This window comes from Grampus griseus (assembly GCF_964374135.1).
Source record: "Grampus griseus genome assembly, chromosome: 17".
Taxonomy (NCBI): Eukaryota; Metazoa; Chordata; class Mammalia; order Artiodactyla; family Delphinidae; genus Grampus; species Grampus griseus.
Window position 1 is genome coordinate 69,517,430 of NC_139011.1, and position 72,089 is coordinate 69,589,518.

At 42.2% G+C, this 72,089-nt stretch overlaps 2 protein-coding genes across 15 annotated transcripts; both read right to left on the bottom strand.

The window, feature by feature from the left end:
- Nucleotides 1-10,133: 10,133 nt before the first annotated feature.
- ADHFE1 (alcohol dehydrogenase iron containing 1) lies at nt 10,134-43,535 on the bottom strand. 14 transcript variants are annotated; one of them, XR_014297947.1, is made up of 16 exons: nt 43,460-43,526; nt 37,085-37,122; nt 35,227-35,273; nt 33,879-33,932; nt 33,349-33,503; nt 33,006-33,202; nt 31,205-31,282; nt 29,518-29,623; nt 26,045-26,197; nt 24,136-24,234; nt 21,430-21,508; nt 21,162-21,258; nt 20,465-20,538; nt 18,438-18,554; nt 18,033-18,190; nt 10,134-10,643 (listed from the first exon to the last, which is right to left on the bottom strand). XR_014297947.1 is itself a non-coding variant. In XM_082674482.1 (14 exons), exons 1-14 carry the CDS (start codon nt 43,513-43,515, stop codon nt 10,560-10,562), a joined length of 1,401 nt encoding a protein of 466 aa, XP_082530608.1. In that variant the 5' UTR covers nt 43,516-43,526; the 3' UTR covers nt 10,134-10,559. The 14 variants fall into 14 exon arrangements, 7 of the variants coding, with proteins under 7 accessions (XP_082530608.1, XP_082530610.1, XP_082530607.1 ...); XR_014297949.1 differs by lacking the exon at nt 10,134-10,643 and adding an exon at nt 11,185-11,303; XR_014297944.1 differs by lacking the exon at nt 35,227-35,273 and having other exon boundaries at nt 43,460-43,527.
- Nucleotides 43,536-44,962: 1,427 nt separating this feature from the next.
- On the bottom strand, nt 44,963-46,685 carry RRS1 (ribosome biogenesis regulator 1 homolog). Its single transcript, XM_082674840.1, has one exon. It carries the CDS (start codon nt 46,588-46,590, stop codon nt 45,493-45,495), a length of 1,098 nt encoding a protein of 365 aa, XP_082530966.1. The 5' UTR covers nt 46,591-46,685; the 3' UTR covers nt 44,963-45,492.
- Nucleotides 46,686-72,089: the final 25,404 nt, after the last annotated feature.

The window sequence follows — 72,089 nt, forward strand, 5'->3', positions numbered from 1 at the left end:
CAGGCAAAATACATGAACAGACATTTCACCAAAGAGGATGTACAGATGGCAAATCAGTGCATGAAAAGATGTTCTACATCATTAGCCATTAGAGGAATGGAAATTAAAATCACAATGAAAGCTCACTACCTACCCACCAGGACAGCTAAAATAAAAAAATAGTGGGGGCTTCCCTGGTGGCACAGTGGTTGAGAGTCCGCCTGCCAATGCAGGGGACCCGGGTTCGTGCCCCGATCCGGGAAGATCCCACGTGCCGCGGAGCGGCTGGGCCCGTGAGCCATGGCCGCTGAGCCTGAGCGTCCAGAGCCTGTGCTCCACAACGGGAGAGGCCACAACAGTGAGAGGCCCGCGTACCGCAAAAATAAATAAATAAATAAATAATGGTAACACCAAATGATGATGAGAATGTGGAGAAACTCAAACATTTCTGGTGGGAATGTAAAATGGTGTAGCCCCCTGAAACAGTTTGTCAGTTCTTTACATAACTAACCAAGTCATACCACATGGCACTCTCGGCCATTTATTCCAGAGAAATGAAGACTTGTGTTCATGCAGAAACCTGTACACAACTGTTCAGAGCAGCTTGATTCATAATAGCCAAAAACTGGAATCAACCAAAATGTCCTTCAGGAGTGGTTAAACAAACCGTGGCCCATCCACACAATGAGATACTGCTCAGTAATAAAAAGGAAGGAGCTACTGGTATACACAGCAACCTGGATGAATCACTAAAGAATTATGCTGAGTGGAAAAATAGTCCATCTCGAAGAGTCCTAGCTTAAATTATACAAAATTATAGATAAAGGGAATAGATTAGCAGTTGTCAGGGATGGGGGAGGGAAGGAAGTGGCTATGGCTCTGAAAGGTAGCTCAGGGCATCCTTGTGATGGAAATGCTCTGTATGTGGACTGTGGTGGTGGTCACATAATCTGCACATGTGATAACATTTCACAGTGAGTGCATGTAAAAATGGGGAAGTCTGAATAAGGTGGATGGATTGTATCACCGTCAGTTTCCTGGTTGTGCTATTATACTACAGTTGTGCAAGATGTTATGTTGGGGGAAATTGGGTAAAGGGTATGTGGGATCTCTATGTGTTATTGCTTTCAACTGAATGTGAATCTACAATTATTTCAAAATGAAAATTTAAAAGAAGATCTAGAGAAAGATGAAGGAAATGTTAGCTTATTTATCATGATTTTTTCGTTATTCTGTAATTAGTATCAGTCACTTCTTAATCTAGCTTCTTGTCTTGAGTGCCTGATCTCCAACACACATCTGTCTCTGGCACTCCAGCTGGTCCCTAATGATTTTTTTTTTTTTTAGCACCTTACTGGATTCGTTCCAAGTTCCACTGGGCACCATGTTGACTTCTCCAGCCTCAACTTACCACCTCTTGACTTGCACATGACACTCTGGCAATACCAAACTGTTACACTCTTTGCACACCCCGTGTTTTTACTCCATGCTATAGTTTATGCTGTTCATTCTACCTGGACCATCTTTCCAACTTCCTATCTCCCATCTAACTCTGCTTTCCTTCAGAATTCAACCCAGGAGTCCTCTCTTTCATGAAACCTTCCCTGACTTGGTTTTTTTTTTTTTAATCACTATGCTTACTACACTGTTTTAAAATTATAACGCAACACCCCTTAACTTGGACCTGGTCTTGGTTTGGTGTTGCAATTTAGCAAAACCATCACCGCAAAATTTTAAAACAATCTGTTTCATCATCACCATCTACTAAGAAGCTCCAAAGGGAGTTCTATTCATAACACAGAACCAACCTTTAAAAACCAAACCAAACCTCTCTTCCCTATTTATCTTCTAACGCCTGGCTTGCAGCTGCCCCTAATCTCTTCCTCTCTCCTAAACTCCCGCAAGACTCTCTCTAAACAACTTGGGGCCTCCAGTCCTTTCCTTCTTGCCTTCTGATTTACAAGTATCTTTTTTCTGCCAGTGGCTTTTAGCCCTTTCTGATGTAAAATCCTCAAGGCTCCCCCTCTTTTGCTAGCAAACCCTAGTTGTTAGGGTTACCCAAACAAAACACCACAGGGTTTAAACAACAGGAAGCTCTGGAGGCTGGGAGCCCAAGATCAAGGCGCTGGCAGCTTTGGTTTCTCCTGAGGCCTCTCTCCTTGACCTGCAGATGGTGCCTTCTTGCTGTGTCCTCACATGTTCTTTCCTCTGTGTGCATATCTGGTGCTGCTTTTGTGTCCAAACTTCCTCTTCGTAAAAGGACACCAGTCAGATTGGATTAGGGTCCACCCTTTGGACTGCATTTAACCACACACCTCTTTACAGGCCCTGTCTCCAAATACAGTCACATGTGAAGTACTGGGGGTTGGGGCTTCAGCACATGATTTGGGGGAAAAACAATCCAGTCCATCATGCTGGGTATCCCAGTTTCCCCCAGAGAAGGCTGGGGGCCCAAGCTAGCAAAGCCAAAATTCCTTGTAGGAGCCAGAATGGGTAGAGGCTATGAGTGCTCACCCACTCACGGTGTTTCTGCTCCCACGGAACTTTCCGTGTTCCAGTCCCTTGAGTGGGGAGGCTGGGTCTCGTTTATGCAGCAGTTCCCATCCCAGTGCAGGGGCATAGTGGGCATTCAGGCGAAGCTTGAGAGCTGTTCCGTCTCTACCCCTCCACACACTTAGGGAATATCCTTTTCTTTGTACTCGATTTCAACTGTCAAGTCAAATTCTTAAATCCATAGACTTTGGTGGTTCGGTAGCATGACAGGGAACCAGCCCTCCCAGCCTCTGCTGTTTCCGAGGAGAGCATCCGACACCCTTGCTCGCGGGCACATGATGGTTCAAGGAGGTCAGGAGGAAGAGCAGAGAAGCCTGGGGTGCCTCTGAGTGAGCTCAGGACGCCTGGCTTGTCTTTTCCTAACTGGATGTGAGTAGCCGTCCTTCTCTTGATCCCTTGAAGCACAGCTCATTTTATTCTCATTCATATCCAAGGATTCTTTACCAATAATTACATGCACAACTCTATATGTATTTACTCCTTCTATATCCACTTTCCAGGTAAAATGGAAACTTTTCCCAGAATAACTTTTTAAACAGGAGCGTAACGAGGAGAGTTTTTGTTTTCTTTTTTAAACAGAGATAAGACATAGTGGTCTTACCAGTCTGTTAACATCGTAGTTGGGAGTTTTATATTCTTGATACCAATTATACTGACATGAAACTCAGAGCTCTGGTACATAGTGTATTTTTTAATAGTCCCATCGTGGTTGCCGCCAATACCGTGGCCTTCCAAAGCGCTACAGTCACTCGTGAGTGTTTACTTTCTGCTTGGGCTTTGACAAGCAGAACGTCCTCACACCCTGGAAAGGCCTCAGCCTGAAAAGAAAGTGGAAACAAGGGAGACAGGGGCTTCTTGGCAAGGCTGTCATGGCGGGGAAGAGGGGGCCCAGCGTCTGGGGCTGGGGGCCCTGGTCTGGTGGAGAGGTATGTCCTGTGGTCAGTGTCCTGGTCCTGTCCTGACCCTCACCATGGACCCATGGTCCTGCTACACGCTGGGTAGAACTAATTCCAGCTGGAATTTCCTAAATTTGAAACATGAGAAAATTGCAATCCATGGGTCCAGTGGTTCTTAAAGTGTGTCAGAGTGGCAGCGTCACCTGGGAACTAGTTCAAAATGCAGATTCCTGCTCCCCAGCCAGACCTATTGAATCAGAAACTCTGGGGACCAGGCCCAGCAACCCATGTTTTAACAAGCCCTCCGGAAGTTTCTGTGCATACTGAAGGTTGGGACTGATGCTCTGTTTCTGTCACCACCTATGCTGAGAGGCTGCCCAACTGGTCCAAGTGCAGTTTAATTTTCCGAAGTGAAACTTACCCAACCAATAATAGATCCATGGGTTCCAACCTGGGTTGACAGGATCTGAATTTCTGGGGGATGGGGGAAGAGCCTGGTGACCTCTGTCTTTAACTAGCATCCCAGGTCATTCTTGTCCTGAGGGAAGTTTGGAAGCCCTTGGTGCCCAGCTGACATCGTGTAGAGATCTGATGCCAGCTTTGTGTTCCGGGAGGGAGGAGAACTCACAAGTGCTGGGCAGACTGTAGGCCGAGCACTGTTCTAGGCACTTACCACACGTGACTCCCTGTAGGCATTTATAACAACCCTGTAAGGTGAAGACTGTGCTCAGAGAATCTGAGTGAATCACCCAAGTTACTCAGTCAGTGGCGATCAGGGCTGGCTTCACCCCAAGGCGGCTCTGTTACCTCTAACACCCATCCGTGTGGCCACCAGCTCGGCCAGCTTGACTCCCCTCTGACATGTCAAAGGCTTGCAGAATCTCCTTTTCTCTTCTCCTTCTCCCTCTTTTAATGAAATACAGTCCTCTATTCCACAAATACTTATGGCGTCCCTACTGTGTTCAAGGTACTGTGTCGTACACAAGCATCTACAGTGTGTAAATGGGATTCAGGGAAGTCTCTGACAACAGAAGGCATTCGACAGGCAGTGAACTTGGTGGTGGGAAGGTAGGGTCAGGAGAACCTTGGGCTTGAAAGCTGGCTCTGCCACTTATCAGCTGTGTGAAGTTAGGCTGTTTGTTTTTATTAACCTGAGTCTTAATTTCCTCATTTGTACAAAAATGATAATAGCATTGCTTCTCGTAGTAGGCAACTCCTTGACAAAGAGTCTGGCACAGGCTAAGGGCTCAATAAATTACCCAATAAATAAACTTATTATTGTCTTTAGTTTATTATTGTTGCCAGCTGTGGAAGATGCCCTAGCAAATAGGCCACTGTGTTTCATAAGATTTGATATTTTTATTTATAAGTTATCAATAGTTTGCTTAAAAAATACAATTAAATGTCATGTTTTTGTAATCATTCCCCAGCTCACCCCCACTCTCCAAACAAACCCCATCCCTGCCTCCCCCTCTCCCCCAAATCCATGTTCCCCTTTGTTCTCCTTTGGGAACTTGCTTCGTCAAGGTACTGAGTTATGTGCTGAGTATGCAGTGGTTAACCGAGATGTAAAAAAATGAAAGAAAATTAGCCTGTCCTTACTCAGGTGGCCACTCAGCTTGTTGGTACTATTTTGACATCTCATTAATGTATCTGTTGCTCTACATACATTCTTTTCTCTAACGCCCTGTTTGAGATAAAGCTCACCGTGGTCCGCAGTAATGTTGCCAAAGCCAAGGTGGGACCAATGCGCACACTTGCGCAGGTCTGGGAGGTTTCTGATTAGAGGAGCAGCTTAGAGCCTTGGAAGGGATATTGGTGGGTGATTCCTTGGCATTGCTTACCTCCCTCCCCATGTAGCAGTCTTTTCACTCAGAGCCCCAGACGATTCTAGAACACCATTATAGAAAAGGACATTTATATGTTACTCTTTTGGTTTTCTTTTCCTTGGCCAGCAAAACTGAGGACCATGAATGTAATAACACAGGCCCATAGGCTTGGAAGGGGAAGAAAATATAAGTGACACAAAAAAGTAGACTTGGTGGTTTCCAGTTTCACTTAAGATGCAAAAATATAACACTGAAGTAAGTTTCATAATTTTGAGAATTTGAACCTGCTCATGTGCACTGTTAAGATATACCATCATAAGACAATAGTGAGGTATTTATAATCTGATAATGTGAGTCAAGAGCCATAAAAATGTCCATACTTTTTGTTTTGTTTTTGCGGTACGCGGGCCTCTCACTGTTGTGGCCTCTCCCGTTGCGGAGCACAGGCTCCGGACGCGTAGGCTCAGCGGCCATGGCTCACGGGCCCAGCCACTCCGCGGCATGTGGGATCTTCCCAGACCGGGGCACGAACCCGTATACCCTGCATCGGTAGGCAGACGCTCAACCACTGCGCCACCAGGGAAGCCCCTTTCATGACTTTTTAATGGAAAACATAAGACTTTGCAAGAACTCTGTGCTTGGTCTATTCCCAGACCAGTTCAGGCAAATATGTTCATTCTCTGCATTAGGTGCAGTTCATTGAAAAGGTTAAGGAAGCACTGCACAAGTGCATTTTGGGAACCCTAGGTGCTTCCCTGTGAAACAACAAAGTCAAAGTTTTTTTTTTTTTGCGGTACGCGGGCCTCTCACTGTTGTGGCCTCTCCCGTTGCGGAGCACAGGCTCCAGACGCGTAGGCTCAGCGGCCATGGCTCACGGGCCCAGCCACTCCGCGGCATGTGGGATCTTCCCAGACCGGGGCACGAACCCGTGTCCCCTGCATCGGCAGGCGGACTCTCAACAACTGCGCCACCAGGGAAGCCCTAAAAATGTCCATACTTTAAAAATTCCATTCGGGGATTAATTAACCTAAGAAGTTAATTTAGAATATGAGAAAAGCCACATACAACTTTTCATTTATTCATTGCTGTGGCATTGGTAGGAGTAAAAATTTGAAAGCAATTTTGGTGCCCTATAATAAGAATAAATAAATTATTAAATTCCTATTCAATAAACTGTTGTCTACCTTTTAAAGTAATGGTTATGAAGATTATGTGGCAACATAGAAAATACTTAAAATGGCATTCCTTAGGGGAAAAGACCTAGAGATTACACCACCCAAATGAAAAAGTTAGAAATATAGCAGATGATAACAGCTGTGTTTGGGTAATGGCATGATGGTAGTTTTTTTTTTCCTTTTTGCTCATGATTATTTTAATCAGTTAGAAAACCATTTAAAAGCACTCAAATAAAAAAGCCAATTTTAAAGCCAGAAAGAATGAAATGGAGTTACTTTAAAGTTAGCTGTCCTAGATGTAGAGAACAAACGTATGGGCACCAAGGGGGGAAACCAGGGTGGTGGTGGTGGTGGGATGAACTGGGAGATTGGGATTGACATGTATACACTGATGTGTATAAAATGGATGACTAATAAGAACCTGTGGTATAAATAAATAAAATAAAATTCAAAAAAGAAAAAGAGTGGGGAGCTGGGAAACACACACACACACACACACACACACACACACACACACAAAGTTAGCTGTCCTGCACATAATTTCATGAGGGATTTCACATGGGCCAAAACTGCAAACAGTTACTGCAATTTGTGGAGGGTATGCATTTATTCTGAGAGTTGGGGTGGTTGGAAAGCATAATAGCATGAGAAACTAGACCCTCCCACCCCCAGCTGCCAGTAATTCAACCTAGGGCTTCAAGAGCCAATTTCTGCGCATTCAAAGTGCGACTTGTCCCTGGAGACTGCCTCCCGCAGGCCATTGTGATGGTGATGGCGGGATGTGGCCTGGCCTCCTCAACAGCTCCCAGAGGACAAGGCATTTAATGGAAGAGCCCGGGCAGCTGTCTCAGCTCGGGGTTGCTGCTCATCAGAGACCCAGCAACCTGTGCAATGTTGACCCGGAGGTGAATAGCCCCCTTTCTCATACCCACTCCCCAGAGGCAACAGTCCCTGATTAGGGTAGTTTCTAATGCAAACAACCATTAATCTTTCTCAGGGTTAAAAGGCCAGAAAAGCAATTTTTGCTCTCTCTCTATTTTGATACTGTACTTTGTCTCTGTTTTACAAGAGCAGACTTACCTCACTGACCACTGGAAAATACCCTACAGCTGTGTCCACAGCTACACTAACAATGCCAAACCCAGCACAACCCTCCCTGTGCACAGGGGAGGGACAGGAGTGCAACACGCCAGCTATTTATTATGGCACTTGGCAAAAATCAGAGAAACATGACCTGCTTGAAACAAATTAGTAATTTTGTATCAAGAAATAAATTAGGGATGATGTATTTTAAGTGAAAATGCCACCATATATGATAATTTTATGAAAGTAATATTATATAAACTTTTGAATACTATTCCTTTAATTTTCCTTTCCTTAGCAAGTACATTAATCCATATAAATGAAGCTGTGACCCCTAAGGACTGTTTCAGCTTTTAAGGAAATCAGTAGATAAATAGGATTTGACTTAGAAAAATGTACTTGTTTTCTCAGAAAACAATTATATATTTTTGCTACAGAAATGGACATAATCTCTCACACTCTTTTAATAGCTGGTAAAGTCAAGAAACACATCTTTTGTATATTCTCAAATTGTAAGGGCCAAAATGATGGGTATTAGGATAAAAAACACGAAGACTTCCTAAATCTGTTTCTTCATGCTTGACCTTTAAATCCTTCCTTTACAAAGTCATCATCAGTATGAATGCCAAACACTCCTCCTGGTGAGTCACAGTGAGACATCTGGTTACTGGTGGAAATGGCATCGAATATTTCAGAGAGATAAAGAATGCATTTTCCTATCTAAATTGATTTTACATTAAATTTCCCAAACTCAAAATCTCACAGTAAGGACAAGGTAGTACATAAAATCTAGTTATGGTATTTTCAGGCTTGGAGAGGAATTGGTTGAATAAAGTAAGACTCAGACAGACCAAGGGGCTGGAGTGGAATCCAGGGCCCTGGACCCCTGGACTCCCTAGTCTTATGCTGTTCTAATGATGCCACATCACCTTGCAAAATATATTACAAGAGGTCTCGAATTTACCTGGACTTTCTTTGAGGGGCTGGGGCACACATGTATTTTTGCTACGCCAAATGTATTTTGAGACATTGATCAACAACTTTTACTAAAGTTTCCTGAAGGATCTCAGATTGGCAGTTTCACTGTTCTCTGCCTTATTCACAAAGCTTCTGCTCTCAGAATCCATAATTCTCCTGAAAAGCTGGAGGGAATTTTAGCTAGATATAGTCTGATGGTAGAGATGAAATTCTGTCGGGACTCTCTTGTGCTTGCCTTTTGGGCACTTGGCATAAAGAATCTGAATGCTCTGTAGGAACTAAAACTATACCTTAATGATACTGTTCCTAAGTAAAAAAAAAAAAAAAAAAAATATATATATATATATATACACACACACATAGTTATCTATAATGTATCTATATATGTGTATAAAATTATGGGGAGAACATATATTTTTAAGTTTTGTTACTTTTTAACAGTGGCTCTCTTCTGGATGGTGCAATGTGAACAAATATTTTCTTCTGTGTGTCTCTTTGTACTACCGGTTTTTGGTACTGAACATATCTTATGTGTGTAATTAGAAAGACTCCCAATAAACAATATTTAAATGTTATTTTTAAAATCCCAAGTAAACAAAGATGTTCACAGAGATAAAGTAGGGCCAGGCAGGTTGAATGGCACAGTAATGCCCTTCTCATGTTTTTTAAAATCCTGATGTAATTATATACTTTATATAATTATATACTATAATATGTAATTATGTACTATATATGCATACATCCTATGCCCAGTAATTACATATAATTATATATGTAATTATATACTCTACTTGATATACTTTCTGATGAAAACTTTAATCCAGTTTAAAATATGGATAAATCTGCAAGTACACTGAGATCTAGACTGCCAAAGCAGTGCACTCACCACTGGGAGGAAGAACGAGCCATAGACGTTTCAGCAGGCTGGGAATAACAGGAGGCAGATGACCCAGCTACCAGGATTCGACTTGCATCCTGAAGTCTGTAAACCGCAAAACGGCTTGCTTTTGAATTAATTTATTCTGAGCACCAGAACCATTTTCCAAAGAGGGAATTACCATGTAGGTTGTTTGTGTTTTTCTCAAAAGAACAATTGCTCCACCAGAGGATCCATCTCTAATATCTTACCCCTTTGGATTTGTTTTTACCTTTTAAATATTAGTTACTAGTAGTTTTATGAGTCTGACCTAAAACAGCAAAGTGATATTTTTCTTTCTTTTCTCTTCCTCTTTTAGAATTAGAAAATATGTGCTTATTTTAACAAATGCAAACAATACAGATGTTTGTAAAATAAAAAGTGAAAGTATAAAATATAGAGTAAACATTTTCTCTTAATCTTCTATCCTCCAAATTCCATTTCTTCAGTGATCCCTTTTAAGTTTGATGTGTAACGTTCTTTCTAGAGATATATATATAGACATATATTTATATATAATTTAAAAAGTAAAAATCAGACCATATTAATATATAACTGTCCTTCAACTTACTCTTTTTCACTTAGTTTATCATGGACGTATTTCTAGTAGAGTTATTCTCATTAGTAGCACAAAAGCATTCCATTAATTCCATTTAATATACTATGATTTATTTATCCATATATTAATGAATACTTAAGTTCTTTCAAATTTTTTATTGTTAGAAAATGCGCTGCCAGAAACATCCTTGCCATATTTCTTTACACACTTGTGGTAGTATTTTATAGGATAAATTTCTAGATGTGGGGTTGATTACTGGGCATAGGATAACACACATTAATATTTTTGGTAGATACTGAGTGTTTGCCCTTTTGATACATGGAGCAGGGGTAGTCTGCAGGGTTTGGGGCAGGAACATGGACCTCTAAAGTCTGGCTGAGAGTCCAGCATGGTGGGCATTTGTCCAGTGTGTTCTATGGAAGTAGCTGGACTTGGAGCATCAGGGAATCTTCTACAGGATAAAATTATATCACATTCAAGCTGGTAACAGGGATGTTATCTGTGGAGGTGAAAAGACAAAGCTCTTGCTAGATCAACTTCTGTTTTCAGAATTACGATGGCCAATGGTAATTCTTTCAGTGAAAATGAAAATTAATACAGTTTCATTGACGCTTCAAACAGAGCAGACAGATCCTCTTCTGACTGAGGGCGTGGTGCAAGCTTGGTGACCCTTTCCTGAAACAGTAAACAAAAAGAATTACTCAGGGCTTTGCAAAGACAGTTTGTAAAAGCTACGAGGTATGTAAATTAACTCAGTCATGAGAAACAGTAACATGACAATAGTCATAGCTTTAAAAATCATATTTCTTGTTTGCTTCTTACTAGCTGATTCCCAGCTCAGAAGTTTATCAAGTGATGCCTCTTCCCTGCGAAGTTTTCAAAGCCATTACTCTTGCCTGAGGTCCTGAGAATAGCCTTCTGCTCAAATGTACAGAACCAAACCAACCTCAGGAAAAACACCTCCTACAATGCCAAACCACGCCAGTCTGGTGCCCCTGCCAGGCTCTCCCTGTGTGGAGGGCACTGTCCCAGGCACGTGTGCAGCCAGGGAAGACAGAACGGGGTCATCCTTGGCTTCAAAGACCATATATTTTGCAACTTGGACTTCATGTATATTACAAAGGACTTCACTAGGACATTAACTTTCAGGCTATGGGCAGCAAGTGACTTTTTTAAAAAAAAAAAAATTAAGGTTTTATCTCTACATTCCCAAATGAATTCAGTGATTTCCTTACTTTCTCCAGCGATTATTGAGTCAAGTCAGCAAAGACACCAGCACCTCCTACTGCTATTGACACTCCCGTCAGTGGCTCCTTAATCCCCAAATTTCCAGGCCTAAATGAAATTAAGAAACGTGCCAGTGTTTTGGTTGCATGTTTGTGGGTCTCTGGGTCCGTTATCTGTGATGAGCACCTGTGTGGGACAACACTTGGTAGGAGAGCGAAGCTCCATGGGGCAGGGCTGTGCCCAGCGCCCCACGTGGCAAACAGGTGCTCAGTAGTTACTGGTTGGATTAATAAAGATGATGGGAGGGGGGATATTGGCATCTCAAGGTTCACACATACGAGATAGGACTCCGACTCCCCCATCGTTCTCCCCATAGCAGCCAGAGGGATTTTTCCGCATTGCAAGTTTGATCACACCATTCCCTTGCTTAACACCCTCTGATGACGTCCCACTGCAATTAGAACAAAACCATGTCCTCTAACCCCAGCTCTGACTCTTCTCCCACCCGCTCATCTCACTTAGACCCCTGGTCCCCCTTCAGTCCCATGAAAATGTGAATCTTCACCCTATCTCAGGGCCTTTACGCTCTGCTTGGAATGCTTCTCCCAGATCTTCACCTGGCTGACTCCACCTCCAATCAGAGGCCTTCTCTGACCACACTCGCTGGAGTTCCCACCACACTGTCCCATGTGAAATCACTATCCCATTACCCAGGTTTCCTTCAGACCACTAATCATTATCTGAAATGATTTCATTTGTGTCTTATTTGTAGAGTTGATTAGATGACCATTGTCTGTCTTCCTCACTAGAACGTAAGCTCCACAAGGGAGGGAAGGGACTTTATTTTCTAAACTGTATCACATACAATTCATGGTATATAGTAAGACATCAATAAGTATTTGTCAGGTAAAAGGAAGAATAAAAAGAAGGAAGGATGTATACAAAAATTAACTTTAAACGCACCTAAATGTAAGAGCTAAAACCTTAAAACTCTTGGAAGAAAATGGGGAAATATTCATGACTTTGGGTTTGGCAATGATTTCTTGGATATGACACCATAACACAGGCAACAAAAGAAAAAATAGATAAACTGGACTACCTCAAAATTAAAAACTTTTATGCATCAAGGAATAGTAGTGAAAAGTTGTCTTTTCACTACTAAGAGAGTGAAAAGACAACTCAGAATGGGAGAAAATATTTGCAAATCATATATCTGATAAGGGATTAATATCCAAAATATACATATAATTGCTACAACTAAATAACAAAAATCCCCAAGCAACTCAACTCAAAAATAGGCAAAGGACGTGAATAGATGTTTCTTCAAAAAAGATACATAAATAGCTAATAAGCATGTGAAAAGATGCTCAATGTCATTAGTCATTAGGAAAATGCAAGTTAAAACCACGAGTTACCACTGCATACCTATTAGAATGGCTGTCCAAAAAATGGAAAATAACAAGTGTTGGTGAAGATGTGGAGAAATTGGAACCCTCGTGCATTGTTGGTGGGAATGTAAAATGATGCAGCCACTATGGAGAATAGTTTGATAGTTTGTCAAAAAGTTAAACACAGAACTACCCTGTGATCCAACAATTCTATTCCTTAGGTATATACCCCAATGAAATGAAAGCAAGGACTAAAACAGATACTTGTTCATTGATGTTCACAGCAGCACTATTCACAATAGCCAAAGGGTGGAACCAACCCAAGTGTCCATCTGCAGATGAATGGATGAACAAAATGTGGCCTTTCCATACAATGCAATGTTATTCAGCCATAATAAGGAATGAAATTCTGACACATTTAGGACATTATGCTAAGTGAAGACACAAAAGGACAAATATTGTATGATTCCACTTACATGAAGTACCTAGAAGAGGCGAAGTCACAGTGATAGAAAGTAGAACAGAGGTTACCAGAGGCTGGGGGAAGAGGAGAGTGGGGAGTTGCTGTTTACCATTTAGCAATAGAGCAGGGCTTCTTTTGGGGATGATTTAAAAGTTCTGAAAATGAATAGTGATTATGATTGCACAACCCTGTAAAATGTACTTAATGGCACTGAGTTGTACACTTAAAAATGATTAAAATAGTAAATTTTATGTCAGGTATGTTTTACCACAATTTAAAAAAAAAGAATGGATGGACAGATGGGAGAAGGATGGGGGGCAATGCTGAAGAGGATGGGTGAAGCCAAGGTAAAGCTTCATATCCCAGCACAGACCCTAAAGAATTCTGAAAATCCATAGCAAGGCAGAGACTTGTTCACGGTGACTTATGCGCACGTTTGTGGCAGGGTGCAGAACGGAAGTTCGGTATTTGCTATGGCCCAAGTTGCCACATTATTTTGTTGATAATGGCAGAGCGTCTTATCTGATGAGCTCAAGCACCCTTAAAACAATCCCGTTCATCTTGCATGAAGTAGTCCAGGACTCTCAGCTCAGGCCAAGCTGAGCTGAGTTTCTCTTTCACATTTCTAACCCCCCAACGATTGGTTCAACAGGGGCAAGGACGTAAAGTTTGTGATATATACTTGCACGTATCACTTGTGCCATATAAAAGCCAGCCTCTCAGGATTCAGATGTGTTCCGCACTGCTATTATTTATAGACACGTAAGACCGAAGGACAACTGATTAACATGGGCAGTGAAATAAATTCAGACTACTACTTTTAGCACATTCATAAAATAACATTTTAGCAGGCCTGTCTGCCAGGGAGTGGAAGTGCTCATTTCGGTAGACAGCTCTCCTCAGTAATGAAATGTTTTGATGGGAAATGTAAATGTTTCTTTCCAGAGGTTTCAGAAATCCAGCTTGGAAGATTAATTTATTCGTGCCTGCTCCCCGAGCAGCCCGGCTATGGCAGTTGGAAACCTCTGTACACAGGGCTGCTATTTGCTGCCACCAGTATGGGCTGTGGTGTTTGGTTAAGAATACTGGCCTGGTTGTTCCAGAGAAAACCGATCCCTCTTTGCTGAACATAAAAGAAGCTTTATCAGATGTTGACTGCATGAAATATCCTTTCTGGTGATGTTCTTTGCAGGAAGAGTCTATCCCTCTCACCACCTTAAATCCTGTAATACTAATAAGTGAAGATTTGTCTGCTGCATGTGTGAAATTCTGAAGTTGCCATAGCATTCCTGTAAAATGTTCACTAAAAAAAAATGAAACAAAAACCCAACAGTAGTTCAACTGCAAAACAGACAAGCTTATTTCCAATATGCCTTCTAAAGTCCTATGAATATTCCCCCCTTCCCCATACCTGCATATAAATCTGTCATATTGACTTCAAAACTGAACTAGTGCCAGTGAATTAAAATTAACTGTGTTTCTCCTAACCGTGAAAACATGATCAAAGGAAAAAAAGGCAGCATCCACCTTGGGGCTGCTTTATGAACATAGCTTGAGGAAATCCTGGTTTCCTACTTTATAGACATGACTTGTATTAGAAAGATTCAATTTACCTTGCATCCTTTGTGAAACTAAGAAATTAGTTTTGTCTAATTAAGGTTCTGCTATCTGTGATTTCCCAGTATGACATGTGCACTGAGGCATTCAGAATGATACCTAATTAACTTGCTATTTTAGAGGATGGTCTCAAGTGTTAGTCTGGATCTGTTGCTGTTTGGAGCAGCTTTTGAAAGTGGAAGCCTGGGTACAGTAGAATTAAAACCGTCCACACCTGCCAGTGTGTGCTGATGGCTGGAAGATGCATTGCCACAGCAATTAAATGGCCAAGAATATCATCCAGTTTGATCTGAAACTCATGAATACCATTCTTGGAGGCTGATAAACACATCTGCCTGAACATTTTCCTGGGATACACAAGCAGAACCTTTCAGAGGACCCCCTGAAGAGCGGACACTCTTGCTGGGACCATGCTCTAAGAGCCAGAGGCTACATCAAAATCGTGGTGGCCGCTCGGCCTCTGGTATTTCTGGACAGGCTTTCATGGCTCCTTTTCATTGGCTGAGTCCTATTAAGTCTAAGGAAATTGCTCAAAAACAAGGACAGAAGATTTAAGAGGAGAGGGTTGCAGGAATGTGCTCCTTTAAATGTTCACTAGCCCGGGTTAGGTGCTATAGAAGATAGATGAGCAAAACAGACAGGCTCCTACCTTCATGGAACTTTAATAGGTTTTGAAAAAATGATTGTGATGGCCATAGTTTTTATTTAGTCCCTTCGACTTACAGGTTAGGACTGTGGGTTAGAACTGGTGTCTCTGCTATACTGTGAGACTCCTCTTTTTCTCATTCATTTATATTTTTGGATGCAACTGAGCCCACTGGGCCTGACCCTAAATCAGGGAAACTCGTGGCCCATGGGCCATGTTTTGTTTGTACATTGGGAAATCAAGGAATTCAACACAAACATCCCAACTGCTGATTTTTCTTAAAAATCCAAGTTCTACCAACACTGGGAACTGAATTTATGCTTGGTGATAATAAATTGTAGCTGAAAAGCTGCTCACCCAATGAGATGGGTCATGTGCTTTCCAGTTCACCAAAGTCCCCACCATTCCCTAGTGCCTTAAATTACTTTGTTCATTGCTATTATTTTCCTTGCTCCTAGGGACAGATAAGTCTGTGAATCCAGTCCACACAAATATTATCTTATGTGAGTGGTGAGGTTTTCAACATTCTAAGTACTTGCTAAGTAGGGAAGAAGCCAGTTTGAGGCCTTTGCTTAACTGAAGTGGGCTGAGGGAAAAGCACTGCCACTTGTGGTAAGCAGGATGCTGTGTGAGTGGATATTCTAGCTGTTAACTCTGTTCCAACGTCAGGGATAGATACATGAATGCCTTAATTTTGGGGAGAACTGCCTTATCCTCATAGCGTTTGTTTGTTGTTGTTGTTTTTTAAATAGAAGTATAGGGCTTCCCTGGTGGAGTAGTGGTTAAGAATCTGCCTGCCAGTGCAGGGCACACGGGTTCGAGTCCTGGTCCGGGAAGATCCCACGTGCCGTGGAGCAACTAAGCCCGTGCCCCACAACTACTGAGCCCATGCACCACAACTACTGAGCCTGCGCTCTAGAGCCCGTGCTCTGCAACAAGAGAGGCCACCACAATGAGAAGCCCGCGCACCGCAATGAAGAGTAGCCCCCACTTGCCGCAACTAGAGAAAGCCCACGCGCAGCAACAAAGACCCAACGCAGCCAAATAAATAAATTTTTAAAAAGTATAGTTGATTTACAATATTGTGTTAGTTTCAGGTGTATAGCAGTGATTCAGTTATATATATGTACTTTTTTCAGATAATTTTCCATTATAGGTTATTACAAGATATTGAATATAGTTTCCTGTGCTATACAGTAAATCCCTGTTGCTTATCTGTTTTATATAGAGTAGTTAGTATCTCTTAATCCCAAACTCCTAATTTATCCCTCCCCCTTTCCCTTTCCCCTTTGGTAACCATAAGTTTGTTTTCTATGTCTGAGTCTCTTTCTGTTTTGTATATAGACTCATTTGTAATGTTTTCTAGATTCCACATATAAGTGATATCATATATCTGTCTTTCTTTGTCTTACTTCACTTAGTATGATATTCTCTAGGTTCATCCACATTGCTGCAAATACAATATTTCATTCTTTTTTATGGCTGAGTAATATTCTATTGTATATATACCACATCTTCTTAAGCCAATCGTCTGTTGATGGGCACTTGGGTTGCTTCCATGTCTTGGCTATTGTGAATAATGCTGCTATGAGCATTGCACGTATCTTTTCAAATTAGAATTTTTGTCTTTTCCGAATATCCTCATGGTGTTTAAGTGACCCTTGCCTTTCGCATTTTTTTTTTTTTTTTTTTTTTGCGGTACATGGGCCTCTCACTGTTGTGGCCTCTCCTGCTGCGGAGCACAGGCTCCGGACGCGCAGGCCCAGCGGCCATGGCCCACGGGCCCAGCCGCTATGTGGCACGCGGGATCCTCCCGGACCAGGGCACGAACCCGTGTCCCCTGCATCAGCAGGCGGACTCCCAACCACTGCGCCACCAGGGAAGCGCGCCTTTCGCATTTTGGACAGGAGGACTTAGTGAGTGCTCTGGGCCTGGTGAGCATGGTGTCATCTCCTGGCTCTGAGCTCTCTGTTTTATGGTGAATTACAACAAACAGGGTCTTGGCCTGTTAGGCTCTGGTGCTATAACACAAGGGTATCTGATCCTAAATGGAAGAGAGGTCCAATGGGGGATAAACTCTTTTCATGAGAACCTTGAGAGGGGAAACTTTACATCTATTATATTTCTACCATATAAATGATAGCTGCTCATTTTAAATTCTTTTTTTTTTAGTTTAAATTCTTTAGGAGCATATAAATAAATGAAATAAGACTCAAAGTGACACAAATAAGTATACATATATATATGTATAAAATATATAATCTCCCAAATATGTTTAAAAAGTGATTTTGTAATCATCTTAATTTAAAAGCCATGTCTATTCTTCACAAAATAGTAGAATTTGTAACTCTTTATAATGGAAAATAATATTAGTGGCCCTTTTGGAATAGCTTCACATAGTTTTATAGGGGACTCTTAAAAGAGCAGAAATGGAGAAAAGGGAAATCCTGCTATACTCAAGATAAACTTGGTTGTTTTTGCCTTAAATTTTTATAAAGGATCCTTTCATTACATCGTCAAAGCTTCACGTAAGCCACAGTTTAATGGAAGAATATAAAGGCGAGGGAGCCTTGGCCCCTTCCCCCTGGGGAAGGGGAGAGCTGCTGCCTGGTGGGGAGAGACCTGCGTTGTCATCTTCTTCCCTAAGATGCCCCAAATGGACCGTGTCTCCCCTGGAGCCTGGTGCTTCTTAGAAGGCAGTGCGGATGGGCTGCGTCTCTTACCTGGGGCAGTGTTCCTTTCACTAATGCGGGGATGTCGGCCTTGGAGTAGCCAATGGCAGCTAGGCCATCATCCACATCCAGATCGAATAAGAATTTCCGCAGCGTGTCTGCCAAAACAGGCCCAGCATCTGGGATCCTGGCAGTGCGGGTGTCGGCTCCTGGAAGACACAAAGCACTGACTGTAGAGGGGAGGAAGCTGGCCCTGGGTGTGATTCAGTCACAGGATAGCTGAATACATAACCTGCTGCCGGCCCCTCACACTGAGGACAAGGGCACCGCTGTGCCCCCAGCCGGGAGGCCGGCTCAGCTGTCAGCCCCGCAGAAGACAGGCCATCCTGGGAGCCCCCAGAGCCTCCATAGAGAAGTCGGGGAGCGGGGAGGAGGGGGCGCTAACTTGGCTCTCACATTTCCAGTGGGCTGCTCGCCCTCTGTGTGGTGGGAAGAAGAGAAATGGCCCAGAAAAGAGGCACAGGAAGGAGACCAAGAAAGAAGGCTGGTGTTTGGATGAGGAGGAATGAGCATCTGTAGGAGAAAACACAGCTTATGTAACTTTCAAGGCTTGGAATTTGCTGACATCTAGAGGTCTACACATTCAATGTCCTTTCTCAAGGCGACAGCTTAGGAGGAGAAGGAAAACCCTTTGCAAACACCTTGTGAGTCAAGGATCTACAGAAGTTCAAAAAACTCCAACATTAACTGCCAAAAAGGAGGAAAATGACAAAAATGGATTAGGTGTGGCCAGGGAAGGAGTATATTTCCTCTCTCTAGCTAGAAAACTTTTTTGGACTCTGTTGCCAAAGGGCAGGTCCCTCTAAATATATATTATACAACCTGTCAGGCAGAATTAAGAATAAGGAGACTCTTAGAAAGCAGTATTTAACATGTAGATAATAATGATATCGGTGAATGAGGAAGAAGGTTGCCAGGGATTGGAGATTCGTAAGGGCAGAATTTGGACATAATTACTAATTAATACACAAAAGCATAGAGATGTCAATCTGGAAGAGCCAGGGGGTTCTGCCCTCAGGTAGGGTGGCAGTGAAAGTTCCCAGATGAAGGGAATCAATCCTAGACCCTTAGCACTCACGCCCCACGCCCCCATCTATCCTGGTTGGACACATTCATCGCCGCAATCAGAAGGTAGCATTATTTATTTATTATCCAAAATGCCTCATGCTGTAGTCCAAGTCCACTTTCTCTGTGTAGGTCAAAAAGAGACTAGCAGGCATGGCTCACTCCATACTGAAGTATCTTATCAAATCAGTTTTAGCCTTTCTGTTCTCTGACAGAGACCTGTTTATGTTATCCAGGAAAAGGTATAAATAGAACCAGATACAGAGCTAGTTGGGAGAGCAGCTGGATGGAAGGTAAAACTTGCCCGACAAGGCCAGTCTGTATTACACAGCGGCAGCTCAAATATGGATTAAATGGAGGGTGACACATGATACGGGGTTTGTGAGGTTCTTATGTTCCCGGGATTGCTGCCATCCAAAGCTCCAGGTTTTCCTATGAAGTGTTTTAGAAAAAAAGAGAAGGTAGGAAAGAGAATACATTGGTATAAAGCTAAGACAATCTAAGTTTACATAGGGAATCAAAATATTTAATGCCATTTACAACAACTTGGATGGACCTAGAGATTGTCATACTGAGTGAAGTAAGTCAGATAGAGAAAGACAAATATCATATGATATCATTTATATGTGGAATATAAAAAAAGGGCACAAATGAACTACAAAACAGAAATAGAGTTACAGATGTAGAAAACAAACTTATGGTTACCAAGTGGGAAGTGGGGGGAGGGATAAATTGGGAGATTGGGACTGACATATACACACTACTATATATAAAATGGATAACTAATAAGGACCTACTATATAGCACAGGGAGCTCTACTCAATACTCTGTAATGACCTAAATAAGAAAAGAATCTAAAAAAGAGTGGATATATGTATATGTATAACTGATTCACTTTGTTGTACACCTGAAACTAACACAACATTGTAAATCAACTATACTTCAGTAAAAATTAAAACAACAAAAATATTTAATGGCTAAATATGGAATAATATTAACCAAAGATTCCTATGCAAGAGGAAAGTACCGTTAGTTCCTCTGGCCTGGGTTTTGTCTAATAGAGGCCTTGCTTTCTCAGTAGTTTTGTTGGTGGCCTGGAATGTTAGGTTTAGGCTCTCTAAAGTTTTCCCGTTTACCATACATCTAGCCTACTATTTGGGCTCCTGCCTGTTTACGTATTTACAAAGGGTCTGAGTCCCAACGTAGAGCTGAACAATATCCCCAGTCCAAAAGGGAAAAGGGATACAAGATCCTTGGAAAAGTAGGCACCATGTTTCTGGCCGTACATGCCGGGAAACCTAGCAGTGGGAGGTGGAGGTGAAGCAACACATTCGGAAGGATATCTGTGTCATTCCTACCTTCTTGGAACTACTCTCTCCAACGGCTCGAGCTAGAGGAGCATAATGCAGTTTTCTTTTTAGCTTTTCCCTTTCTAAAACAAGTAGGGGAAGAGATGTTTTAAAAGTTAATTGAATACTTAAGTTTCCTTAAAAGAATTCTTGTATTAGAAAAATACCAATATTTTACTTAACACTAAAGCGACCCTAAATGTAACTGTATTTCTTGTAAGATTTAAAAGGCACTGTGAGTATATTATTATAGACATTATCTATCCTAAAAAAAAGCAAACAAATTCTCCTTTGGGGAACTTTTTATAAAGTTTCTAGTTGTTTAGGTTCTCTATAACTGGGAACTTACTGTTACTTCCTGATTTAGATTCATTTTTAGTTCCTATTAAACAAAACAAAAACCGTATATAACATGAAGAGTATATAAACAGTTTCACTTTCCTGGGGGACGAAAACAGTGGAAATATTATTACTGTAAACTTAATGTAAGCAGTACTTTGTTCCATTTCATTGCTGATAGACTCTTAGAAACACAAAATTACAGAATTTTAGTGCTAGATAGGAATTTGAGCAGGTCCCTGACATTTTATTATTAAATTATCCCAAGCAGTATTTTTTGGTATTATTCTTTACGGTTTATCTTCAGAAGCATCCTAGGAAATGCTCCACATATGTGGGTCACAGATTTATGATTCACGGTTCATACCCAATATTTCTGCCATCTCCAGGTGGTGCTCGGGAGACATCTGTGCCGTGAAAGTGAACACTGCTGGGGAGGTGAGTACCACAGAAAGGCCATGGGGCTGGGGAGAAAGGAAACATGGTGACCAACGTGGCAGAGCCAGTCTTCAACATGCGTATTCTAGATATTAAATTACTTTATCTTGTACTCCAAGCAATCAAGAATTGACAAATACGTTTATGGCAATTGAGAGAAGTCTAAGACGAAATTAAAGGATTGATTATGATTTTACCACCAGTGGGTGATCCACATTATAATCCTTTGCTTTATATGTCTTCACTAAGCCTGAAATTGGGTAAGACATTCCATGGCTAGAAAAGAAAGAAAGTCCATATGTTGACATACAGATATCAGAAATTCAAGTTAACAATACTCTATGGGAGAGCCCTTCACAGTCTCTTGACAATATTATTAACCCACAAAGTTAGACATTCTGTTTTCTTTGATTCCTATGGGGATACATTATTATGCAGTTGATATTTGGTGCTTTCATTCACAAAACTTCTGAAATGTTAAAATTCAAATGCTCACAGAATTGTATGCCGTTAAAAAGTATTGATGCTTAAGTTGCTGGCCAAGCACATTGGTTAAGCTTATGATCTTGAAGAAATCAAGAATTCACTTTGAAGTTTCTTTAATATCTTCAGGGTGTGCATTTTCTAGCTTGCTCTGCACTGCCTTGGCAGTGTGTTCCTTCACAAACTGCAGATGTGGGTGGGAATTTTATGAGCCAAGATGTACTGCACTAGACATGCAAGCTTGTTCCGCCAGTGATCTGTCTTGCCAATGATTGATACCTTCTTTTAAATGCTACGTACTAATGGGAGTTGAATCATACGTGATTGTTTCAGCCTGAAAGGCTATCCAGAAAAGGCATTTTCGTTTTTATTTGTGGGGATTTTTTGGTTGGTTTTAATGGGAAAACTCTTTATCCTCTCGAATTGTTAGTGAACAAATAGGACAATATGATAATTTACTAGATGACCCAGAAGATACACGTTGTGACAAGTTAATATATTTAGTTAATATATTGAAAATGAAATGTTTTACAATAGTAAAATGGTCTGTAAGTCTATTAATGTGGGTTATTGGATGACTTTGTTTTTATTTGCTAAAAGATTTACATTTCATAGACAGATGAAGTATTTTGGTGAATTGTATGATTATCCAAAAAATGGTGCCCCATGCCTGTCATCTCTCATGAGGCAGATCAGAAGCTATCGGTTCTCTGAGTTGTTGGATACTAGGGACGTGCTTTACTGTTTTCGGGCTTCATGGTATTCAGAAAAATATCGCTTAGCATGCTTCCGTGATGTGAAAGGGTTCATGTAGCTTTCAAAGTACCTTTTTAACAATAGCCAATATTTTAGTTTGATTTCTTTTATTTTAACAGTTATATATATTCTTTGTAAAAAAGAAAAATGATCCATAATCCTATTTCCTCAAGATAGCCATTATAGAATATTTCCTTCTAGTCTTCTTATGCATATGTTTATGATCGTATTGTGCACTGTTTTTGACGTTGCTTTTTTTACTTAATATTCTTTATAAACATTTTCCCATATCATTTTCTATTCTTCTAAATTATTATTTTAATAGCTATTTTATTCTTTGAGTACTAAACTTCAGTTAACCATTCCCAAACTGTTGGGAATTTAGGTTGTTCCTAAAAGTTTCAGTTATAAATAACTTTTAGGTGAATACCCTTATAAGGATATTCTTTGACCATACCATGATTATTTCTTTAGGCTACATTTCTACAAGTAACATCAGTGGGGCAAAGGGTATAAACATTTTCCAAGCTCTGGGCAGATTTTGTTCAGCTGCTTCTTAGAAAGGTGGTACCCATCTATGCTCCCCTCAGCAGCAGAGTTTGAGGGTGAACATTTCATTGCGCTCCCCTAGCAAAGGCCAATTCTTAATTCTCCGTGTTCACTGGTTTTCAAGTTTAAGGCAACATACCAATAAAGTTCTGATCAAAAGACTAATTCTGGCTATTGACAAATATTCTAATCCCCTTCTTTTTGAGAGAGATTAGGAGAAAAAAAATCCTGTGTTTGACGTTTTAAAAACCCATGACACATGATGAAGATGTGGACAAATCAGAACCCTCATCCACTGTTGGTGGGAATGTAAAATGGTGCAGCCACTGTGGAAAACAGCCTGGCAGTGCCTCAGAATTTAAACAGAGTTACCATATGACCCAGCAATTCCACTCCTAGGTATATACTCAAGAGAAATAAAAACATATGTCCACCAGGTAAACTTGTACATGACTATTCAAGCAGCAATATTCATGGTAGCCAAAAAAGTGGACACAACACAAATGTCCATCATGTGATGAATGAATAAATAAAATGTGGTATATCGGTGCAATGGAAAATTGCTTGGCAGTAAAAAGGAAAGAAGTACTAATATGTGCATGGGATGAACCATGGAAACATGATGCTAAGTGAAAGAAGCCAGGCACAAAAGATCACATATTATATGATTCCATTTATATGAAATGTCTGGAATTTGCAAATCCATAGAGACAGAAAGTAGATTAGTAGTTGTTTAAGACCTGGGGGTATAGGAGGATTGGTGGGCGACAGCTAAGGGGTACAGGATTTCTTTTCAAGGTGATAAAATGTTCTAAATTTATTGTGGTAATGGTAGCACAACTTTGTGAATAGACTAAAAACCACTGAAAGTTTTAAATGGGTGAATTACATAGTATGTGAATAATTAATAGCTCAAAAAAGCTGTTACCAAAAAGAAAAAAAATCTATGACCCGATAAACTGCATTTGAATTAAGAAAATATTATGGGACACAAAGTTAAATATCTTCTTTCTATAACATATTTAAAATCTGACCACATGTCCTAAATTATAAACATTTAAAAAATTTAAGGGCAATAGCTTTAGGTGAAGAAATAAAATCTCAAATTTGCTCACCACAGATGAACACCAGCATTTCCAAAGCCAATGCCAGCAAAAGCACTTGCCAAGTGCATATTAGACCTTGCTTCAAGATCGTCAGGATTTCTGACAGCCCTGTGGATGACATCAATACCTAACAATAACACATCTACATTGGCATTTCCTAGTGAATAAAGAGCCGCCTTAGGGAAAGATCTGGAAAAAAAAAGAAATGCTACCCGATAGGAAGAAAAATTAGGCAAGTTATTCAAAGGACACCTTGTCTTCTAGACGAAAACCAAAGGGAAACATATTTTCTCATCAACAGTTTGAGCAAAGGCATAATAAATATGCTGTCAGGCTGCTCATGGGATAAAAGTGCCAGGGGAAGAAAGCACTGACCCTTGGACTATGAAAGCTGCTCAAGAAAAGCGCCCTGAGACTCATTCTTCTTCTTCACTTGTCAATGACCTTGATCGCGGCTGTGAGTGGACTCAGAGTAAACACATACTCAGAAGGCCCAGGGCCCAGGCTGGTTTGCTGAAGTGAGTCCCTGTCTGTCGCCTGGGGCTACTTACTGGCCAAATGAGCCGCCCAGACATCTTTCTCTCTGTGATACCACCCCAAATCGGACCCACTGGAGACCTCTTTTGGTATCTGTGGAAATTGCACATGTTATTTTAATACTTATTACTGTGGACGTGGGATGTTGTTGTAGGACAAGCCTTCACTTGCTCCATCCCTCCTCAGTGCCACTTTGGAAAAGCAAATTCTCAAAGGCCCCTTTCAGATGCAGCTCAGCCTTCCTGCTCCAGGGCTTGGAAACCCTGCCCCAGGGAGGAACCCTAAGAAAGCCAAGGGCACCCCTTCCTGCATGGTTTTTTGTGATCCTGCCTGGAGTAAGGGCTCTTGCTATGAAATAAAAGTGCCACAGCCCTTTTCCTCCTTTCATCTGGAATAGTTAGGCACGTGTGTCTCTTTCCGAAACCCAGTGTTCGTTCCTTATTCCCAGATAACAAGGTGAGACAGCAGGTGAGGGAGCTTCAGCCTCTCTTCTGTGCATTTCGCCCCCTCACCTCCCACAGCGGCCATGCCAAGCCTTGTGTCCCCGTCAGACACCTGGCTGGCCATCATCTGCATCTGCTTCTACCCAGACAAATCCTCCCTGCTGGGCTCCGAGCTGGAGACAGTTCTGTGTCCCTCCCCTGCCTCTACTACAAAATGCTGTCCTAGGCCCCTCCCCCTCCAGGCCGAGGAGGCACCGCGCTCACATCTAGTCCTAACCTGCCCGTTCTTGCCCTCCGCTGTGTATAAATACAAAGGGGAGTTCGACTTTGCACGAGTCTTAATGTCTCAGGGATCAGTTTTCATCTCTAAGTATATCTGTGCTCTCTCTCAAGGGTCTATTATGGCTATTTCATGCACAAATCTTTCCAAACCTTTTAGGAATCTTTTCAGGAGGGCTTTCATATCTCCCAGGACAGACATCTCTACACATTTATTTCTTAAATTGAGTTCATGTGCGTTTGCTCATGGGTCCACCCCGTGTGCCTCTGGACAGGGCCTGGTGGGGCAGGGCCAACACCTGTCTCATCTGTGGTTCTCATTTCTGCCCTTGGTAGCCAGACCTCAAAGGACATCTCCCTTCCCCCCGGTTTGGTTTTGAGGCTTTGATAAACCTTCTACCTGCATCCTTCATAAATTAGGGGCTCCTATGTTGTCCCCTCATGATCTTTGCCTTTTCAGATCAAAGGATCCAGTTTTCATCTGTCCTCATGGGGCTCCCTCCAGAGGTTGCTGGTCTCTGGTGCTTCTGTACGTACAGTGACTGATTGTTTTGGTGAGCGGGCTTGCTCAGGACATTTCAGGATCTGGTGCGCCACATTTCACGGGAAGGTGGAAAGCGGCTTTTCTGTTCCGTTTCCGTCCCCTCCGGGCGACATACCTCTTCAGGTACTTAGCAACGATCCTCAGCGCGTGGACTGCCCAAATGTCACTGATGGGGTTGCTGCCCTGGTAGGCTGGCCGAGTGATGGGATTTGCAGGGCAGGGGCTCCGCATGTGGTACGGGAGGGCAGTGTAGGACTCCAGGGCGTGACTAACAAGGAATATTTAAAACACACAGTTGAAAGCATCCTTTTCCTCCTTTCCTCCATTCAGATCCCAAACCGTCTCAGAATGCTCGGGACTCACTCCCCTGTGGATATGCTCTGTAGTGCTGATAAGCACAACTCATGTCACTAATCAGCCTCTTGTCCACGACAGTCATTGCTTATTATAGCAATTAACACAGGGAAGTTGACATTAACAGCACTACAGTGGTTTTGACCAGTATGTATAAGATTACATATGGTTCCTTTCTAGTGCCAGTATATCTTTATGATGTTGAATTTTTAAACATTTAAGTCATCAAGAAGAGCACTGAATCTGAAAAATGACTTCCTTCTAAAGTATATTTACCATTTTATACCTTGCATCGATCAGACACCATATTACCCATCCAAGAAGGGTCATAGTTACACTAGCCTCCTGTGAGAGTGCAGTGCAGTGGGTCGGCCCCCCTGATGTAAATTCTGGCACCAGACTTTCCCACTGTGGGCCTGAGGGGAGTCACCATCCTCCCTGTGATCCTAAGATGAGGATAAATCATTGTATGTCTTTCTTCATGGTGCTGCTGTGAAAATTAAGTTCACATATGTAAAGTACCAGCACTTTGTAAAACTTATCATTCACCATTATTATTAATTCTTGGCCTGAACAAAAAATCTAATTCTTTCTTCTTACATGCTCTAAATTCAGGGTTGGCTGTTTTAAGAATAAAGCATCAGAGCTTCCTTTACCTACTGGCCTGCCATGAATTCTAGCTAATCGACTGCAGAAGATGAGAATAAACACAATCAGCTAGATCAACGATTTGTTGGGAACACAGTATAACATGAACTACTTTGTGCATGAGTTATAGTTTTCAGTCTTAGAATGGAGAATTTACTTCTACATGTGTGAAGCAGATAACATCTTTTGAAAAAGTATTAGAACTTCAAAAAGAATTAGTTGGTGGACAAAAGCTATGGGTTTGTGGTTCTAAACAGAAAATCTGGGCAAGGCAAGAAGGAGGTGTCCACGTGGGGTTGACGGGGTGCTGATGAGTCCACCAAGGTGCAGAGGTAAACCTCTGCCCTGCTGTGCATCTTGATTCTGGGCACAAGATCAGATCTGTCTTTAAGGGCAGATTCACTGAGCTGAGCTCACAGAAACTATGTGTAAAACCTGGAAGTCTGATTATTGATTTATAACAAGAAATATAACTGCTGAGGGGGACAGACATCTGAGTCTTCTAGGTATCCATTCTCCCTATTGGCAAGTCTGTGGATGCCCAATTCTGGTCAGAAAGCCCATGGAGCCCTAACGAGGGGAACTGCCTCTAAGGTTGAATACAAGGGTGTGTCCATCTTCAGAACAGGCTGCTGGGCCTCAGGGGCAGACTCCTCGGGCCACGTGCGCTCTCCCGTGGTCAGTCCTTGGAAGGGCCACTGCCATCACTCTCCTTTCTTCTGAGCCCACTCCCCGCTTTTACTGACAGCAAAGTCTTTGGGTCTGTGAGTCATTCATTTAAACATGACTGCTTTAGTCTGTTATATGTTTATTATGCAGTTCACAGCTAGGGAGCGTAATCTTATTTCCAAGTTATTAGAGGACAACTCTTCAGAGTACTGACAACATTGACCAGGATGGAGTTGGACACAGTTTTCTCCAGTCTCTTGGCGGGCAGTGTAATGCAGTAAGAAAAGCAGACCATGGACTTGGGTAGACCTGGATGTGAATCCTAACTCTGCTGCCTCCTGCTTGTGTGAACTTCACTCGACAGTTGTTAATTGAGTACCAATGACGTGACGGTCCCTGTGCCAAGGAGTAGGGATGGAGAAGCGCATGAGATGGTCCTGTCCTTGCCAAGCCCGCGGTGCAGTGAGGGAGACTGGGGTGTGAAGAGCGGTGTCTCCGAAGCAATGCACAGGCCCCCAGTGGGTAAGAGCAAAGGACAGAGTGGTTCTTAAGGAGAGGGGAGGGGAGGGGAGGGTCAGCAAAGGCTCCATCAATGACAGAATGCTCCAGTGGAAAGTGAAAGAAGAGTTCTCCAAGCAGATAAAGTGCTCAGCACTGGGGACGTTCCAGGGACTTTGGCTTTCAGACAGTAGGTGTGGAAAGGCAATGACAGACTTGTAAGGTAGAGGGGTGTGTGTGTGTGTGTGTGTGTGTGTGTGTGTGTGTGTGTGTGTGTGTGTGTGTGTGTGTGTGTGTGTATAAATGCCCGTGTGTATGCACGGTGGTCACATTGCATTCTGGAAGCTTGTTGAGGCCAGTATGGAGGACAGACAGAAGGACTGTGGGATGGAAGCAGGGAGACTGATAAGGAGATTGGATACTGTCCAGGCAAGAGCTGGGGCAGGCCTGAGCTGAGGCGGGAGCAGATGGGAGAGATTGAGTTGGACAAGAGAGGGGCTCTGTGGCTCGGTGTGGGCACGTGGCGAGGGAGAAGTCCATACTGGGTCCTGCTGCTCGCTAAGGTCAGGGACCCAGGAGGGGAAGCTGTGAGGGGTGGGGGGATTGAGAGAATTGTAAGATTTCATCAACTTCAAGATGCCATGCTTTATAAGATGCACCATTAAAAAAAAAAAGTACCACTGAGGAAGAAAACCATACTGCCATGCCACAGATATACAGATATGCCTTGATTTCAGAGATGTTAAAATGAGAAGAAATGTGCATGTGCAAATGGGTGGAATAGGGTATTTTGGACCAGGTGAATGTGGAGCACCCGTGAGTCCCCGTGATGCCGCTGGAATGCAGGGCCCAGAACTCGGGAGCGAGGCCTGTGGCAGAAACACTGATGAGGGAGCCGTCAGCACATGGCAGATGAAGCCCAGGGAGCACATGGTGTGACCCTGGGCAAGCTGCTCAACACCTCCAGCCCAGTTTTCTTTTCTGTGTGGCACAGAGCCGTGGTGAAGTGATGATGCGTGTGAAGTGCCGACAGCGAGCCCTTCCAGCTCCGGCGGTGGGCGCTGCCGCCCCTGCTGTGTGCCTGAGGCTGCAGCCCTGGCATCCCCTGGTTAGTGCAGCAGAGGCAGTGCTGTGGGTCTGAGATGCTGCCTGCCAGCTGCCACTGCTCCCCTCCCTGTGCCCCCGTGGCTGCAGCTGTGGCTGGGCCGGTCCATCCCAAACAGCAGGTTTGTGGCTCACCTAGGACCTCACCTCATCTTTACAGCTTAGCTTTGTCACTCGGAAAAGGGGATAATGACAGCCAAAGCCAGCGCTGTTGTGGCACACAATCAGTGAGTGCTTAACAAGGGCTTTCAGCAGTAAAATACTGTCCGTCAACCGAGTACCGGCAGAGCCCCTGCAGGTGGCATGGGTACCTACCAAAGCACATCGAAGCCACTGTTGGCGATCACCCGCTCAGGCATGTACAGGGTGTGCAGAGGATCGATCAGGCCCAGTGTAGGTTTGATGGCTCGCGAAGCAATACCTAAGGCAGGGATTTTCAACAGAGGCTATAGGTACGTACACAATTTTTAAAAATTTAAATAACTTTAGGGTAACAAATTATCCTAAAAAACATAAAACATGAGGGCTTCCCTGGTGGCGCAGTGGTTGAGAATCTGCCTGCTAACGCAGGGGACACGGGTTCGAGCCCTGGTCTGGGAGGATCCCACATGCCGCGAAGCAGCTGGGCCCGTGAGCCACAACTACTGAGCCTGCGCGTCTGGAGCCTGTGCTCCGCAACAAGAGAGGCCGCGATAGTGAGAGGCCTGCGCACTGTGATGAAGAGTGGCCCCTGCTTGCCGCAACTAGAGAAAGCCCTCACACAGAAACGAAGACCCAACACAGCCAAATATAAATAAATAAATTAATTAATTAAAAAAAAAATATACCATAAGTCTCCAGATCTCATTAGCCTTTAAAAAAAATTAAAATATGAGATAAGATTCATTCTCATATAGGGAGGCAGCAAGGATTAGCGGGAAGAGATTTGGGGTCAGAAACCAGGTTTTTCAGCGGCCGAAGCCCCTTGCAGTTTACACGAGCCACTATACCCATGTCTTCCCAGCTCCAGGGAAGTAAATAAGCTCTCAGGGCTTATTTACTCATTAAACTCTGGAGAGCTGGTTTACTAGCAAACCACTGGTTTGGGTCCTTGCTCTGTGATTTGCTGCACGTCTTTGGTACGTGTCTGGGCCTTTCTGAGTTCTCTGTAAGATTAGACTCTAATAACACAGGGCTTCCATCCCTCCCGGAGCTGTTGTAAGGATCACAGTAGATAATACGACGGGAAAGTCTTTAAAAAAATTTAAGGTAGTATTTAAGTGTTGGTTTCTGTTATTATTATCTTTAACAATGTCAAAGGATAATGTAATTTAAAAAGAGAAGTTACCATATATGTGCAGTTCAATGCCAATCTATTCCACTACGAAGGCCTGGAAGAAGGATATTGAACCAGACTCAAGGTGAGGGACATTTCCCCTACATTAGCTGAGAGTCAGAGAAGAAGACAGGATAAAGATGACAAAGAAGGTAGAAAGCAGAATGGTGGTTACCTGGGAATGGGGCTGGAGGGATTGACTGGGAAGGAGCATGAGGGAACTTTCTGGAGAAGTGGGAATGTTTTGTATCTTGACTGGGGTGGTGGGTACTTGTGGTATATATTTGTCAAAACTCATCAAACTAGACTCTTAAAATGTATACATTTTATTATATAAAAATTACACCTCAATGAAATTGAGTTAGAATGTAAAAAAGATGTCTGAGAAAGGGAATAACCACTTATCACTGATCTATAGTCACTAACTTGGGCAGAAAAATGGCCAATTAAGATTCATGGCATTTCAATAAGCTTTTGTAGGTAATTCTCAAAAACGTGTTTATTAGACTGCTTCATATTTTTTATATGTATGTGGGAAAAGAAAGAAAATGTGTCTATGTACATACCCTTTCCTTAACTCTGTAACTCCTTGAATTTTAAATATTAGGGTTAAAGAAAAGGGGGTGGAGTTGGTTGAAAGGTAAGAGAGAGAATTAAAAAAAATTTTTTATGGGCAAAAGTTCTTACCAGTCTTTACTTTCAAGCGTTCATAGTCAAAAATGGCAACTCCAGTAGTTTCGCTCCCAGTTCCTGAGGTAGTTGGGACTTGAACAAAAAAAATGTCAGTTTTAATAAAGCATCTAAATAAAGGTCAGTGGAGATAATTAAGTCTTAGGAAATAAGGAGCAAGGTTAGAGGAGAAAGCTTTGCTGCCCTTGTTTGCTCACCTGATGTCTGTATTTGTATTAACATGCATGTATGCTTAATGTGTATGACTGTGTCTACATTAACATGTGAGTAACAGGTCTGATGCCTGTGTTGGCATTAACATGCCAGCATCCGTGTTTAACATATGTGTGTGATGGCAGTGTCTGCATCAATACACATGCATGTTTGGCATGTATGGTGTCTATGTCTGCATTAACATGCATGTAAACCTAACGTACGTGCAGTTCATATGTATGCATGATGCCTGTATCTGTGTTAGCATGTATGTTTGATGTCCGTATTGACACTAACATGTATGTATGCCTAATATGTATGCATGATGTCCATGTCTGTATTACACGCATGTGTGTTTAACGTGTATGTGTGATGTCTGTTTCTGTATTAACAGGGAGGAGTTCTGGGAGCCTCGGGCTCCTCTAGCGTCAGAGCTTAAGCAGCTGCAGTTGGGAATTCAAAAGCAGGCCTCTCGGCATCTCTGGGAAGAAAACTCGTATTTGCCGTCTCTAAAAGACATCTTTATTCCCTCTTGGCAGCAAGAACAGTAACACTCTGCCTTTGCTGGACTCTGCGGTTTTGTAGTTCTGTCAAGTTTCTAAACTTCACTAATCACCCCTCTGTGTGATGCTGACACAGTTTCACCAGAGGGTTCCATTTGCCAGACATCAATTATGCTGCCCCCTGCTGATCACTCATTCACGTCAAAGCAGTTCATCCGCTGTCAACTCACTCCTGCCCCATCACAGGGCCCGTTCACAGTGGGAGTAGGAGAGCGGGAGGAGAGAGAGGACAAGACTTTACACTGATATTTTCCTGGGGGTGGGTGTGGTGGGATGAATTGGGAGATTGGGATTGACATGTATACATTAATATGTATAAAATAGATAACTAATAAGAACCTGCAGTATAAAAATAAATTAATTAAATTAAAAAAAACCCTGATATTGTCCAGCTAGTACATTTTAGATGTAAGACTTTAGACAGTGATATGCTGACAGCCATAAAATGGGAGGGAAGACAAGACAGAAACGTCCCAAGGTCTGTGTGGAACAGACAAGCGATTCTAATTTGGATGTGCGTGTCTGTGCCCTGGCAGCCACAGAGCAGGTGTCGCCCAGAGTGACGAGGCCACGCTGGCCACATGTCCCAGGGCAGAGACAAAGCCCCAGGTCAGCTGAGGAGCCATTAGGTGGAAGAAAGGGTTGAGTCAACATCAGAAAAATAAAAGGGAACGTTCCCCTTAAACTTCACAGTGGCTGGCAAAGTGGGACAAAACCGAGAGGGGCTCAGAAGACAAACCTGCCCACAGGAGGATCTAATAATCTATAGACGATGACCTTCCCTTCTCTTCCACATAGTGACTTCATAGCTTAACTCTGCAAACTTTCCTACTAGTGACCCAAATTTTCTCTGTCTGTGCAATAATGAAAATCAGAATTTTAAACATGAATGAATGGCTCTCTGTTTCAATCTCCAAACAAGGTACTATATGGAAATGAAGAAATCAGGAAACTTTGGAAAACATACACCCAAAAATTACTGGCTTGTGTCTTTCCTGAGGCCTTTTGCCAGTTGCAAAATAAAAGAGACAAACAGTCTTTACCTGCAATCAGAGGCTTAAGAGGCACAGTCACAGGCTTTCCCTTCCCAATGGGAGCATTGACGTAGTCCAGGAAATCAGAGTCAGGGCTGGATGCATACAGATTAGCGGCTTTGCAGGTGTCTATGGTGGAGCCGCCACCCATGGCCACGTAGGCATCAAAAGCTCCCCTTCTGGCAAATTCAATAGCTTCCATGAAGCTTGGAGAAGGGAAAATAAAGGCCATATGTCGGGTTTTTCAGAAATAAATTGCCAAGCCATTAAATAAGGCCTGGGGCAAGTTTCAATCAACATTGGTATGTGCTGACTTCTGCTTAAAGTAAATTTAAGGACAATCAAAGAATACCTTCTATCGGTTGGTTCCACCCTCACATTATCATAAACCTTAAAGTTTATGCCATTCTTCACCAAGGAATCCATCACTGTCTGTACAGGAGGGAGTTGGGAGAGGTTCTTGTCTGTCATCAAACAAACATTTTTAGCACCCATGTTTTGTAGGTCCTACAATAACAAAAATAATGTATAAGTTAGGTTTGATTACACTAGATACTTCTGGCAAACTTAACATTGAGTCCAAAACAAAAGACTCAACTGCTGTCAATTTGTACTTGTTTTAAAATATACAGGGACTTCCCTGGTGGTGCAGTGGATAAGGCTCCGCACTCCCAATGCAGGGGGCCTGGGTTTGATCCCTGGTCAGGGAACTAGATCCCACATGCGTGCTGCAACTAAGAGTTTGCATGCCACAACTAAGGAGCCCCTATGCTGTAACCCGGTGCAACCAAATAAATAAATAAATGTTTTTAAAAAAGCCTAAATAAAATCAAATCAGTGTAACGTTTATAGTAGAAGACTGTAGAAATCTTAAATACTTGCCATGCCCACTTCCTTTGTAACTCCTGCTCCGTATCTAATGTTTGAAACAGCCATCTGGAAATAAAAAGAGATTTAGGGGATGGGTGTTTAGAGAGTTGGTCATTTCACTTCTAAAACCCTGAAATGGTTCCCCATTGTCTAGAGAATAAAGTATATATTCCCCAGCATGGCATTCTAGGTCATCGCATCTGGCCTCACACACATCGTACTTCTTTAAGCAAACGTTGGCTCCAGTCACACTGGAATTATGTATTTTTTCCCAAATATATCATAATCTCTCAATTGTTCCCTCAACTTGAAATGCTTGCCTCTTCTTGCCTCCACACTTAAATGAACAAATATCTTCTTATTTTCCAAGGTAAACGTTGTTATCTTTGTGTATTTTTAGTGCCTTCATTCACTCCTCCAACCATTCATCTATCCAACCACCCTTGCATGCGTGTATCCATCCATCCATCCATCCTCCCATCCAACCAACACTACTGAGTGTCTGCTATATTCCAGGCATGTGCTAGGCTCTGGTAACACAACTACGAACAAGAGAAACACGGCCTCATAAAGTTTACAGCTGAGAGAAGAGCTTTTATACCAATGCATGATGGGTCGCTTTTGGCCTGAAGACATGTTTTGTTTGATCGATGTTCTGTTTAAATTTCTTCTTCTCTTTTATTTTCTTGGTTTCGATAATGACTCTTATTATCTAATTAAAAATAAAAAGCAATGTGACCATCTGGGTTTCTATCTCTCTTGAATAATCGGGCAGCACCGGGCTGCATTCCAGTGTGGCTGCAATCACAGGGGGCTGAGGGCAGGCTGCACCCTTGAGATGGGCCTGTGCTCTCAGCAAACTCAGCACCATCCTCCCCCAGCCTGCTCCTGGAATGACTAACTGTCAGGCCTCTGGTCACATTTTAATTTATGACCCCTGGACTAGGAGGAGACAGGGATTTATACAAACAATTATGTAATTACAGTATGATAAAAATTCATCGGAATTAACTGTTCCGTTATTCTTGCTTCAACCGATTACTTGCACCTCTTCTGGGGTTGTTATAATTACGAAACTAAAGAAGATTTATCATACAAGTTGGAGAGTTCGTAGAACTGGGAATGTGCTCTATTTTAATGGCTGTACAGAAAACAGTATTCTACACATTACTTGTGTTATCAGAAGATTTATATTCCATTATCCTGACAAAGTACTTTGCTAAATAGGTGCTGATAAAATAATGTTAGGGAACATCTATTAATAACAGACTTCAAATGAGATAATAATGCATTAGCAAAATACTCTGACTGTATTTCTTTCAAGTCATTCATAAAAGAAAGAAAGAATGATTAAATCTACCTCAAAGGCATAATCTGTTGTTTTCCCAGAAGGTGAAAGTCCAGGAGCTAGAAATGTAAAAATTAGCATCAGAGTAGCCTCAAAAACAGAGCAAAAATACTGTCATTTGATAGTGAATTGGATTTTCAGCCGTGAATATAAACGTTTCCCTTGAAGCCTTACCTAAAATACATTTTTCAGGTTTCATTGTTGCCTATTAGATTAAAATTAAAACCTGCATTTTAAGAGAATGTAACGCTAGCTTGATGCAGAGTGTGTGAAAATAAAGTTACTTAAAATCTTTTCTCCGTTGAAATTAAAATATACTTTTGAAAACATAATGTGTAAAAATCCACTAGAAAAAAATCCTCTAGACTCTAGAGTTCAATTATTATTAGGGAACAACTCTTAGTAAATTCATTAATTGGAGTCCTGCTTACACTCCTTATAGCAACTGTGATAATTTGTTTAAATTAAGATTTTCTCTATGGGGGGTACTTATCACAGTGAGATATTTATATTTCTCAAGCTTATACATGTAAGCTATTTAGTTTTCTTTGGGAAATTTAAAAATTTTTATAAACTGATATTTCTTTACAAAATATCAGGTTTCGTTATGGCAAAAATGATTTTCTGTTATATTGGAACAATAAGAGGCCTCTACTTAGTGGGTTTTATCTTTGTTTTCATCTACTTATTTTTATCAGTCTTGACCAGTCATAAGATTGAAAAAAGTCTACAGAACAATTTTTACTACCTTTTTTTTTTTTTTTACAAGACAGATCACAACGGGACAAAAATCTACCTTTGGCAAGGGTATCCTTAATCATAATCCAAATTTCTTTGATCTCAACAGGCTTTAAGAAATAATCTATTACTCCTGTTACTAAAATTTAGGAAAAGACATAAATTGGATCCTAGAAAACACTGAGATTATCTTTCTCTAAATTACTAATTTTATAGCCCCAAATAGGAAAATTACTGATTCTTTGTTGAAACCAATTAAGAATTGCAGAAAATCAGCTGAAGACAAAATTCTGCATGTGTCCATGAGGGCCTGGAAGGCACGGCACGCTTCTGCTTAGTGGATGGCTGTTAATGACTTGGGGGGGGGAGGTCCCTTGGCTGGTCCTGAAGGATGAGTCACTCTCTAGGCAGGAAAAAGCCCTCAGTTAGTTACTCTTATCTGTCCTAATCCCAACAGGCTTCTTTGTGAGTTTCTGCTTAGGATCCTGTGTGGGCAGGCCCCTCCCTTCCATCCCTTACCACTGTTTAGATTTGACCTTTTCTCCTAAGAGGTGAAATCTGTTTTTGTGTCAGTATAATTCATGTGACATTCTGAGGACACGTTGAAGCTACAATGAGCTGCCCACTGCTCTGTGGACAATGGAGTTGGTAAGAATGAAGATGTTTGTAGGAACTGAAAACTTTTGTCATTTTTAATTATTAAGAAATAGAGTGTTATTTTAAAAATTGATCCAAGCAAGTTTTTTCCTTCTGGGAACCACATTGTTCTTCGGACTCTTCTTTGGGGATGTATTAGAACCTTTCAGAGATTTCATCTTGATTAATTCTGTTTGATGAGCTCAGACAACCCTAAAATCCTATTTGTGTCACCACTTTTAGCTTTGGCAAATAATTCTGTTTAAAATAGAAAGACATTGTAAATAGCATTAAATATATATTTGAGCCAAAAACATAATCAGTAGCATACATTCAGCTGAGATAGTATAATTAGAACTTCATACTACCAATTTCAAGTGAAAATTTTCACCAATCTTCCTATCACATGCCTTGATTCTCTTACTTTACACTTTGCCCAAATGTATTGCCAACAGTGGAAACTGAAATTGTGGCTAAACGCAAAATGTATTATTACCTTGGGAGTAAGTATGAGAATGACTTGGGCACTGGCATCTAGGGAAACGAAAAGAAAAAGTAGCGTGAAACCAGAAAACCAGAATATAAGAAGCCTTAAAGTAACACACATTGCATTCTGGTCTTAAGAGGCTATCAGAGTAGTAGCTACAGCAAACACCCCACGACAGAAAAAGCCAGAAATCACCATGGACAAAAAGTTGACTCGGAGTCTTTCTAGCATTGTAGGATCGTTCTTCCACTTATTTCTCAAGCTATAGTTAAATGCGGGGAGCTGGGATGAGCGCTCTGGGGCTACAGGAAGGTGTAAGGGAGGGTGCCCCGTCCCCGTCCCCACCGGCAGTCCAGGTGAGGACCCGGGACAGGCGCTGGACTCCCTCCGGCATCGCCTGAGGGCCTCTCCGGCCGGCACCCGAGGCCTCGCTGCGCGCTCTCCCAAAAGACTTCTGTCCGCTTCCTGGCTTCATCGGGTTGATTCCCGGCGGCCTCTGCCGCCTCGGGACCTACATGGACGCAGCAACTCGCAAACCCATTCTGGCGACTCCGGGGGACGTGAGGAACCGGCGCGGAGAGCTATAGGACTGAGGCCTTGGCTCTTTGCTGGCTGTCCACTGGAGACTGCCCTCAGTTCCTAGACGGCACCTGGAATTCCTGGGCCAGCAAGGCCACTTACTTCATCAGGTCAGCAAGGAGAGTCTCCAGAGCGAACCTGCTAGCAAGGTGGAATCTCATATAACGCAAGGCGCACACAGAGGAAGATCACGTGAAGGCACAGAGAGAAGACGGCCGTTTACAAGCCAAGGAGAGAGACCTCAGAAGAAACCAACCCCGCTGACACCTTGATCTCAGACTTCTAGCCTTCGGATTTGTGGAAAAATAAATTTCTATTGTTTAAGCCCCCCCAAAAAGATGGGGTCTTAGCTCTTCCTAGGTTAGGAGCTTTGGCCAAATTGACCCAGTGTTAACTACTCGCACCTCATCTCCCCATCCTTCTCCCGCGGAACTTTCCGTGTTATTTTCCCGTTGTCTTCAGGGTGTTTCGTCTTTCTTCCAGCAGGCTTTGGGCCGTTTCCTCCGGAAGCCCTCAGTGGGCCTGCAGGCCACCCTGGTCATCACCTCGCGCCTCCGTCCCTTCTCGGCTCCGCCTGCTCGGCCCCTCCCCGGCCCCACCCTCCGGGTCCGCATAAATTACTGTCACACCTACTGTCACATCTGTCACCTTCTCGCCGAATCCCTCACCCCGGCTCAGTTCTCAGTCCTCTCCTCTACGGATTTCCCACGCCCTCCTCTTTCGAGACTTTCCCTCCCTTGACCTCCGTATCCCTTCCTGTCCTGGTCGCCTCCGATTTCTTGGACGGTCTCTTCTCCGGCTTCTCTTCCTGCTGTTCGCCATCCGACTGAGCCTCGCAAAAGGGTTTATGTTTCTCTCTATTGCCCAGGGGACCCTGTCCCGGTGAGTCCAGTAGGTACGTGCGTGCATACCACCCCCCTGCCCCCGGCCTGCAAACTTAGAATGAACACATCTGAGAGGGGACAGGGGGAAGGAAGGAAAAGGGTTAAACTCACTGACGGTCAAGATCTCAAAAACTGAATTAAGTGAAAACGGGCGTGGGCGGGTGTGAGCGCCACCATGAGCCGAGGCTGCCATCTGGTGGGCCCGGCTGAGAACGCCACGTGGAATTGTTTCCCAAGAGCATCCCGGCGGGTCTGAGCCATTTGCCGGCTCCCGCAGGAACACCGGCATTAGGCAAGGCCCTGGCGTTGTCCTTCACAAGGCACTACTTTCGAGGTCTTTCCCTGCTTTACGCCCCTCCAGGACAAAAAAAGAGACTCAAAGGGAAGGAAAAATCCAAACTTGAAGCTATCCAACACGAAGGACTGTGGGAGCACCCATCCCCCCTTCTCTTTTTATTATATATATTTCAAGTTTTCAGGCTACCTCACTCAATTCGTCATTCTTACTCCTTAGTTGTGGTCTGAATCCCACCCCCTCTTGCTGTCTTGGGACCTCCATCTGTTCTGTACGTCCTAGCCTCTTCCCCCTTACTTGATCCTTGTCATCATATTTAAGAGTTTCATGCTTAAAACTCTCAACTTCTTAACCCCTCCGGCTGGTTCTCTCCTCCTCGCCTACATCCACTGACTCCATTTCCTTTTCTCCCACGCATCCTTGGGCCCCTGAAATCCGCAGGGTTAGAGCGAGGCTCTTATCTACCCACCATCTGGCTCTGGCACCATTATTCTGGCTTCCCTCCTGGTATTATTAATAAACTGGCCACGCTCTTAGCAAAGGCCAACCTCTCCCCTGTGCACTAAACGTCAAGCATCACTACCAACAGTTCTTCCTTTCCTCTCCTGCGTCATCAAAATCTCCCTGCCCCCAAATCTGATCCATCAGTAGGAAAATGTTGACTTCCGCATATTATATCAACCATCAACCAACAACTTCCTCTTGTCCCCCTTCCCTTTCCCACTGTTGCCCCCGCCTCCCCCCTTCCCTTCAGCCAACTACACCTGCTCTCTCCAGTTTCTCTTCTCCCATTCTCTCTGGAATATCTTCCAATGAGCCTTTGCCCCATGTCTCCACTGACAAACTTACCAGGTCGCTAAGGCCCTCCTCTCGGTGCTAATACACCACTCAGTTCTCAGTTCAGACCTGTCATTTGCATCCTCCCGTTCACTCCCTCCTCCCTGGAAATACTTCCTTCCCTTGGTTTCCAGGACACAGTTCCCTGGTTTTCTTCTTACTGCACTGCCTGCTCCTGGCCTAGTTTCTTTTCATGCTCTTGACTCTAAATGCTGGAGGGTCCCAGTGTTCAGCCCGTAGATCCTTCTCTTTTCTTACCACACTCACTCACTCCCTGAGTGACCTCACCTGGTCTCATGGCCTTGATCACCTTCTATGTTGATGACTCCCACTTTACTCTTTCTGTTTAGACTTCTCTCCTGAACTCCAGAATCAACTTCCTACTCGACATCGTCACTTGAATGTCTATTAGGCGTCTCACATTGTCCCTAAGACTCAGCTCCTGGTCTTCCCCTCAAAGCCTCTTCCTTATCCCAGCTTAATGACAACTTCAACTTTGGTTGTTTAGGCCAAAAACCTTAGGGTCATCCTTGGCCACCCCGACATGCCCACCGTGTCTCTGGCCTCATCTCCTTCTCGCTCAGTCTGATCCAGACACCTTGTTCTGAAACCATGCCAGGCATGCTCCAACTCCAGATACGTCCCCAGAGAGCCACGTGGTTTGCAACAGTTACTTCCCCAGTGAGTGTGCTGAGCTGAGCCCAAAAGCTGTTCCGGTCCTAATCCCTGGACCCTGTCAATATTACTTTGTGTGGCAAGAGGGACTCTGCAGATGTGTTAAGGATCTTGAGATGGAGAGATTATCCTGGATCATCTGAGTGGGCCCTAAAGGTAATCACAGTGTCCTTCTAAGAAAGAGGCAGAGGGAGATTTGACACAGAAGGCGGCAATGTGACCGCTGAAGCGAGATGCTACGTTGCTGGCTATGAAGATGGAGGAAGGGGCCACCAGCAAAGGAATGCAGGCGTTGTAGCTCTAGAAGTTGTTAAAAGCAAGGTAATGGACTCTGCCCTAGAGCCTCTGAAGGGAATGTGGCCCTGCCGACACCTTGATTTGGGCCCAGGAAAACTGATTTTGGACTTCTGAACTTCAGAACTGTAAGATAATAAATGTGTGTTGTTTTAAGCCACTAAGTTCATGGTAATTGGTTACAGCAGCCACAGGAAACTGTAAGTAGTTGAGGTTTTCTCTGTCTTTAAAATTGCATCCTCTCCTCCAACACCCCATCCCCCTTTGCTTTCTCTTTCTTTTTAGTACCTAGCTGCATCAAATATACTCTAAGTTTTACTTACTAGTTTATTGTTTATTATCTGCCCTGCCTGACCCCACCGACCCCCCCCCCCCACCACCACACACACACTTAAGTCCCATGGATGTTAGGCTGCTTGGTTCCCTGCGGTACCCTGGGGATGAGAGCACTGCAAACTGTCCTTCCCTCCTTCCCTTCCTTCCTCTCACCTCTTTGGTCACCCCTCCTATCCTTTAATGCTGGTTCCTTTTCCAGCAGTCAGAGTGCAAAGCATGTGCAAATCCAAGTGCCTAAAGAGGCCAGCAGGTAATGGAAATGAGGCCAGAGCAGCTGGCTGTCAGCACAGCTGCTGTGTGTGTGGACTGAGTGGTGGGCTGCCCTGGGGTGGAGGGACTTGTCTCTCAGGAAGATGGAGTGCTGCCCTGTCCAAAGCAGGTGGGCACAGCTTTACCTCAGCTCTGGCAGACTTTCCCCGGGCAAAACGTGGGCCCAATGATACCATTTCCCAATTTCCCAAGATTTTTACCTGCAATCTCTCACTTTCTACATGGGATTAAAAAAAAAAAAATGCAAAGAACAAAGCACCACACAGTGCTGCTCCGCAGGACTTCATCCTCAGCCCTTTTCTTCTAGGAATACAGTTTGTCAAGGCCTTTGCTTCTACATCCATGGTGTCAACTGCTCTCTCTATATGGGTGTGTTTCCAACTCGCTCCTGAGCTCCAGAACAATGTATTCAATTACCTGCTCGGGGTCTTCACCTGGATGTACGTGAGGCATGTCCAACTCAAAATGATTATCATCTTCCTCCTAAAGTTTACAGTCCCTACGTTGGTAAATGGCCCCACTGTTTACCGATGCCCCAGCCAGAAAACTCCACTTCTCCTGTCTCACTAATCAGACACAAAATCCTGCTGATTCTAACCAATTTTTCTTACATCTCCATCTCTCTTACATCTACCCTCTTGTACCAACTGCCGCTCCTTGGTGCCTTTTAGCTGGAGCCTGACAATTACCTCCACTCTTTCCTCTCCACTGCCACCAGAAAGCTTCAGCTTAATTCTAATCATGCCACCCTCCTTTGCATGCAGCTATTCCAAAAACACGTTCTACGTGACACTGGTTCCAAGGGATATGAATGGGGTTGCTTGATAAAGAGTTCTGTGATGACACAGGTTTAGAACAAAGAGTTTAAATACAGCTAAACTTTTTGTTTCTTTTCTTCCCTGCAGGAGCTCTCAGTGTCCTTCCTGTGCTGACATATATCCTGACTCTCCACAGGGTGATGCAGCATTTGGTTAGTTTCGCAAACTTATCTGGCCATGGGATTCTTTTTTCATGGGGCATCTCAAAGAGTATGTTTCACAGTGAGGACTATTGCTTCAACAGTTTTCTGTTATCTACAGGACACAATTAAAATTCCTTAGCATAGGACTGAGAACAAGGATAGTGAAGCCAGAACACCTGGGTCCAGATTATGGGTGTGCCACTTGCTTAGTGTATGACACTGGGCAAATTATTTTTCTCCATGCCTTTATTTCTTTGTCTGTAATAGAAGGATAATAATACAGCTTGGCATAGCGTTGTTGTAAGGATTAGAGTTATTAGTAGTAGTACATGTAAAGTGTGTAGGACAGTGCCCTGTGCTTGGTAAGTGCCCAGTAAATTTGGCTATTTTCTAATTCATGGTCTTTCGCCATCTGTTTTTTCTTTCCTCACGTCCTCCTATCATGGTAGGTCCAGTCTTTAGCTACTTTTAGATCCTGGAACTACGGCTTTTGTCTCTGGTGTTGCTCTTCCCTTTGCCTGAAATTCCTCTCTAGTCCCCTGCTTTCCCCCTATTTATCTCCACCTGTTAGCTCATTTTTTCCCCCTGTGTTCCCAGGCGGACTTGTGCACCTGCACATTCAACAAGTATTTATCAGGCAGCTACTATGTACCCGGCATTTCTGGAGGGCGAGTCAGACGTGTCATAACGTTTAATACCCTGACTGTCCTGTACATGCCAGGGAGTCAAGCTCCTGGTGATTTCTCTCATCCCTCTCTCTTCTACGCCCTCTGTCCGCTGCATTCTGCAGAGGCCCGTTTCACTCCTGTCCGCTCATGCAATTCCCTGCTAGACTTTGCTGCAGTCTTTCGTCTTTGTATCCCCGGCACCTAGAATAGTTTTGGGCACATTACATACACCCGATACATATGTGTTGATTGGATACATGCATTTCTCTGGGTCACTGTTCCAAGCTCTCCGCTGCCTGCTCAGATCTGGGACCAGGCGTTCTCCTCTCTGGGCCTTACTTTCCTAAACCGCAGATCAGGCAGAGGAAAAGCAGCCTATCGCGGCGCGCTTGGCCGTCTGGCTGCTTAGCTGCTTGGCAGACAGCGCCGTCCAGGCCGCCGCGCACTGCGGTACCCGGTCCCCAAATTCTCGAAAGTGACACGAGGAAGAACGTGCCGGCCCGGGCGAGTTGCTCCCCGGGGGCTGCGTGGGCTCGGCCGCACCCTCCGATCCCCTGCCCGCCAGCCCGCGCCGCCCGCACTCACGTTGCGCGTTGCAGTTGCCTCAGCAAGTGCGCTACCCTGTCGCGAGGAGCGGCCATGGCTGTGCGGAGTGCTTCTCTCCGCGGCCCCGCCCCTTCCTCCGCCGGCCAATCCCGGCCGCCGCCTCTCCTCCGCCCACCCGCGCCGCGGTCTCCGGCCCCAGCGACAGCCCTTAGCAGAGGACCATTTTCCCACCAGTCGGAACTACGACTGCCCCAGCTGCAAAGTCTCACCATCCACCTTTGAAATTGCCACACAGGTAACTGCTCCGTAGGGATTTGGGGTACTTTCCTATGTCTCTATATAAACTATGTCACAAGTTGGGGACGAGGGGAAAGGGAGAAACAAGGGCATTCTTTTTCCACTCTGACTGCTATTTTGGCTTCTCAGAGTATTTTCAGAATAAATTAAGACACTGCATTTAAATTTGTTTTAACGGTAAACAAGAACTTTGCAAAAAGCCCTAGGGTCTTTTTTTTTTTTTTTACAAGGCCAGTATTGTGTCCAACTGCTAGATCAAGTCACAAAACAAAAGCCAGAAAAATTCCCAAACAAAACAGTAACAAAAACAAAAAATCCCGGACAGTTGAGAAGAATTTAAAAGGTGTTAAATGGTCTATGAATGGTTTGGCTTTTGATGAAGTTGTTCGGGATACCATTAAATGGTTTTATCAGTAGTTAAGTTTCCACGGTTATGTGGGAAGGGAGGGCCAGGGTTTAGCAGCTCCAAGTTTCCAGGTCCCAGTGGAAACAATGATCAATGATGGCAGAGTTAACTTTATCACAAAGTATTTTAAGACAGTAACAACTGAACATCTGTGTTTTAGTAACCTATTATGAAATCTGAATTAATCTTTTCTTTCATAGCAATTTCTAAAAGTAACAAAGATGAGACAACAGTGAAAAAATGAGAGACAAACGATCTCAATTTTAATTTCCTATCAATTGTGAGACCAAAAAGCAAGAGTAGAGTGGCTCCTCAGACCTATAACAGCAGCAAAAAAGCACTACCCCCCCATTCTAGATGTACTATGAATCCTTTTCAGGAGATATGTATTTTTACGAAGATGAGTTACTGATATCAATTAGGGAAAGAGACCCAGAATAACTGTAAACATTTCACCTCCTAATCAAACCAGCTCAGGTTAAATTTGACAAATGAATCAAAAGATAATGTTCCAAGTAAGGACTTTGTGAGTTTCTTTCTCTCTTCCCCAAAGAGACCTACTTGAAGCTTTAAAAAAACTGGGGACATAAACGTTGATAAAGATTTAAGTATAAAATTAGGATTAATGAGGATTATTACTATTATTTAGTGAAGCCCCAATTTATCATTTACAGCAAATTAATGTTTTCAGTGTTGAAAGAGGCACCAGTTGTACTACACTTTCAATATTATATCTGATACCAAAAGAAGTATGAGCTTTTCTAATAAAAGTGGTCTCACTGAAATCATAATTTAGCTATGTTTTCTAGAAAGTAAATGAAAGTAATCTGTGCCAGGTATCCAGGTCACAAGCTTTACTTAAGATTTGTACCAGTAGCCAAAAAGTTAAAAGCAACATTACATAAGACACTTTTATTAAATAACCTTTACAACCATTCTGAAAATGTAACCTTTCTGTCCCTCTCCTTTGATAAATACACAAGCTTGTTATCAAAATAATGCAGATACCAATCTATTAAAAGTCTCTGAAATATGACCAGCTCTCTCCCTTACACCCCATCCAAAGTTTAAAGAGAGAGAGAAAAAAAATGGCTGTTTAAAAACAGAACTCACTCCTAGTTTCCACAAATTCTTTACAATTCGTATGTCCTTAAATACATCCTTTAATCTCCAGCAAAAGTTTTGGCTGTGGGAAATGCATTAATTTGTCGAATCAAACATTTACAACCATCTTCAGAGGAGGGCAAGCCTAGCCCTTTAACCTGAAGCTCGATGCAGGCAGCGGCCCCATCTTCTGTATCCCCCTACTGTACCTAGAACTTAACATTAAGTACAGTTCTTGGTTTACAAGCAGGTCCGAGGGTGAAATTTACTTCCTCCTCTTTCCTCCTTGGTGTTGCCCTCCTTTTCTCTTGCCACTCAAGCCAGGCCGCCCGGAATTCATCTTGCCTCCCAAGCCCCCTTTCCTCTTCCCTCCTTGGCTGGGCGGGCCCCCTTTCCTCTTACCCCCGGGACCCTGTCGGCCCCCCTTTCTCTTGCCCTTCTGACTCATTTTCCTCCTCTTAGCCGCCTCTTCCTGGTCCTCCTCCCTCATCTGCTTATTGGTGGCCCTCGTAACGTCCAACTGAGGCTTCTTGCTGTTCATTATTCGCAGCATCTCCAACTGGCTGTTTTTCTCGGCTGCAAAGTCCCCGAAAAGAGGCTGAAACTTCCTCTTCTTTCCAGAGCCCCGGGGCGCCTTCTCCTTGGGCAGGCGCTCCTGGAAGCGCCCCACAGAGGCGGTGGAGACCCTGGCCACCTGCACGGCGCGGCCAAGCTCCTCCTTACTCTGGTGTCCGGTAGGGTGCATGCCGGCCGCGCTAGGCAGCCGCAACTTGTGCGCGCGGGCCAGGTTACGCAGCCGGTTCAGCTCGTTCTTGGCCACCCGTTCCTTCTTAGCCTGAATCCGCTTGGCGAACTGGTCCTCCATGGGGTCGGCATTCCCGGGCACCTCGATCAACCATTCCTTGGTGTCGTCGCGGGCCCGCTGGTAGCCCCAGCGGCGGCGCCACTGGCCGCTCCCCTCGTCCCACACCAGATTGGTCTTCTTCTTGGGACGGATGCCCTTGAGGCGCGCAAACTGCTGCCAGCGTGTAAGCGGCCGCGGCCGGGGCACAGGCTTCTCGCGCGGCAGACGAGTGGTGGGCTCCGGCAGCCGCGCCACCAGCGCCTCCTCCACACGATCGGTGGGCAGCTGCCACAGCTGGTTGATGAGCAGCTGCGTGTTGTCCCGCGCCAGGGCCCGCAGCTCGGCCTCCTGCGTGGGTCCCGCGTGCCGCAGCCCGGTCGGAGGGTTCCGGTCCGAGGCCAGCAGGTTACCCAGGTCGAACTCCAGCTCCAGTTCCTTGTGCACCGTGATGCGCTGCAGCTTCTCTGCCTCGTCCCGCTCCGCCTTTGCCAGCAGCTCCTCCACGCTCTGACCCTCCATGGCTCCGGCTCGGCTCCCTCTCTCTAGGAGACAGTTACAATCACTTCTCTGCCAGCTAGGTTCAAGCCCCGGCGCTACTACCACGTGCGGTCGCCCAGACGCTCGTCCCGGAAGAGAAAACTCCGCTTCCGGGACACCCGGAAGGGACTCACAATGCCGGCGACCCAAGGGAAGGCCGGCAGAGGGCGGTGTTGGAGAGCAAATGGGATTAGAGGCGGCCCTCGGGCTCGAGACCGGATGTAGGCGGAGTAGGCGCGCGGAGCCCAGCCTGCGGTGCATGTTTTGGGGGCCGCAAATTAAGGGGGTCCCGGAGCAACTGTGTTACAGTTTAAGTGTAAGTCAGTTCTCAAGATGTTTAGCCAATCAGCTCTTCTTAGGACCTGACAAATTATTTTTCTCTAGAGCCCTGACTTGTTCATGGGGGTCCGGGTTGTGGGCCGAGAAAGACACTTCCCACAGATGTACGTAAAGCTACGTGTAGACGAGGGCTTGGTTTGTTTGGGGAGTGAGCGGACCTGGCAGTTAGACCGCCCTGAGTGGGTGAGCTGATATCTGGTCCCCGGAACCCTGGGCCGCATCCTCTGCTGGCTTGTGGCAAAAGAGCGCCGGGCTCTGCCGCGAGACTGCCTGGATTCCGACCTTGACTGCACTAGTGTTTGACCTTAAGCTGTTTAACTTCTTTGGGCCTATTTTAAAACCTGTACGATGGGGATACTAATAGTACCTGCCTCTTAGGGCTGGCATGAAGATAAATGAGTTAATATGCTCCCAAGGGAGCTTACACAGAGGTTTGGAGCCTATGAGTGCTCAGTAAATGTGAGCTAAGTACCAATTATTATTTAATCTTCATAATGGCTCTGGGAGCTGTGCTGAAAAGGCAGTCTTATACAGTGATTAAGCACCAGGTTCTTGAATCAAACTCCTAGAATAAGATCTGGATTTATTGTGTCCACATTGGACAGGTTGTTTAACTTAAGTCCTATTCATAAGTTGATAAATTTGAAGCATTAGTTCCTGGTACCTAGTAAGCACCATATTCCAAAGGCAGGCTCAGTAAAATGACTTGTCTAAGATTTTACAACTAGGAAGTGTGGGAGCAGGAGTTATCTTAACTGTGATTTTAAGACTACATACATATTATCTGCAATGTCTTCTAGGCTCTTCATGCTGGAAAAGTGTGGTCTGTCGACCAGCAGTATAGCATCACCTGGGAACTCGTTAGAGATGCAGAATCTGTGGCCTCATTACATCTGGCCTCAGATGTAATGATTCAAAACCTTCATTTTAACAAAATATCGAGGTGATGAATATGTACAGTCCAGTGTAGGAGGCACTGATGATTGTGAGGTTTATAGGATTTGTTTTCCTTTAATGGGAAGTTGGGATTAGTGAAGAAGGGGTTAGCTGGAGAATTAATCCATAGAAATGGACATAATAGCCGTTAGTTAGGAAATAGATTCAGTTGAGTGTCAGCTAGAGAGGGCTTTAGGTACAGCCCCACCTATCACACCTGCCCCCCTGAGTTTGGTCTCTTCTTGAGCTCATTGGCTTTCCTCAGCTCTCCTTTGTTCATTCACTCATCAAACATTTAGTGAGCACATTTTATGCCTCAGGAATTGGGCTCTAATATTCTTTCTTCCTCTTTTCTAAAAGCATTTTAAGATTTGCTGGGGTTTTTCTGAGCCTTTGTCTTAATGCTCAACACCAAGTTTTTAATACCAGTCATCCCATGGGGCCAAGGCCAGGTCAAAGGTCATGTTAGGTAACTTCCTTGACCCTTAAAGCGTTTGGGATTTGCCATAGGAGAGTGTTAAGGACACTGATATGGCTGTTCTGGGCTTGACTTAGCTTCTGATCCATTCATTCATTTAACAAACATTTGAATGACTACCATGTTTGAGACACTAGATACAAAGATTAACGAGACCTTATGGAACAGTGGGGAAGAAAGAAAGGTTAAGAGAAATTTACAATATGGCATGGTTGGGCCTTAAATAGGAAGTACAGCTGTGTAGAATTTAGCTCCTTTGTCAATCTTCCGAGTTAGGGAAAAGAAAGAGCAGATGTCGATAGGCGTTGAATGGTATTCTCACTGGATGAAATGCTATTTGGTTCAAATCATATAGGTCAGCTCTTAACCGAACTTTAATTGTTTTATGCTCAAGTGTTTCTTTATAATCCAAGTCGATTTTAATTTCCTTGATGACCAGAGACTGATTTTTACTTCCACTTTGCTGAGTATAGTGCTGGATACATAATAGGTGTTCAGTACATGATTGCTTGAAAGAATAAGCCTAATTTCTAAATTAAAAAGGGATTAATGTTGGCTGTTAGATTCAAGGTGAGCAAAACTAGTAAGACCAGGATTGGGGCTTTAAAAAATACCTTATTGAGGCAGATAGGTATGTGGTAGTCTCCAGCTTGCATTTGTATCATCTTTATGCTGGGCAAGATTGTGCAGTGTTAAGAAAAAGAGAGCTTACCAGGGATGTGCAGATATATGTGAGTATACCATAACAGTACGGCAAAGGGTTGTAAATATTGTCATTTCCTTTTGTTGGTTTTCCCTTTGTCTTTCTTCCTTTGTCCCATATTGCAGATAGATCCCCAGTTTGGTCATCAGACCCCACTTCTTTTCTCTTTATACCTGCTCTCTATGCCATTTCATCCACTCTCATTGTGTCAGCTGCCACTTCTGTGCAGATGATTCTTAGAGGTACATCTTTCTCCCTTTCCTTTTCAGAGCACTGGACTCAAATCTCCAACCACCTGCTGGGCTCTTCTACCATACTCTAAATTCAATGTGTCTGAGACTACATAACACATCATCTTCCTGAAAATTTGCTTCTTCCATCATCCATCCACCTTTTTTCCCCTCCAACAAATGTTTATAGAAGGTTTTTCATGGCCAAGGCACTGTGCTGGGCGTTGGGAATACAACGGTTAGTAAAAACAGGCTCAGTTGATGTAATCATCCATTCTAGTCTAGCAAGGCTTGAACCTATGATGTCATCCTTGGCTTTTCTCTTCCCATCTCTAAATTCAGTTGGTCTAAAAGTCCTATTAAATTTGTCTCTGTATTGTTCCTTTCTCATTCCCACTACCGTGACCTCACCCCTAGACTGGGCCTCTTCTGTCTACTTCTCCCAGTACTCTCTCCACTCTGCTCCTGCCCCTGGCTTCCAGCTGCGTGCAGCCAGAGGAGGCAGTGACAGAAGATCAGAGGATGTGAAGAGGGAGAGGTGAGGGCATGTTTGTCCCTAGCCCTCTGTGGTTATTACTGTGGGTTGGCTGGTTCCTCTGAAAGGCCATAGCTCCAATCAGGCAGCTCTCTCCATGCAGCCACCCTCTCCCAGCTACTCTAATTATTCCCCTGGTTCTTGCAGGCCTCGGAGTGGTTATGGCTTTTGCCATTGTAGTCCTATCCTTTGTGAATTTCCTTAAGCCATGTCTACATCCTTGTAGTATTGCCTTTGTTGATCTTAAATTACCCAGCCTGACTGCTACCTGTTTTCTGCCAGGACCTTGACTGATACCTGGGGACCTATCCCTGGAGCATCCTAAGAGTTTCCTTACTTCGTTCTCTCTTTGAGCTAGTCTAGAGGATTTATCTTCCACAGATCTGGCCAAATCACTCTTCTCCTCAAAAACTCCCTAGTTCTCTACCTTGTTCTTGGGCTTGGATATTTGTGATCTGGCCCCAAACTACTCACGTGGGATGACACTTCTCCTTATGCTTCTTTTCCAGATACTTCTTACCCACTCCTATTTTCCATCTTAGCTATTTTCTAGAGCCTTAAGAACTTTTCTTAAGAAAGGCAAAAATGAGGGACAGGACAGAAGAAGCAACAATTATGTTTTTGTAGCAATGTAACCTATAGGGAGATTCCCCTCCCCCCAACCGTGGGCAAGAAGGTTAAACATGTGAAACTACTACCTTTCAGGTTCCCTCAAAACACAACTAGTTTGGTCAGTTAAACATTTTTGTAAGCACTTTTTTTCTTCATTCTTTTGATTAACTTAGATTTACTTTCTAAACATTTCTCAGTTGCCCCTTTTTGGTAAAGGAAATCATTAGGGTTGATTCGACCATTCTTTAATCCTGCTGTGAACATAGTTAATTTGAGTATTTTTGTCTAGGAAATCCAATGTTCCAGTAATTTGATAAAATAATAGAAAAGGACCCTTAAAACACTTACATTATTTGCACATGGTTCATTTTTAACTGATTTATAATTTAACTTGGAAGTACTTGAAGTGAAAATTTAATTTTGAAAATTTCTTAATCATAGATAAAAATCTGTGTATTCATGTGCTTCAGTTTTAGTCAGAAACCCATACACAAAATCTATTATTTCGTTTTAAAAAGGAAAAAGATGCAGCGCTAAGGTTTTGTGCGGTTAGTGGAGAAGCAGATTGAACATTGTACCTTTGCCTAGAAGGAACTTTGGATTTGAGGGCAAAAAAAATGATGGTAGCATTTTAGAACTGACGTAAGTTGTGTTGTTCTCTGTAAAATACACAATGGTTGCACTTCAGAAAACGGCGTTTGCCAAAATCTTTTTTTTTTTTTTTTTTTTGCGGTACACGGGCCTCTCCCTGCTGTGGCCTCTCCCGTTGTGGAGCACTCCGCTCTGCGGACCAGGGCACGAACCCGTGTCCCCTGCATCGGCAGGCAGACTCTCAACCACTGTGCCACCAGGGAAGCCCTTGCCAAAATCTTAATCACCTGTGAGTTGAGCAAGCGGCACTGGCTGATGGTTCTCATTCCTGAGACTTCATCACCAAATCCCAAGGGAATGAAATTGGCTTTAGATTTAGAGTTCAATATAAAAATGAAAGCGTGATATACAAAGTCCAGAATTTTACGGATATTTGTACTTAGAATCCAATAACAGAAAAATTTAGATCCATTTATTAAATGATCATTTTCTATTCTGTTTTAACTTACAAAAGTAAAATTGCAATGAGTAAGAAATCTTTTTTTGTGTTTTTCTTAAGTCGATAAAATCTGAACAGTTTTTGTAAATGACTTGAAAGTAGATTTACTCCCAATTAGGCAACCGAGTCCTGAATGCCTTTCCCCTAAAGAAAGCAACTGCATCACCACACGGCCTTCAATTAGTCTTCGCAGTTATAGACCATGTGTGAACATATACCGATCTGCCAATCAAAATGTTCTTCTAAAAAAAAAAATGTTCTTCTAAATTTCCCACATGAGCAATATTAGGAATGAGCAGGGGGCTCTCCTCGTGGCTCAGTGGTTGAGAATCTGCCTGCCAAGGCAGGGGACACAGGTTCGAGCCCTGATCCGGGAAGATCCTACATGCCACAGAGCAGCTAAGCCTGTGCGCCACAACTACTGAGCCTGCGCGCTACTGAAGCCCGCATGCCTAGAGCCCATGCTCTGTAACAAGAGAAGCCACGGCAATGAGAAGCCGGCGCACCGCAATGTAGGGTAGCCCCCGCTCTCTGCAACTAGAGAAAGCCGCGAAGACCCAACGCAGCCATAAATAAATAAATTTATTTTTAAGAAAAGAATGTGCAGGGAAGTTACCCCTATGCCAAATAAACATTAATTCTTGGCCCTCTTAACCAAAAATTGTTTCTAAACATTATTAACCCATTATTTTTTAGAACATGTCTGTGAAAAATGAAAACAACAGGTGGAAAACCTAAAAAGCATGACCCTATATATGGTAAATTCTGTAGCGTACACTTTTCTTTTTCTAGGTCTTTTTACTTGCCAAAGGAAGAGAGCCAAGGAAACGATCTCTGAGTGGCAAGTAGGTGTGTGACTCCATCCTTGTCAGCATCCCAAGACTGCACTGCAGTCTAAGCCAGCTCCCTGGGCATTTGGTAATCCAGAAGATCCAGTTGCTTGTGGTGTGTGTACTCTCCCCTAAGGCCTAAGTAGGAGTTATTATTTAGAATGTATAAATAATGTTCCTGGCATTTTCCAGTATTTATTTCAATTGCCTCATTATACAAGATAGTGTGAATTTCAGCTGGGGAGGAAGCTGCCTTCTTATGGTGGTTCCTAGATTCCCTTCTCTGGAAAGCCTGTGGATTTCAAAGGAATCCATGGTTCAGGTCTCAGGCTTCAGTTTTTTCATCTGGAAAATGAAGGATTTTGACTAGGTGGCCTTTACGATTCATCTGTATGATCCTTTTCTTTTGTTAAAAAGTTATGCTCTTCAGATACTCCAATATTACTTTCTTAATAAAGTGCTTTCTCTCCTGGTTTTTGATTAAAGCTTTTGACTGATGTATCCATGTACAGACCTCCCCCTCTTCCTGAGTCATTTATCTCATTTCCTAGGCTGGTTGTATGACTCCACATAGTGAAACAGCTTCCTGTGTGCACAAGGAGACTGTGACTACAGATGTGCTAATCAGTTTTTAATAACGTGGAGGTTGATTATTGTGTTTTGTAGGTTATTCATGATGCTTTTCCTTTTTCTTTTTTTCTTGCTTACCGTTAAACTTCTTTGAGAATTGGAAGAAAGGGTAGAGAATGAGCAGAGTATAGATCATTTTACTATTTGTTAGTTGTTCTGGAAAAATTCTTGTAGGTAAGAAGATAGAAGCTTTTTTTTTTTTTTTTTCGGTACGCGGGCCTCTCACTGTTGTGGCCTCTCCCGTTGCGGAGCACAGGCTCCAGACGCGTAGGCTCAGTGGCCATGGCTCACGGGCCTAGCCGCTCCGCGGCATATGGGATCTTCCCGGACCGGGCCACGAACCCGTGTCCCCTGCATCGTCAGGCAGGCTCTCAACCACTGCGCCACCAGGGAAGCCCCGATAGAAGCTATATTTTAAAATATTTATAAAGTCATGTCTGGGAATGAAAGATTATGGTGGATTGGCTTTATTTGTATCTTTTCTGGCCTGAGACCTAGAACTGATGATGTTCTTTGTTTATTATAATTACAGAAAAGTTTTAAAGAAAGCTTCAAAGTTAACTCCCTCAAATAATAAAATTGGGGCAATTTTGTGTTTCATAGTTTGGTGTTGCTTCAGAGAAAACTAGTCAGAAAATTTCAATACAAGGAAGGTAAAGTACAGGCATACCTTGGAGAGACTGCGGGTTTGGTTCTAGACCACTGCAATAAAGTGAATACTGCAATAAATCAAGTCACATGAATTTTTTTGGCTTCCCAATACATATAAAAGTTATGTTTAGATAATACTTTAGTCTATTAAATGTGCAATAGCATTATGTCTAAAAAAACAGTGTGCATACCTTAATTAAAAACACTTTCTTGCTAAAAAATGCTAGCCATCATCTGATAACTCAGGTTTGCCGCAAACCTTTCAATTGGTGAAAAACAGAATCTGCAAAGCACGATAGAGCAAAACACAATAAAACAAGGTATTCCTATAGAATAAAATATAATAACATTGCTGGCATGTTTAGTAATTATCATTCTGAGAATGAGTCTTGGTGATTTCTGGCCTGATTACCTGGGGACAGATTCCCCAAGGGATCATCATCTCATCTGAAAAATGGGCTAACATTATTTCTCAGTTTTAGAGTTCTATGAGTGGGAGATAAGTTATTCAAACACGCGTTTGTGAAGAACTCTTAAGAAGATCTTTTTTCCCCATCAGATTCTCTAAGACCTCTGTGGCTCTCTACCCCTCCCCTACAAGGTTGAGAACTAGTGTACTGTAGAAGAGGGAGATAATGAAGGGAGTAACTGGTGGAGATTTTATGGAAGAATAACTTGGCCTTTGAACTTGCATAGAATTTGAATAGATGGGAGGAGGAAGAGGGTCATTCCAATAGATGGTAGCGATATGAATAAAGACATGTAGCCAGTATTTATGGAGCAAGTACAATGTATCAGGCAGTGCTTATTTTTATAAATCTTTACAGTGGGCCTAGGAGGTAGATATTACCAGTATCCTCATTTTATAGATGAGAAGACTGAAGATCATAAGGGTTAAGTAAATTGCCCAAAGTCATGCAGTTAGTAAATGGTAGAACCAGGATCTGCATCTTTGCAGTCTAATTCCAGCCCAGCTACGTAAGCACTACCCCATAGAGCTTCCTCTCTCTGGTCCATTAGCAGTTTGCTTGTCTAGAATAGATGATTTGTGTTGTAAGAAATAAGCTAGGTAAGAAGTAAGCTAATAAGCTTGGGTAGATAAGTAGAGCAGTACCAAATGTGGAGCACTTTTAGGATCAAGAGGAAGAATTTGGATTTTTTTTCAGTTTTTTAAAAATTGAGATATAGTTAATGTACAATATTATATAAATTACAAGAATACAGCACATGATTCACAGTTTGTAAAGGTTATACTCCAGTTATGTTTATTCTAAAATATTGGCCATCTTCCCTGTGTTGTACCATATATCCTTGTAGCTTATTTATTTTTACATAATAGTTTGCACCTCTAAATTCCATACCCCTATCTTGTCCCTCCCCTGGTCCCTCTCCCTACTGGTAACCACTAGTTTGTTCTCTATGTGTGTGAGTCTGTTTCCTTTTTGTTATATCACTAGTTTGTTTTATTTTTTAGATTCCACGTGTGAGTGATATCACACATTATTTGTCTTTGTCTGACTTATTTCACTAAGCATAATACCCTCCAAGTCTATCCATGTTGTTGCAGATAGCAACATTTCATTCTTTTTATGGCTAAGTAATATTCCATTGTGTGTGTGTGTGTGTGTGTGTGTGTGTGTGTGTGTGTATTACATCTTCTTTATACATTCATCTGTTGATGGACACTTAGCTTGCTTCCATATCTTGACAATTGTAAATAATGCTGCTCTGAACATTGGGGTGCATATATTTTTTCAAATTAGTGTTTTCATTTTTTTTGGAGATATTATCAGGAGTGGAATTGCTGGGTCATATGGTAGTTGTATTTTACTTTTTTGAGAAACCACCATACTGTTTTCCACAGTGACTGCACCAATTTACATTCCCACGAACAGTGCACAAGAGTTCCCTTTTCTCCACATCCTCTCCAACATTGTTATTTGTGGTCTTTTTGATGATGGCCATTCTGACAGGTGTGAGGTGATATCTCACTGAGGTTTTAATTTGCATTTCTTTGATGATTAACAGTGTTGAGTATCTTTTCATGTGCCTGTTGGCCATCTGTATGTCTTCTTTGGAAAAATGTCTATTCAGATCTTCTGCCCATTTTTTAATTGGGCTGAGTTTTTTTTTCTTTTCTTTGATGTTGAGTTGTATGTGCTGTTTATATATATATATAATTTTTTTAACATTCTTATTGGAGTATAATTGCTTTACAATGCTTAGTTTCTGATTTATAACAAAGTGAATCAGCTGTACGTATACATATATCCCCATATCTCCTCCCTCTTGCATCTCCCTCCCACCCTCCCTATCCCACCCCTCTAGGTGGTCACAAAGCACTGAGCTGATCTCTCTGTGCTATGCGGCTGCTTCCCACTAGCTAGCTATTTTACATTTGGTAGTGTATATACATCCATGCCACTCTCTCACTTCGTCCCAGCTTACCCTTCCCCCTCCCCGTGTCCTCAAGTCCATTCTTTACATCAGTGTCTTTATTCCTGTCCTGTCCCTAGGTTCTTCAGAACCATTTTCTTTTTTTTTCTTTTTTTTTTAGATTCCATATAGATATGTTAGCATACGGTATTTGTTTTTCTCTTTCTGACTTACTTTACTCTGTATGACAGACTCTGGGTCCATCCACCTCACTACAAATAACTCAATTTCGTTTCTTTTTCTGGCTGAGTAATATTCCATTGTATATATGTGCCACATCTTCTTTATCCATTCATCTGTCGATGGACATTTAGGTTGCTTCCATATCCTGCCTATTGAAAATAGAGCTGCAGTGAACACTGTGGTACATGACTCTTTTTGAATTATGGTTTTCTCAGGGTATATGCCCAGTAGCGGGATTGCTGGGTCGTATGGTAGTTCTATTTTTAGTTTTTTAAGGAACCTCCATACTGTTCTCCATAGTGGCTATATCAATTTACATTCCAACAAACAGTGCAAAAGAGTTCCCTTTTCTCTACACCCTCTCCAGCATTTATTATTTGTAGATTTTTTGATGATGGCCATTCTGACAGGTGTGAGGTGATACCTCATTGTAGTTTTGATTTGCATTTCTCTAATGATTAGTGGTGATGAGCATCCTTTCATGTGTTTGTTGGCAATCTGTATATCTTCTTTGGAGAAATGTCCATTTAGGTCTTCTGCCCATTTTTGAATTGGACTGTTTGTTTTTTTTAATATTGAGCTGCATGAGCTGCTTGTAAAGTTTGGAGATTAATCCTTTGTCAGTTGCTTCGTTTGCAAATATTTTCTACCATGTTTATATATTTTGGATATTAATCCCTTATCAGACATATCATTAGCAAATATTTTCTCCCATTCAGTGGGTTGTCTTTTTGTTTTGTCAATGATTTCCTTTGCAGTGCAAAAGCTTTTAAGTCTAATTAGGTCCCATTTGTTTATTTTTCCTTTTATTTCCTTTGCTTTAGGAGACAGATCCAAAAAAATATTGCTACAATTTATGTCAAAGAGTGTTCTGCCTATGTTTTCTTCTGTGAGTTTCATGGTTTCCAGTCTTACATTTAGGTCTTTAATCCATTTTGAGTTTAATTTTGTGTATGGTATAAGAAACTGTTCTAATTTCATTCTTTTGCATGTAACTGTCCAGTTTTCCCTGCACCGCTTACTGAAGAGACTGTCTTTTCTGCATTGTATATTCTTGCCTCCTTTGTCGTAGATTAATTGACCATAAGTGTGTGGATTTATTTTGGGACTCTCTCTTCTGTTCTATTGATATTTGTGTCTGTTTTTGTGCCAGTACCATACTGTTTTGATTACAGGAAGAATTTGGATATGATCCCAGAGGTAATATGGAGCCATGGAAGATTTTAGACCAGTGAAGACATAACCAAAATAGAATTTCTTAATTATATTTTTAAATCTTCCATGTTCTTACTGATATTCTGTCTTATTGACCTATCAGTTAGTGAGATGTGTGTTGAAATCTTCTATCTTGATTATAGATTTATCAATGTGTAATTCTACCAAATTTCCATTCTGTATTTTGATGTTATGTTATTAAAGGGCATGGACATTTAGAATTACTAAATTTTCCTGATGAATTTTTTTTATCCTTTTATCACAACATAGTGACCATCTTTATCCTGAATAATGCTTTCAACAGTACTATAGCTCTGTTACCATTTTTGGTTAGTATTCGTCTGATTTATTTTTTTCCATTTTTTATTTCCAAACTCCATATGTCCTTTTGCCTTAGATATGTTTCTTGTAAACAGTATATAGCTGGATTTTGTTGGTGGTTTGTTTTTTTAAATCAAATCTGACAGTCTGTGACTTTTCATCAATACATTTAGACTAATTAATATATTGTGAGTACTGCTATGTTGTATTTATTATCTTATTTTATGCTTTCTATTTACATGGTATTTTCTATACCTATTTTTCTCTGCTCCTGTATTGATTGATTAGCTTGATTTAATTTTCTTTCCTTTTTTAAAAAATTGAGACATAGTTAACACGTTGTATTAGTTTTAGGTGTATAACATAATGATCCAGTAGTTGTATATATCATGAAATGATCACCACAATAAATCTAGTTAACATTTGTCACCACACATAGTTACAGTTCTTTTCCTTCTGATAAGAACTTTCAAGATACCCTCTTAGCAACTTTCAAATATACAATACAGTATTAACTATAGTCACCATGCTGTACATTACACCTGTTGGACTTATTTATTTTATAACTGGAAGTTTATACTTTTGACCACCCTCACCCATTTTACCCACCCTCCCCACTCCTCACCTCTGGCAGCTACCAGTCTGTTCTCTGTGTCTGTGAGTTTTGGGGGTTTTTGTTAATTTTTTTTTGTTTTTAAGATTCCACATATAAGTGAGCTTGTATGGTATTTGTCTTCCTACGTCTGACTTATTTTACTTAGCAATGCCCTCAAGCTCCATCCATGTTTTTCCATATGGCAAAATTTCATTCTTTTTGTGGCTGAATAATATTCCATTGTATATATATATATATACACCACATTTTAAAAATCCATTTATCCATTGATGGACACTAAGTTGTTTTCTTATCGTGGCTAATGTAAATAATGCTGCAGTGAATGAGGGTACAAATAATCTTTTCAAGTTAGGGTTTCGTTTCCTTTGGATAAATACCCAGAAGTGGAATTGCTGAGTCATACGGTAGTTCTATTTTTCGTTTTTTGAGGAAACTTCATACTGTCTTCCATAGTGGCCGTGACAATTTACATTCCCACCAGTAGTGCACAAGGGTTCCCTTTTCTCCACGTTCTCACTGACACTTGTTATTTTTTGTCTTTTTAATAATAGATATTCTAACAGGTGTGAAGTGATATCTCATTGTGGTTCTGATTTGCATTTCCCTGAGAATTGTAGATATCCTTAACTTATTCCTAGTTTTCAGAGGAATCCTTCTATAATGTTTTATAATAAGAATGATGCCCTGTATAGGGTAATTAACTCTATACTCAACTCCTAATTTGCAGGTATATTTTCTAATGAGTCAGTGTTGAATATTATCAAAACTTTTCTGTATCAATTAAAATTATCATAAAGGTTTTTCCCTTTTAATATGGTAATATGGTAAATTATGTTTATATATTTCACAAATTTCACATTCTGAGATAAACCTGCTTGATCACGATATATTGTCTTTTTCTGTACTGCTAGATTTGGTTTGCTAACATTTTGTTTACATTTTTGCCTCTGTTCACGGGTGAGGTGGGCCTGTTACTTTCCTCTGTACTGTCCTTGTCTGGTTTAGATATCAATGCTACAGTAACATTACTGGCTAAGTTGGGGAGTACTCCTCTTTTTCTCATCTCTGGTAGTGTTTGTATAAGATTGGAACACCTGATTACTTGAAAGTTTGGTAGAATTCACGTATAAAATCATGGAGGTTTAGCTTTTTCTTTGTGAGGAGATTTTAAAGTTCTGGTTTCATTTTTTTTTTAACATCTTTATGGAGTATAATTGCTTTACAATGGTGTGTTAGTTTCTGCTTTATAACAAAGTGAATCAGTTATACATATACATATGTTCCCGTATCTCTTCCCTCTTGTGTCTCACTCCCTCCTGCCCTCCCTATCCCACCCCTCTAGGTGGTCACAAAGCACCGAGCTGATCTCCCTATGCTATGCGGCTGCTTCCCACTAGCTATCTGTTTTACATTTGGTAGTGTATATATATCCATGCCACTCTCTCACTTTGTCATAGCTTACCCTTTCCCCTCCCCATATCCTCAAGTCCGTTCTCTAGTAGGTCTGTGTCTTTATTCCCGTCTTACCCCTAGGTTCTTCATGACCTGTTTTTTTTCCTTTAGATTCCATATATATGTGTTAGCATACAGTATTTGTTTTTCTCTTTCTGACTTACTTCACCCTGTATGACAGACTCTAGGTCCATCCACCTCACTACAAATAACTCAATTTCGTTTCTCCTTATGGCTGAGGAGTATTCCATTGTATATATGTGCCACATCTTCTTTATCCATTCATCTGTTGATGGACACTTAGGTTGCTTCCATGTACTGGCTATTGTAAATAGAGCTGCAATGAACATTTTGGTACATGACTCTTTTTGAATTATGGTTTTCTCAGGGTATATGCCCAGTAGCGGGATTGCTGGGTTGTATGGTAATTCTATTTTTAGTTTTTTAAGGAACCTCCGTACTGTTCTCCATAGTGGCTGCATCAATTTACATTCCCACCAACAGTGCAAGAGGGTTCCCTTTTCTCCACACCTTCTCCAGCATTTATTATTTGTAGATTTTTTTGGTGATGGCCATTCTGACCGGTGTGAGATGATGTCTCATTGTAGTTTTGATTTGCATTTCTCTAATGATTAATGATGTTGAGCATTCTTTCATGTGTTTGTTGGCAGTCTGTATATCTTCTTTGGAGAAATGTCTATTTAGGTCTTCTGCCCAGTTTTGGATTGGGTTGTTTGTTTTTTTGATATTGAGCTGCATGAGCTGCTTGTAAATTTTGGAGATTAATCCTTTGTCAGTTGCTTCATTTGCAAATATTTTCTCCCATTCTGAGGGTTGTCCTTTGGTCTTGTTTATGGTTTCCTTTACTATGCAAAAGCTTTTAAGTTTCATTAGGTCCCATTTGTTTATTTTTGGTTTTATTTCCATTTCTCTAGGAGGTGGGTCAAAAGGATCTTGCTGTGATTTATGTCATAGAGGGTTCTGCCTATGTTTTCCTCTAAGAGTTTGATAGTGTCTGGCCTTACATTTAGGTCTTTAATACATTTTGAGTTTATTTTTTTGTATGGTGTTAGGGAGTGTTCTAATTTCATTCTTTTACATGTACCTGTCCAGTTTTCCAAGCACCACTTATTGAAGAGGCTGTCTTTTCTCCACTGTATATTCTTGCCTCCCTTATCAAAGATAAGGTGACCATATGTGCGTGGGTTTATCTCTGGACTTTCTATCCTGTTCCATTGATCTATCTTTCTGTTTTTGTGCCAGTACCATACTGTCTTGATTACTGTAGCTTTGTAGTATAGTCTGAAGTCAGGGAGCCTGATTCCTCCATCTCCATTTTTCGTTCTCAAGATTGCTTTGGCTATTCGGGGTCTTTTGTGTTTCCATACAAATTGTGAAATTTTTTGTCCTAGTTCTGTGAAAAATGCCAGTGGTAGTTTGATAGGGATTGCATTGAATCTGTAGATTGCTTTGGGTAGTAGAGTCATTTTCACAATGTTGATTCTTCCAATCCAAGAACATGGTATATCTCTCCATCTATTTGTATCATCTTTAATTTCTTTCTTCAGTGTCTTATAATTTTCTGCATACAGGTCTTTTGTCTCCTTAGGTAGGTTTATTCCTAGATATTTTATTATTTTTGTTGCAATGGTAAATGGGAGTGTTTTCTTAATTTCACTTTCAGATTTTTCCATCATTAGTGTATAGGAATGCCAGAGATTTCTGTGCATTAATTTTGTATCCTGCTACATTACCAAATTCATTGATTAGCTCTAGTAGTTTTCTGGTAGCACCTTTAGGATTCTCTATGTATAGTATCATGGCATCTGCAAACAGTGACAGCTTTACTTCTTCTTTTGTGATTTGGATTGCTTTTATTTCTTTTTCTTCTCTGATTGCTGTGGCTAAAACTTCCAAAACTATGTTGAATAATAGTGGTGAGAGTGGGCAACCTTGTCTTGTTCCTGACCTTAGTGGAAATGGTTTCAGTTTTTCACCATTGAGGACGATGTTGGCTGTGGGTTTGTCATATATGGCCTTTATTTTGTTGAGGAAAGTTCCCTCTATGCCTACTTTCTGCAGGGTTTTTATCATCTGATTTCATTTTGAGATGGAGTCATTTGACTTCTCAAAACAGTTTTGGTAAGATACATATTTCTAGAAATTTGTCTATTTCTTCTAATTTTTCAAATTTATTGGCGTAACATTTTCATAATAGTCTCTCAGAAAATTCTCCTCTTTATCTGACGTTATGCCTATCACTTCACTCCTAATATTTTGTCTATTCTCTTTTTTTTTTCTTGATCAATCTTGCCAGAGGATTTTCTATTTAATTAGTTTTTGCAGAGATCTAGTTTTTAACTTGATCCTCTCCACTGTATCTTTATTTTCCATCTTATTAATTTCTGCTTTTTTATTCATCTTCCTTCAACTTAGATATTGTTATTCTTTTTTTTTTTTTTTTCAGTACGCGGCCCTCTCGCTCTTGTAGCCTCTCCCGTTGCGGAGCACAGGCTCCAGACGCGCAGGCTCAGCAGCCATGGCTCACGGGCCTAGCTGCTCCATGGCATGTGGGATCTTCCTGGACTGGGCCACGAACCCGTGTCCCCTGCAATGGTAGGCGGACTCTCAACCACTGTGCCACCAGGGAAGCCCCGATATTGTTATTCTTTAAAAAAAGCTTCTAAAAAAAAAAATAATAAAAAAATAATAAAAAAAATAAAAAAAAAAAGCTTCTGTAGTTCAACTTAAGTTCCTAATTTTCAGACTTTGTTTTTTATATGTAAGTATTTAAAGCTGTACCTTTGCCTTCAAGTAATACTTTCACCACTTCTCACAAAACTTATGGTACTTTGATTTTCACTCAGTTCTCTGTATTTTCCTGGAATAAATATTTTTTAAAGTTTTTTTAAAAAAATTAAATTATTTTATTTATTTTTGGCTGTGTTGGGTCTTCGTTGCTGTGCATGAGCTTTCTCTACTAGCGGCGACCAGGGGCTACTCTTCATTGCGGTGGCTTTTCTTGTTGTGGAGCATGGGCTGTAGGCACACAGGCTTCGGTAGTTGTGGCTCGCAGTCTCAGTAGTTGTGGCTCACAGGCTCAGTAGTTGTGGTTTGCGGGCTTAGTTGCTCTGCAGCATGTGGGATATTCCCAGACCAGGGCTTGAACCTGTGTCCCCTGCATTGGCAGGCAGATTCTTAACCACTGCACCACCAGGGAAGCCCTATAGCTGGACTTTAAAGAATCCACCTCACAATCTCTTTTAACTGGCATGCTTAATTCATTAACATTCAGTGGAATTTAGAATATTTTGGGGTTTAACTGTCTTCAGGTTTTTGGGGTTTTCTGGTCCTTTTATTTTCCTCTCTTTTTCTCTGAATAGTTTGTTTTCATTCTTTAATTCTTCTTTCTCTCTCTAATTGTTTAGAAGTTAGACACTATTTTTTTTCTTTTCAAGGTTGCATCTGGATTTTTTCCATTTATACTTAACTTCATGAAGTCTAAGGTTAATCAGTATCTTAACACTCCCTGCCAAATAATAGAAGGTTGTGAACTTTGATCATCCTCCATCAAATTATTCACTATTCTTGGCCAGTATTTTGGTTGTATCTTTTTAAAACTCCTAAATTAGACATTATTTTAGTTATAGATAATATGTTTAAATTTCCCAATTTGTTTAGATGTTTACAAATATCTCTGTTCATTTTCCCTTCTTGTCTCTTAAAATTCTTTTAGGGTCATTTTCTGTCTTCCTGAAGTACATTCTTATAAGATTCGTTCATTAAGTTTTCCTGATAGCAAACTCTTACAGTTTTTGTTTATCTGAAAATGTCCTAATTAATGAAAGATAGTTTAGTTGAATATGCAGGTCTAGATTGATAGTTACCTACTCTCAGTACTTTGAAGATATTATTCACCCTTTTGGTTTCCATTCCTGCTCTTGAGAAGTGGGCTGTCTTTCGTATTACATAAACATAATACCTCCATGTATTTTGATATAACTATATATTTTACTAGATTTATGGATCACCACTGTTTCTTATACTTTATCATAATTTCCTCAGAAAAAGTGAGTAGGTGGTATACTGGGTTGACCAAAAGTTCATTCCGAATGAACTTTTTGGCCCACCCTATAACTTCCGAGTTCTTTTATGTTTGAAAATGCTCTTCTTTGACCTCTTTTGTGGTTTGTTCACTGCTGGGCCCACTCTTCGCTCCTTTAAAGATATTCATGTCAAGACATACTATGCCAAAGCCATGATAGCAAGTAATTCACAGGTTTGTTACTCACTCAGGTGTAGGCAAAGTGAGGGAAGTCTCAGAGGGAGGGGACTCACCAGTGAGAAGACTCTCCAGCTTCCATATAGATGATGTTCTGGACAGGCATAGAATTCTTGGAGCACAATTCTTTTCTTTCAAAAGTCACTAAATAGTAACTCATGCTGAAATATATTTCTTCCCTTTAAATAAATCTGCCCAAGAGTTGTCATTACATTTTTTTTTTTTTTTTTTTTTAGCGGTACGCGGGCCTCTCACTGTTGTGGCCTCTCCCATTGCGGAGCACAGGCTCCGGGCGCGCAGGCTTAGCGGCCATGGCTCACGGGCCCAGCCGCTCCGCGGCATGTGGGATCTTCCCGGACCGGGGCACGAACCCGTGTTCCCTGCATCGGCAGGGGGACTCGCAACCACTGCGCCACCAGGGAAGCCCTGTCATTACATTTTAATTGAAGTTCTCCTTAGGTTTTCTACCCCATTAAATCTGCCTCAATAAGAGCCGCCTGTTCAAATATGGGCTGTAAACTCTTTGCCTGCTCATGTCAGCTGGTGGGGTTGGATCCCATATGGAGCAGGATGTGGGGTCTCTTTGAGCAGCATGATTCTCAATTCTGGGGAGGTTCAGGGTCTCTAGCTCCGGTTCCCCGTCAGGCAATCTTAGCATTGTACCGGGCTTGGCTGGAGAAGCCATTTTCTCTGCAGTGGCTGAGTCCTCCTGGAATTGTAAACAACATTCCAGAGGCTGCATCCTCCACTGGCTGCTTGGCTCAGTTTTCTTGGGAACCAAATGTCTCAGATGGGTGTGGGATTGCCTCTGTCTGTAACAGTGGGCCACGCACCACGCACACACACACACATCCACACACCTCTTTCTCCCGTAGCTGTTTATTTTGCTTATTAAATGATATGGAATGAAGTATGACACATGGGCATATTCATAATCCAGCCCAAATCTACCTTACTGTTCCCCTTTCCTGTTGCTCCTGCACACACAACGTGCTTCATATGCTGAATTACTCTTCTGTTTCCTGGACACATGATATACTTTCTCATTTCCAGATCTTCTAGCAGAAAGTGGGAGAAATAAGAATCAGAGTATTAGAAACAGATACCCAGGCTGACATCACTCCAGAATCTGTCTGCCAACCGCATTTTTAAAATGAATAAGGAAACTGAATCTGGTTCAGGGTCATATAGCTTGTTTTAGTTAATATTAGGGGGATATGGTGGGGTATGATGCTTGACAGGAAGCAGTGAGACGGAGAGAAGAGTGTTGACAGGGAAGCCCTGCCAGTGAGATACAGGAGGAGAGGCCAGGTTCTTCTGAGAGTTGTGTGTTCATTTGTTCATTTAGTGCCTCTCAGTCTGAACTTCACCAGATGAATTAGGAGGTAACAAAATAGAAATGGGTGAGGAACATTTTAAATAGAGAGCAGCTTCATCAAAGGTCAGAAATGTGAAAGTGCATGATGTGTTTGGGAAAACAGAACAGTTCAGAATTGCTGAGACATTTGGAGGGCTAGCAGGAAATGAGGCTGTGGCGATCAGGTGGGCCAGACTGTGGAGGCCTTTGCATATCACACTTTGCTCTGTATTCACCCAACATTTACTGAAGACTTCCTATGTGCCAGGAGCCATGCCAGCACTGGGGATAGATGAGTGAGAGACAGTGTTCCCGCTCTCCAGGAGCTACAGGCATTAAGGAGCTGATGGAATGGAGTGATTTAAGCCTGTAGATTGATGCAAAGTTCAGTCTAGTGGCAGTCAAGGGCAAAGGGACTGGAAACAAGGATTCCAGATAGGTAGGAAACTGCTTAGTTCAAGGGAGAACTGATGCAAGCCTGGACTTTGGAGAGTGATGGCAGCTGGTAGAGCAGAGGTAATAGAGAGGCATGCACGGGCCAGGAGAAAGGTAAAGGAGGCAGGAGCTGGAGAGGGAAGAACGGCAATAGCCTCTAGCTGCATCCATCCTTGTCTGGTCTAAAAATGGTGATGATGTTGCTACGTCTCAGCTCTTATTTCTGCTTCTTATGGGTTCTTGGAGAGAAAGAGTCTAACCGCCCATCTTGCTCCCCATGGCTTGAAGCATTGCATCTGTATTTCCAGTAAACACAGGATGTTGTTAGCCAGGTTTGAGTTCACAGTCAGCTAGTTCATCATAATTGACTTACTGGAAGTGCTCCTGTGGAGGAATTCAGTTATTTTCTTAGTTTTTACTAGAGCAGTTGGAGATCCCTTTGAGGAAATTCTGTGAATTATCTTATATAATTGTTATAAAAAGAATTGCTAAATGAGGCAATATTGTATAATTCTATGTATAAATGTATATAGTTTGAAATATTTAGGGACGTAGTTTTTGTTGTCTTCATCATCTTTCAATAGCTATAAAAAAAGGGGGCACGGCAATGGCCATTTTAACAAAGGACGTTTTACCAAATATCCTTTCCCTTTTCTTTCCCTCCTCTTGGCATCTTGTTGAAATCTGTTTTCTCATAATATGCAACAAAAGGATTTATTCCCTTGGCAACATATTTAATACAGACGATTTAGCAGACATTATCGATACCTTGCAAATCATAATTTCTTCTAAGCAAATAAGTGTTGAGAACATTTTGTTACATTATATTTTTCTCCCTGTTTACAACTCCCAGGTTAGCCATATACATCAACTGCACACTGCAGCTCTTCTACCAAGCCTTCAGGACAGCATCTCGTGTGTTTGCAGGCTTGGAAATGGACATATGATAGGATACTTTATTTTTCTCCTTTTCTGGTTTGCATCGATTATGAATCAACAGATACTTGGTGACTGCCTAATGCAACAGAACAAAAAGACAACAGGTTGCCTGCATTATAGGGACTGTTACTGTAATTGAAAGGACAAAATGCCACCATGGGAAGTCATATAAAAAGTGTGGCAGGGTTTCCCAGACGTTGTAATGTATCCCTGGCACATGTATTTGCTCCCTGCCCATCATACTCCATACTGGTCCCAATATTTTTCATGATCACCTGCTTCCTACTTATGTGTAGAAAAAGAATGGAAATCATTTACCTCACAATTTTGGGAATAAGATCCGATGCCTCCCAGGAGGAAACAAGATCTGAATGAAGTACCATCTAAATAAAGTGGAGGATAAAAGTTTGAAAGGGTAGCTTAATGTTTATGCAGTCCTTGTCGACTGGTTTAGTAGTAACCAGTGGAAAATAAAAAATGATATAACTTACAAACTTGCTGCCTGCCAAGAGTCATAAGCTCATGAGTTTAATTAGGAAAAGTGAATGTTTCCTTATTTGATGCTACCGCTCCTTCCTGTTTACATTCAGAGAAGAGGAGTGACTTCCCCAGGGAACCTGTCCTCCAACTACTGTCTTTGACTGGGGCCTCCCCTGTGCTCTCCTCCCACCAGCACCAGAGCCCAGGCCAGAGCGGGTGCTTAGGATAATGCCAGTGAGTCATCAGAGTTGGTACTTTCTGACTCTGCATCATTTGCCTTTCCCACTCCTGGGTCCTGTCCTCTTTGGGTTACAAGTGTCAGGTCTGAGCCCATTTCAGAGATGTTATAGGCCAGGGACCTCAGTCTCAGGCTCTCTCATAAGCATGTAGTTGTGGTTCCTTATGATCTCTGATTCCTGTTCTGGTTTCTCAGTCTCCGTGCACTATTGGTGAATTTAGGTGCACCTGTCAATCCAACTTAATAGTGTTTTGTACCAAAAAAACTATAAAAATATAATATGATATCATTTTAGAATTGAGACAAATGAAAGTGACAGCTATAATTTAAAACAAACCTTTTGTCAAGCAGAACCGAAGTCAGAAATGCATAGAATTTTGGAAAATAAAACCTAGAGAAACCACAAATTTGGGTTTTATGATTTAAAAATGACCTAAGTACTTTCTAAAGATTCTCTAATACCAGATTCACCATAGCATAATGAGTCAAGTGGCTTTTTCTTTTTCTTTTTTGATATAGGAGATTGAAAGTGTAGCTCCAGGATCTTTAACCTATAAGAACAATTGATCTAGGTAGGAATGGTAACTCCAGTACCCAAAAGGGTCAGGCAGGAAATGTACATGAGTGAAGCCCATAGCTGCCACACATTCTGACAAACTATCTGAAGAGATCTTTGGATTTATGGCTTCCCTGGTCCAGACATTTCTAATATATTACTTAATTACTATAGGTTAATCTGGGCCTAAAATAATTAATCAAGAAACCTGTTAAGTGTGTTTGCACAATCTCCTGGAACTTGCATTAACCTGAAAGGTACCTGGCTAATCCTTTCAAGTGTCTGCTGTGTTTGTTTCTCTGAGTAACCAATTACTTTGTAAGGACTTTCCAGTTCATCAGACTATAGCATAGTCATATATGCTCTTAAACTTCAACAGCAAGCGAAAAATAGTAAAGGAAAAAAATTGAGATTACAGAAAACTGAAAAACTATGATGGGAATACAGGATTCTAAATGTTGACACCAGAGAATCAGGCATGGCTGAGAAACAGCAGCATCTGTCCTGAAGCATCATGCTTATTTGGACCAAAGTCGTTATAACTCATAGCAAGAGAGATACATGGCAAAGGTGGATGATGAAGGTTGCTATGGAGATGATGCAGGAAATGATTCAGGATATTGCCCAGAAATTTATTTTATTGAATATTGATAATCCCATGCAACATGTGTCAGGCTATTATACAATGAATTAGATATCAGGGATTCCTGGTGACTGTCCTTAGGCTATGACCATCATGTGTAACCCACATATGAAAGCGGAAATTTCCAAATGACACTCCATGCCACAGAGTTACACACAGAGTGAGTGTTTTTCAGATGTGAGTATGCGTGTGAATCACTAAGTGTGCTAATTACAAAAGTCAGCTTTATTCTGATTCAGGGGATCTGCAGACCATATTTTGAGACACGATGCTTTAAAAATGAAGGAATGGAAAGCATTACAGAGGTTTTGACTTGTTTTCTTGATAACTGGTCTTGTTCACACTCTTTGGAAGCCATTCTTGCAGCTACAAAATGTTAGAACACCTTGAAGAAAAGAAAACATGTTTTATCATTGTCCAGAGCCGTTTTTTCATATATTTATGATGACTCCAAAGTTTATCTTCCTAACGCAGAACTTTTTTGAACTCCAAGTGTGTATATCCAGCTGCCTGCTGGACACCTGTACTTGAATGTATAGTATACTTCTCCCGCCTCACACAGCAACTAAAATCTTCCCTCTGAGCCTGGTTCACCTACAGCTTTTCCTATTTCAGTTAATGGCAACACCATTCTTCCAGTTACCCAGGCCAAAAACTTGGAGTCATCCAAGAAGTCATTTTCTTTTTTCCATATCCCATATCCAATTGGCTCACAAATCCCGCCCCCCACCTTCAAAGTATATGAGGAATCTGGTCATTTTCCCTACCCCTTGCTACATCCTGGTCCAAGGTTTTAACCATTTCTTCCCTGAATTACTGCAGATCTCCTTGCTTTCATTCTTGTTCCCTTATAATCTGTTCTCAACACAGCAGTCAGAGTGTTCTTCTAAAATGAAAACCATATCCTGTCCTTCTTCTTTCCTGAGCCCCATGTCACTCAGAATAAGAGCCAGAAAACTGAGTTTGACCTGCAGGGTTTGTGATCTCTCTGACCTTTCCTTACACCTCTCCTCCACCTGCTCACTCTCTTCTGGGCTTGTCCTCCATGCTGTTCCTTGAAGCCACTGGCTTTCGCACTAGCTGTTCCCTCATTGTACTAGTTGCCTGCAATGCTCTTCTCCCACATATCTGAACAGCTTTCTTCCTCACCACCTTTACGTCTTTGCTCAAATGTTGCCTTCTCTGAGGGCCAACTCTTACCCGCTTATTTATTTAAAACTTTGACCCACCTTCCCTCCTGCCCATCTTCTCACCATGAGACCCCAACCCTCTTTGCTCTGCTCTGGTTTTCCATAGCACCTCTACCCTGGTAACATACTGGATTAGTTTTCATTTTTTATATTGATTGATTGATTGATTGAATGTTAGTTGTTTACTTTTCTTTCTCCCACACTAGAATGTAAGTGCCCCAGGGAAGTGACTTTTATCTGTTTTGTTCACTGAGGTGTCCCAGGTGCTTAGAAAGGTGCTTGTCACATACTAGGTGCTCAATAAATATTTGCTTAGTGAACTCAGTGGAATATTTATGGAGTAGTTACTCAAAGTCAGGCAGTGTTCTAAGTTCTAGGAATATGGCTGTGAATAGATAGGACAGTTCTGCCTTCTTGGAGCTGACGTTCCTAAGGAAACTAGGAGCAGAAAAGCAGAACTGCAGAGTGTGCAGCATTTTGTATGGAGGACAGCACGATGGGGCTGATAAAGCAGCTGCAGCAGTCAGAGGTGGTGGAGAACACCTAGTAATGGCCCCAAGCAAAAGACAGAGGGGATCCGAAAGGTGTGGTGTGCAGGAGAGCTAAAGCTTCCAGAAAATAGAGAGTGTATCACAGTGTGCGAAAGTACAGGAATTACAGAAAAGAAAAGTGGGCGTGAAGAAGAAAGAATATGCAGGGCGAGGGGGGAGGAAGGGACAGAAAGCTTATGTAAACAACACCTAACAGAATCTCCAAATAACAATGGCTTACCTCACAGTGGTTTATTCCACCACATAAAAGAAATCCATAGGAGGGAGCCAGGTTTGTATGGAAGCTTCAGGATCCCATCAGCGACCCAGCATCTGGTCTCCACCCTGATCACATGCCTTCTATCCTCAAAATCGCTTCCTGGAAGGAGGCAAAGGGAAGGGCAAAAGCGTGCATCTCCTGGCTGAGGAATCTTCTAGAAAATGACACAATACTTCTCACAGGCTAGAGCTTAGTTACCTAGCCATATCTAGCTAGCTATAAAAGAGTCTAACGAAACTGGTATTTTAACCCGGGCGTTGCCATCACAAACATCTATGCCACAGGAATAAATGGATAAACTACAGTTTATTAGGAAAGGATCCAAAATTAAAACACAGAGCATAAAAGAGCCAGACCAAGACCTTGATTTAATCATGCCTGGAAGGAAGTGTTGGTAGTTTAAAACTGTACTGTCTGCATAATTTGATATCATTAGTTCTTTATGTTTGTGTGTTGAGGGGTGATTAACAAGGAGGGAGATTTCAAAATCACAGAACTTACGTCCTCAGATGGTTAGAGTTTCCAACTGAAAAGCTGCTTCTGTAGTTATCTGATTAATGCTTCTGACGTGGAACATTAACTATTTTAATGTCCTTTGAATAAAAGAAGTATAGGAAATTAAGACAACTGGTGTATCTTTCAGACCACATTTAGGAAATCTTTGTAAAGTGGATCAGGAGTCATTTGTTTTAAAATTTATTTTAAGATTAGTATTTTAAACAACAAAGGAATAAATGTACAAGATAAAAAGGAATAAATGTACAGTGAAAAGTAAGTCATTTCCTACCCCAGGCCATTAGATCCCTTACCCTCCAGACTTCTAGTGCCTCTCCCTGGGAGCAACCGCTCTTACCAGTTTCTTGTATAAGAAGGAGCCATAAAAAACTGGTGATCCGGGCTTCCCTGGTGGCGCAGTGGTTGAGAGTCCACCTGCCGATGCAGCGGACACGGGTTCATGCCCCGGTCCGGGAAGATCCCACATGCCACGGAGCAAGATCCCATGGCCGCTGAGCCTGCGCGTCCGGAGCCTGTGCTCCGCAACGGGAGAGGCCACAACAGTGAGAGGCCCATGTACCAGAAAAAAAAACAAAAACAAAAACTGGTGATCCATATGAAGACGAATGCTTGCTTCTTATTCGTATCAATGAAAACTTTGATTTGTAGGCATTAAAAGGCAGATCGAGCTCAAATGATACTGCGTCTAGGAACCCTCTTCTTGATTAAGCCAGGCAGATGTTGTCACTGCCTCCCAAACTCCTGTATGTCTTTTTATAACTATCATTATTTTTTTATT

Coding starts and splice junctions, on each gene's coding strand:
- RRS1 (XM_082674840.1), bottom strand. CDS start 46,590: ATGGAGGGTCAGAGCGTGGAGGAGCTGCTGGCAAAGGCGGAGCGGGAC.
- ADHFE1 (XM_082674482.1), bottom strand. CDS start 43,515: ATGGCCGCTCCTCGCGACAGGGTAGCGCACTTGCTGAGGCAACTGCAA. Junction 37,123..43,459: donor AGGCAACTGCAACGCGCAAC/GTGAGTGCGGGC, acceptor TCGTTTCCCTAG/ATGCCAGTGCCCAAGTCATT. Junction 29,624..31,204: donor ACGCTTGAAAGTAAAGACTG/GTAAGAACTTTT, acceptor TCCCTGCCTTAG/GTATTGCTTCGCGAGCCATC.